Below are 61,122 nucleotides of genomic sequence, written 5' to 3' on the forward strand. Positions count from 1 at the left end.
GAGGGCAAGTTATCATCACCAAATTACGTCTCGCTTACCGAATTACAAACAGATTTACACAACAACAAACTACTGGCTGTACAAAACATCATCACACGTAAAGCAACACTACTCACAACACCAATCAAAACACATCACATCACATCACATCAACTATCGATAAACAAACACTTACCGCTATTCCGATTCAAACACATCGCTTATAAATTATCGCCATCAATATCACCAACAAACTGATAAATAATAAAAAAACAATTCTCAATTGCACACACACACACACAACACCAATCTCTCATCAAATTTATGCGTTTCTTCAATACTATCTCAGATAGAGCCCAATCACTGATCATAGAGGGCAAGTTATCATCACCAAATTACGTCTCGCTTACCGAATTACAAACAGATTTACACAACAACAACAACAACAAACAATCACTCAACCATCGAACATTACATAAACACCATAACAACACCACACACAACTATACTACCACATAAATCTACTCACCTCTTTTATTACTCGACATAATTAGCGCCACAACCAGTTCGTACAAACACCAAATCACACCAACTCTCTACAATATAAACAAAATTTACATTATTAACACACAAATACACCACAATCCAACACACAATATACACTTACATGCAACATTTCAGTATTCACTAAACTATATCATGTCTCGGTCAACAGACCGTCGTGAATATATTCACATCATATCATACACATCTCTCTCACTCACTCACACACACACACACAACCAACATCTCATTCATTCATACATCCTCCCATCAACATGAACAATAAAACACTAGTCACAACTAATCAAATTATACACAAACACTAACTTACCGTTACACTCAACAGAACACCGTCCTCGTCCAATCAGTCACCACCGTTACACAACTATTATTTACTGAAGAAAAAACAAAACACAACAAAACAAGACAACATATCAATTTCTCAATTAACATCACATCAATAGACACTAAACCTACATATACAATGGTACACATACACATACATGCACACATTTATACATTTCATCAATACTATCTCAGATAGAGCCCAATCACTGATCATAGAGGGCAAGTTATCATCACCAAATTACGTCTCGCTTACCGAATTACAAACAGATTTACACAACAACAACAACAACAACAAACAATCACTCAACCATCGAACATTACATAAACACCATAACAACACCGCACACAACTATACTACCACATAAATCTACTCACCTCTTTTATTACTCGACATAATTAGCGCCACAACCAGTTCGTACAAACACCAAATCACACCAACTCTCTACAATATAAACAAAATTTACATTATTAACACACAAATACACCACAATCCAACACACAATATACACTTACATGCAACATTTCAGTATTCACTAAACTATATCATGTCTCGGTCAACAGACCGTCGTGAATATATTCACATCATATCATACACATCTCTCTCACTCACTCACACACACACACACAACCAACATCTCATTCATTCATACATCCTCCCATCAACATGAACAATAAAACACTAGTCACAACCAATCAAATTATACACAAACACTAACTTACCGTTACACTCAACAGAACACCATCCTCGTCCAATCAGTCACCACCGTTACACAACTATTATTTACTGAAGAAAAAACAAAACACAACAAAACAAAACAACATATCAATTTCTCAATTAACATCACATCAATAGACACTAAACCTACATATACAATGGTACACATACACATACATGCACACATTTATACATTTCATCAATACTATCTCAGATAGAGCCCAATCACTGATCATAGAGGGCAAGTTATCATCACCAAATTACGTCTCGCTTACCGAGTTACAAACAGATTTACACAACAACAACAACAACATACATCATGTACAAAACATCATCACACGTAAAGCAACACTACTCACAACACCAATCAAAACACATCACATCACATCACATCACATCAACTATCGATAAACAAACACTTACCGCTATTCCGATTCAAACACATCGCTTATAAATTATCGCCATCACCGCAAACTTCAATCGTCACCCATCACCACTCTATCGCCATCAATATCACCAACAAACTGATAAATAATAAAAAAACAATTCTCAATTGCACACACACACACACAACACCAATCTCTCATCAAATTTATGCGTTTCTTCAATACTATCTCAGATAGAGCCCAATCACTGATCATAGAGGGCAAGTTATCATCACCAAATTACGTCTCGCTTACCGAATTACAAACAGATTTTCACAACAACAGCAACAGCGGCCTGTTTGAATACCCGGGCTACCTGTTTCTGCCATGTAAATATTTCATCAAGTTATCTGTTTTTTTAGTTGTTTCAACTTATCCTTATGTTTGTTAATTGCATAACCTATACAGGCGCGTTTATGAAACGCTTACGTCCTTTCGCTGCAAAAATTACAAACAAGTACAATAAGAGACATCGTGGTGGTTGGCAATATGCTTTAAAGAGAATAAACATTAATCAAATGTCGATTCCCGAGCTGCTTATCTGTCGATCACTAATTAAGAAGGTGGACTATCTCCAATTTCTGCTAAGTCAAAACATGTATCGTAATTGTGGTGTCATCACAATTCAAGCCAAACGAGCTTTTTGAATCCGTGCTGAGTTTTCGTCAGATACCGACCCATTAGGGCTGATCAGACTTGAAAAGGAAATTGGGTTAGAAGTGGTCTTAATGACCTGAGAGGGTGACCGGAGTGCCCAATGGACAACTGACTGAGGTCGGTCGCACACCTTACCGCCGGAGATGGATATCCGTGGGATAAGGCGAGGTATGCATTTTTAGGGTCGACCTTTTCTAACCACACCCCTCCTTGTGGGAAGGCAGCGTCGCTGTTATGCTGGTTGTCTGAAGGAAACACCCTACTGCCGTCACACCTCTGTACGGTCAGCAGTACGACTTCGCCTTCGGACCTTGTGTTTGCTACTTTTAGTCTTACCGCTCTTCAACCGATCTGCCTGGCATGGTAGGACGTTTAGGAACGATTGTTCCAGCCAGTGTAGCTCGAATGGTTCGTCACGATGGGCAAGCCCGAGCACCAAGTCAAGGTAGCAGCAACGGTTGGGTCAATACACTCTCAGATATAATAATTTATCACATCAGATTGCCAATTTGTTTCTTATTGTTGTGAATTTTACGATAACTGCGATAAAGCTTCTAGAGGCCCTTGAAGACCCGTTTCTTTCCAGTCGGAACTAAATAGAATGTGAACGTGGCGTGCTTCGTCTGATCAGTAGTATGTCATGCCACTTTGCAGATTGGTTGAATTATAATGTTGATTTAACAAACGCTAATATTTGTAAATAACTTAGCAAGATGTCATTTGCATATGAATAGGTTGAAGCTTTGGTTGAGCGTTAAGAAAACGTTATGAAGAGTTATAGATTCGTATTCTAAGAAGCTCCAAATCACCAAATGAACTTAAATTAAAAAGGACTCACAGATTATCCATTCAAATCGCATGTCGAACACATTACTAATTTCAATCATGTACTTCATTTCAATGGCTTGGCTGGTGTGCAGCACGTTATATATTGACGTTCAATTGGAAGCAGGAGCGATCTGAAACAACAACACAGAATTCAGAACCAGTAGGTGCCTCTGAAGCAAGAACGCGGTGTACTGGCACAACAGATATATTTCTAAAATTGAAAGACGCGGTTCGAGTATGGAAAGAGAAACTTATTACAAAATAGTTTTATTCGTTGTTCTGCAGGTTAAGGTCACGTACGGCTTTTTCCTCCTTTTTCAGTGCATCTACTCTGTTTCCCAGCACTAAGAAAAACAAACTCGCATTAGTAACGTCGCAAGTATGATTTCTACGTTGCATGTTTTACAATCGAATCGTGGTTCAAGGTCGACCCTGAAAAACTTGATGTCGCAAAAGTCAGAGAAGTGCTATGCAAACTTGATACAGCGGATTATGAACACTACATCAACCTAATTCTTCCTTAGAGTCCTATCGATCTTTTCTGTGCAACTGTTGTAACTTTGTCGCAAAGTTTTGGTGAAGAATCATCTCTGTTCAATATTCCTCACCATTGTGTGAAGTTGGCTAAAGCTAGAGATGATGACTAGCTGCCTAATGTTGACATAGTATATCGCGAGTGTGAGTGTTTCACATTAACAGCAATGACAGAAGACCAGTTTAATGGCCTTGTTTTAGTATGCAGCTTGCAGTCGCCTGAAGATGCCGATATCAGGAACTGAATTCCAAGGAAAATTGAACAGTGTTCAATTATAACGCTACAAGAAGTGACCAGTAAATGTCAGAGGTCGACGAATTTAAAAAATGACATTTCTATGGCCTAAAACACTGGTCGACCACCATATGTGCAGGCAGTAAATGGCCGGAAAGATTCTTTTGTGCGTAAGGGAGACAGTTTAAACAAACAGCTCCCATCAACTTGTCGGTTGTCTTGAGTGGCACTACAAAAAGTTTCGCCCATATAAAGACTATCGCTTTACTTAATGTCATCGCAAGGGTTAAAAGGAATCTGGCTGCAGGAAAAGAACCCACCGTCATTCTTCGAAAACCTATTTCAATATATACAGATCTGGTACGATAATGTAGCTGTAAATAATTCCCCAAAATCAATAGCTCATTAAGTATTCGACATTGGATGCTGACCACGTTGTTTAAGTGGACTTGTTTAGCTGAAGGCTTTTGGTCATGCATCCATACCAGATCACGTTGCAACACGGCGTGGGACACAGCTCCTACGTTCATTAGCCAGCTTATAGTAAAGGTTCCTCGATATATTGGCAACGTATCAAATATATCTTTCCTACCTCTCCTCGTCTGACTTCTGGTTTCTATTCGACTGGGAAAGAATGATCATAGAAGATACTACTGGTTGCTAGTTGCAAAACTAGAATATCCGTTGTATCCTCAATGACTCACAAAATATTGGTATCTCATAACAGAGCACTAATTCGCCACTGAAGATATTACGTAGCTCCGGATATTAATAAGCAAAATATTCGACATCTACTCGATACAAAATCTGATATCTCTCTCGCTAACCCAGAAACTTGGGAAATATTGGGAGACTCACAGTTCATCTAACACAACTAGCACACAGTGAGTCTGGTGGGAAGTTAAATATTGTTGAAGAAATACTCTGCACTGTTTCTAAAGGTAATATGGCAAGGAATGCAACATTATACCTTACAAACAATCCAGCACTTGACCTATTGAGATTGGATTTGATAGGGACATTAGAACTAACAGACCGTTCGATTAATAACATCTGCAACCGAATCAGAACTGATTGCCCTTTAGAGTGGAAAAAGAAGAATGCTGTGCTGCAAAGATACCACCACGTGTTTATAGAAGGATTGGGAAAATGTACGGAAGCCAAATCATTATTGTAGTGAAGAAGAACACGAGTGGGGACAATCGAATGTATTTCAGCACAAAATTACAAACTGTCTCACTAAAATCTGACAACCATACAGTAAACAGTTAATTTGCAAAATAACAGTCCACTGTCTCAATCTTGACCGTTCCTTCCGCAAATATCAGTCCACCTTCTCTTACTTCATTTTTCATGCATTTTCATACCAAGTGCGTTCCGTTTCTATTCTTTCATCATCCATCTTCTATTTAAATACATTCAGTGCCTGGCCATCATTATATACTACTTATGTGGGTATAAGTAACCTACATCATACCAACCCTCAAACCCGGAGCTACTCCCATTTTTTGACCAAAAAGCCTCGTGTCTTATGCTGCCCTTTCAGTAGATGAACAGGAATAAGAACAGCTTCTGAAAGTGGATGTTACCGGACCTGTAAACTTCTCAGGTTGGGCTGCACCAATGGTTGTGGTCAAGAAGTCTGGTGGAAGTGTGCGGATTACTCCACCGGATTAAATGAAGCTCTAGAGTCTTACCAGTATCCTCTACTCCTACCGGAAGATCTCTTTGCAGAGCTAAATGGTGGCAGGTAGTTTGTAATATTGGACTTATTAAACACGTATTTACAAACCCCTGTGTCTGATGAAAGTAAAGATTTTCCAACGATCGATACGCACAGGAGTCTGTTCCGGTATGACCGACAACCTTTTAGAGTGAAGACGGCGCTCTATATTTTCCAGCAAATTATGGATACCATGTTATAGGGTATTCCAGGAGCAGCAGCTTATTTAGACGATATTATAATAATGGTGTGGTGTGGGTTGCTTATATCCACATAAGTAGTATATGACGGTGGTCAGGCATAGAATGTATTTCATTAGAAGATTGATAAGGAAAGAACCGAAACGGAACGCAATTGGTATGAAAATGCATGAACAATGAAGTAAGAGAAGGTGGACTGATATTTGCAGAAGGGACAGTCGAAATTGAGACAGTTGACTGTTATTTTGTAAATTAACTGTTTACCCATGCCGAAACCCACCTCACACGTCCTCATCGTTCCTCCTGGATCATGGGACTGTTTCCATGAAACAAAGTGAGCAGTAACCCAGGTGGTGGAGATCGGGCTAATCGCCCTCTCTACCTTTACCCACAAATGATCACGAAAGCAACAAAGAAACATTGCACAATTATAACTGGACCCAAAGAAGACAAAAAATGCACAAAATTTCCAAAAACCTAAAATTAGTTTATGGAATGTCCTGGGTTGTTCACACGAGAGCAAACTCCAACAGATCGTAGAACAAATTGTCGAACACAAGTACCGCATAGCAGTGATTACGGAAACTAGGATGGTCTCCAAAACCACCGAATTAAATAATAGTTCAACCCTCTATAACTCCAACCCAGACATCAAAGACTGCCGGAACACCGGTGTCGGCTTCGTCATTAGTAACCACTCAATGGTTACTGACATCAACTCTAAAGAGATAGCTGACAGAATAGCCACCATTAAAATAAATGGTAAAGCCACTAACCAAACTACAAACATTATTGGTTGCTATGCCCCAACTGAGTCTTCTGGTGAAGATATCAGTAAGGAAAAATTCTATCTTAAACTTAAAAATACAATTAGGCAGCTTAAACTAAATAAACTTCCTATACTCGTTCTAGGCGACTTCAACTGTAGGCTAAGCCAGGAACTTCACACCTACTACCCTAACATCGTAGGAAAAGCCAATAGGCGTGAACCGGAAACATCAGCAAATGGCATAAGGCTAATACTCTTATACGAAACATTAAGTCTGCGAGTAATTCCTACGTTCATTACTAAACTAGTACACAAAACTTCCACCTAGGTACACCCTAAAACCGAAACTGGACATATGATAGATTTAGTATTGATAAAAAATAACTCTTAATTAATGGTTCATAGCATTAACAACAGTCGCTCTATGGAAACAAATCCCGATCATTATATGGTCACAATCATACTTAAGCTAAAGTATCTAAATAATTATAAGACCCCTAACCCTAATAATAAACCTAAACGAAGACAACGTCAGGTGATACACGCCTTGACTGCAGAATACTTAAATATACTGAATAGCTTACTTCAAAATAAATATAATCCATGTCAAATCGAAAATGCGATCAGACAAGCTGCTGATAAAGCCTCAATCCCATATAAGTCGGCCACCTAAAGATGGCAACACAACATATAATTCAGACTTCTCTAGATACTAACTGCACTATCGTTCCAACATTCGTTGACTTAACTAAAGCCTTCGACACTTTACCTAAACAATTAATCTTAGACACATTAGCTAAAATACGTCCATCAAATAATGTAAACTCCTGCATAAATAAACTACCAGATAGTCCTAAGGGTTATTTAAGGAACACAGAACTAAACTTCACAATGCATAGGGGAGTTAGGCAGGGTAGTAAAGAAGGTCCGGCTATCTTCAACTTCCAAAATATATTAGAACATACAATAGACAACACTTTAAAAGGGGTTACCCCAAAAGATCAGCATAAGAAGACTTGGACAGTTAAATACTTAGAATATGCTGGTGACTTATTTCTAATCACTAATACAACGGAAGATGCTACTAAAGCCTTGAACCACCTACAACAAAACTTAACTAGTATTGGTATAGAGATATCAATCTCCGAAACTAAAGTTATGGTAATAAATAAGAAAAGTAGCTTACCATCTGTCAAGACAGACAATAAGGAGATAGAGGAGGTAGAAACCTTTCACTATCTTGGTTCCACTATAAATAACAAAGAAACTCCTGATAGTGCTATCACCCATAACATAGAAAAAGCTAAAAGTGCAATAATTAAGATCAAGCCAATACTCAAGTCTAAAGAACTCAGCCTTAGTACCAAAATCAAGCTGGTGAATTCTTCAATAATCACCGTTCTTACATATGGTTTAGAATCCATAATACTATAGGACCAGGACTGGTCTAGCCTAGAATCGGTACTAAACACAGTAAGACGAATAATTTTAGGTATAAATGATAAAAAACAACTTACTGTTGAACAACTTAAACTTAAAATAAACCTACCAAGCTTAACTACTAAAATCATGCAAAGCAGACTAAATTTATGGTATGTAGCACACAAAAGTTCAAATAGCCTAATGGTGAGGTCCTTATATAGTAACTTTGAAAACCCGAGTAATAATAGGAAGGCACATACTAAAAACTGGTTAAGACAGCTATTCCAAAACATTAAGGCAATCGGTGAACGTCTTCCCAGTAACTGCGAAAACCAACACAACAAGGTTAAAATAAATGCATATCAAGAGCATTTCCCAAAAATAATAGGAAAACGTCAACTTAAGCATGTATGCCAAAATATAAACTTCATTGGAATGTTCGCCACAATAAAGGAAATGAACAGGCGCTATAGAAATGACCACCTAAATAAAACTACTAATGAAAACCTGTATAACTGTCCCCTAAATGACCGTAACAAGACATATAAGACTTTGGATTGGTTAAATAAACATATTCAATCTTGTCATCCGCAATACAATCTAACCAAAACTGAAGCTAAAACTAAAATAAATAAAAATAACTCCCAAAATAACCAAAATAAATGTCCATACCCTGGTTGCAATAAGACACTATCAACTAAAAAAGGCATAATTAATCACTGCTATGTAGTACATTGGTGGTCAGCAATCACCGGACAGGAAGTAAAACCAAAGACAAAAAATAATGCAGAAATAACTATTGCGCCCCGGTAGTTGTGCCGTGCTTCAATGTAGCCTCTTCTCCAGAAGAGCCTACTAGGATTCACCAACTTGTTTGGCTGGAAGGAGCAGCATAAGGTTGTGAAGAAAAAACCGACTCACACATCCTCGCCGTGCCTGCTGGATCACGGGACTGAAATAATGTGAGTGGTAATGCTGGTGGTAGAGATCGGACTAATCAACCACTCTACCTATACTCGATGTAATATACTCGACGTAATATTCTTCTCCAGAAAAGCCTACTAGGCTTCACCATGTTCCTATGGATGGAAGGGGCACCACAAGTATAACTGGTTTGTGGTGGTCAAGCGTTCCGAGCGACGTCGCCTTTTGATACTTCGATGTAGGTTTTTCCTTTCACTGAAAAACAGAATTCACCAAGCGTTGGATTGGTCACCCACTAATACCATTTCAAACTTTTTGGAAACTTTACTCTTACTAAATAGTCTCAAGCAATTTAATGATTCTACTCAAAAGTCTATTCGCAATTGTGAAAATATTTCATAACTGAATAAGTTGATCATAAGACAATGATTTTTTCTCCCTCTAATCCCCTCTTCAAACTCCTCTTTCTCACTCCCTCCCCCCTCTCTCAAAATGTCCTGTTCCTTCGTTATATTTTAATGAACGAACTACATGATTTATATCCCTAAGAATTTTATTATTTACCAAGAGTTCTAAGTCAATTATTAATAATAATCATTGAATTCGTCTTCTCTGCTCTCTATAACAAGATAAATGCTTTATTTTCCTTTCTGTTTATTTCCCTATTTTTTTTATAGTTAAATATGTTATGTGAACATGAAAAACATTTTACAGTGTTAAATGTAGTGTACAATTTCCATTATTTTCCAATATTGCATAAATGTTAAAATTATTATTATTATTGACATGCAGGCTGGTACTCAGACTGCGCGTCTACTTACAAAGATCAGTGTCAATTCAGATCTGTATACCTACAACGAAAACACAGAGCTCCCATCAACCAATATTAGGCTAAACAAATTGAAGATTGCACAGAGTATAAACTCTCATTTATGAAGAGGTGATGACTATACAAAGTGAATGGATGTCAATAAATCAATGTGATGATTTGTCGAGCTCCATTCTGTCAAATGGAATATCGCCTCGTTCGTATGAGTGAGCGTTTCGCCGAGCAGCCTAACTCTCACAAAACAATAAGTATTCAAACCTAAACATAGTTCACAAAACAGAACAGTAGTAGAGAAATTGAGGTCATGTCATTCGATCAAAAGTTTTCATATAACTGTGGTGATGGAAATCAGCTGGTTTCTTGAAAATGAGAACTCTGAATAATGAACGACGAAATCCTCTGTGAAGTGATTAGTTGTGATGTTTTGTGTCAGTTTGTTGAGAACCTGTTCCAAATCGTTAGATCGAATCATGGAACGACCTTCGCTAAGCCACCAATCACGACTAGAGAACACGGAAGAAGCGATTTGTTCCAATATGGGACCTGAAAGCAATGAACAACAACTGTTCAACCACAAATTTTACTTGTGAACACTTCACCAGATAACTCAAGAACCGTCGTGCATACTGATAATCACTCGTCAGCAAAGTCTGTCTGGAGGTTTGAAGGAGGTTTTACATTGCAGTGGGTTGGAGCTCATGTAAAATAGCTCCACAATCTGTGATATCAACACTGAGCTATTCTTCAACACCTGAACTCTTGTCTATACGCGAATTCCTTGTTCAATAAATAATGTGTATTGGCTAACTCACTCAATGTTCAATGCCGTTAAGTTGTTAATAAGATGTAAACATGATGCTAGTCACTACTCACTGACCAATCACTTGTTGTGTCTACTTACCAGTCAATTGATAAAGCATTTCTTAATTCAGGTGAGTGTTTCGTCTCCATAATCCCCATTGTTTTTTTGTTGACATCACAGAAGATCAAGAAGTGACAGCGCAGTCTCTTCAGTCTACACATAAAGGTAAGTTATTCGAACAGTAATCTCATCCGATGAATTGCACTCACATCACGTGTTGTATGAAATATTGATCGAGTTTAGTTTATTTCGATGTATCTCGAGTGAATTATTCATTACAATTTGAATTAATGTTCAGTCACTGCAGATATTCTGCACATACACTGGAATTACAGTGAAAATTGTTATGAGTGACCATTTTCATGGGTTCCACTTGATGAAAATTGAAGTGACGATCCCAGTGTTGTTTAGTATGACGTATTGTTGATTCTTGTTTTAGCTCATTCATCTAGAAACTCCTAATTAGTTATCGTATATTGAATCACCGAGTTTGAATTCGTTCCCAATGTTAAATGTACGATTGACGAAACGTTTTTCCATCCATAATCAGCATGGTGAGGCTTAAAAAAGTGGTGGATGAATCTGTCAGTGTCCACAGATCTGCACATAAGCAATATAAATCACACAGTGAAAGTAATGGATTACTTTGAATAATTTGCCCGATCCTCCAAAACAGCTATGCTAATGTTTCCAACGGCTGTCGTGTTTGAATGATGCCTGCGTCTAATTTATTTGAATTCTGATTTCTTTTAGATATCGTTGTAACTACACTCAACGTTTCTACTATTGATTGGGATGAAATAATTGAAAAGAATGAAGTTGAACAATCCCTGAATCCTTTGGATAGATACTGTAAAAATGTAAGTCTAAGCGCTATCACTCGAGTTCTCAAACATGAAGACATATGTAGGACAACATTATTCGAGTCATTTTACTTCAGTCGATCTTCATATATTGGCCACATCAATCTCCAGTTGAACCTACAAATCGATCTAGTAAACACATAGCAATCAATGTAGAATGATGTATTGTAATGCGATTTGTACATTGATGTGAAAATTTGTAAAATATGTAGGAATGAAACTTTATTACTGTAGGGTAAATGTTGAATATCAGTGTGATTCAGTGTTGGGTTATTGTAACTGTGGTCAAGCATTTTTATGAAAAATGTGATTAGACATAAATATGCAGATGTGAGTATTTATACGAACACCAATAAAATTTACGTTTTGAGTTAGAATGATCACCTTCACAAATACTTCAAAGAAACAACTTGACGGATAGTCTTTTCATATAATTGTTTAAAGGTTTTGGATGTGGTGAGGGGATTGGAGCCAAAACTGAGTTCTGCTACTCTATCATGTGACATCAGTGAAACACAACGGACAGGCGAAACCATCAATGTTGAACTTGCATTGTTATCCAATGAAATGGAAACCATATTTTCACCAAATCCGTGGTTTCCATCGTTGAAGCATACACTTGAATCCGGTATTGTGAATAAGGAAAGCACGTGGATAACTGGTGAGTGAATCACTAATGCACGTCAATTTTCTAGTTGATATACACACTTGATCAATATGTAAACTGTTCAGTTAAATTAACATAACTTGTGGTTTTCAGCACTAAGTAAATATACTGCACTCCATTTCAGATATCATTTCAGTGAGTGGTAAGTTCACGATAAATTCTGTAGTTTATGTGTATTGTGAAGTCTGTTGAAGTCGGTCATACTACGAAATATTGAACACACTGATCCGTCAATGTAGTGTACTAATTTCAGAGATGATGGATGTGTAATGGTTTGTAAGCATGAGTGATAAAATGAGTGAAAGATTCAGCCTGTTGTCATCAACCACATAATAATATTTATTCTGAATTGTAGATCCGAAACCCCTTGACCGTGGTAAGTTGTCCTGTGTATGAGGCGGTTGTTTTGAAATTCGAACTTCCTGTTATCTCTTGATGATCCAAACTGATGTGTGAAGGTGACTGACAATATGAAATGTGTTGATTGCTTTGTTTGTCAATGATGTGAGAACTGAATGATGGGAACCAGTCGAGCGTAATGTCGATTATGCGACTGAAGTGATATTGTACAGTTTATTGCATGTGTCGAAGAACGTTCCACTCGTTTGGGACTTCCTAATTGATCTCCACAATCTGCTCAATCATAGGCTCCCCACATTGAGATGCTTGAAAAACATTCGAAACACATGCACTCTCGCATTAAATTCACACGGAAGAACCAAGTGATTGATCAGAAATATTATTCGAATGCTACGCTGTATGTCTCTCAGCTCTATTTCAGTGATTTCCTCACTAGACAAGTGCTCTAGTTCTTTGGCGAGTTGATTTCGATTCGTTCAGCTCAACAGTCTGCAGATTGATATTCTTGTTGAGACTTTGGTGATAAACTATGACAACGTTTCCTGCACTGGTTTCAACTTCTCGTCATGGCGGACGCCGTATTCGTTTGACCGACAATGAAACCAGCAGTGAATGTAAATTATGTCCGAACAATCTTATTGTTTGTGTGACAAATTCCACGGTCAACACAAATACTGATGTGTAGTTCGGCTTACAATATACACCGATTGGAGCGTTTTAATTAACAAACCGATTGGTGAAATATTTTATTAATAGTGAGTATTCGTTTCACAAACCAAAATTAATGAATGTCGTATGTTTCAGAATCCTATCTGTTCATAAAGGACTATGGTAAGAATGTAGTAACTATTGATAAGTGCTCTGAGGTGAGTTTATTGCTGTTCATGCATTATGATGTTTTCTTGAATCTATTGCATTTTGCGTTGATCGATCAAGTACCAGTCGCATGTTGATTTAACGAGCCTAGAAATTTAAGTTGATTGCATGACCTTTTATATCTTCGCACCGTTAATTCCACAATTTCAACGGAAAGTTCGTTGATATTCACATTGATGACATTTGTTGATGTGTATTGTTTTCTTGATATTCTAAAGACCTAAACCTCAAACGTCATTGTTATGTGGCTTTCGTGGAATTTGTTATCTACGATCATCAGGATTTATATAGAAAACGATTTCATAGGGAAATCATAGCAAACCCTCACAGGCTTCTTATATGACACATACACATGAGTATAGAATATTTAACTGTTAAGAAAGAACATTATGCCAGTAGATTACAGCATACGTATTAATCCCATAAAACACTGTCTCAATACTTTGATTTCAGCTGAAGGAGGTTATGTCGAGAAGATACCCCGGATTCGGTGAATTAGTGAAGAGCTGTTTTTTTGATGTGAAATCGGGAAATATAAAAACGGAGATGAATTACTTAGAACTTATGAAGAAAGGATATTGCTGTACAAATTATAATATATATAGAAGAATTCACTGGTCTATTATGGAACTACTGTTTGGGGAACAACATGGTTAGTATTTATGCAAAATACGTGAAAATACAAAGTTATATTTGTTCCTGATTTTTTTAATTGATTGATATATAGTATCAATCTCATTCTATTTGTCAATCGCTGAATGAGCTGGGTGAGAAGCTTCTAAAAATCTTCTGGTGCTTTTAGCAATATCTCTATCCAAGATTACAACATTTTTTCGGTCGAATGTGTGTCTATAGTTGTCCACATTTATTGATATAGTCGAGGATATGTTATGGCATCGGACAGCTAATTGGTGTTTATGCAGGTGAAGATGAAGATAGCATCTACTTTGTCTGATACATTGATACTCGCAGCTAAAAACATTTAATTTGTAGACGACTCTCAGTTTCTCTTCATTCATAATTTCGCTCTTTGGTTTGTATAGGGTTGATTGAAGTGGTTTTACAGGTTTGTGTGCTAAACCTATTCCTAAGCAGCTTCAATAATCTCGTTGTAATTTACGATATGTTTTTCACATATGGTAGGATGATCCGTTCGATGGTTTATGTACTTAATTTTGTTTCCATTGACACGTCTCATTGATATTTTTTGATGCAGTCGACCGGGCAGCCATCCCTTCGAAAAAATATTTTTCAGATATTTCCCTTGATCTTTCGCTCCACAAGTGTGTTGCATTGCATCTCCTTACTCCTGAATAAAGTTTGTAGTTTGTAGTTTGTAGTTTGTAGATTGACGCCCTTCCCATTGTGAATTGTATGTCATCAAACATGTTGTTGACCAGATTATGTGTTTTCCAGCTTGTCCTTTTCGACGATGACGAGTATGTCAATCACATAAGGAATCTAAAGTCGCGACAGATGAAACAAGGAAGATGAGAGCAAGCACACAAACATATAAGCACATTATTGCACTCAGATATTAGTAATGAAGAATATAAACAGATCAGTTATTGACTTTTCATTTATCACTTTCAACTAGTTCACTGTCTCATCCAACTCACTCTATCGGTTTGTTTTGCAATGTATTCTTCGCATTTAGGTGGGGATAAGACCAAACCGAGCGGAATATCTCAACCTGATAAAACGACTGACAAGAAAGAAAATCTTGGTATGTTTCGTTCATTGATAGTTTATCTCTCTTTCTCTCTGATTTGTAAATATACGATCTTATGATTTTTGATTTTTCAACATTATGCGATCGATGGATGACATATCAGATATTCCTTTCAACTATTTCACTGTCCCATAAAACTCACTCTGTCGGTTTGTTTTGCAATGTATTCTTCGCATTTAGGTGGGGATAAGACCGAACCGAGCGGAATATCTCAACCTGATAAAACGACTGACAAGAAAGAAAATCTTGGTATGTTTCGTTCATTGATAGTTTTTCTCTCTTTCTCTCTGATTTGTAAATATACGATCTTATGATTTTTGATTTTTCAACATTATGCGATCGATGGATGACATATCAGATATTCCTTTCAACTATTTCACTGTCCCATAAAACTCACTCTGTCGGTTTGTTTTGCAATGTATTCTTCGCATTTAGGTGGGGATAAGACCGAACCGAGCGGAATATCTCAACCTGATAAAACGACTGACAAGAAAGAAAATCTTGGTATGTTTCGTTCATTGATAGTTTATCTCTCTTTCTCTCTGATTTGTAAATATACGATCTTATGATTTTTGATTTTTCAACATTATGCGATCGATGGATGACATATCAGATATTCCTTTCAACTATTTCACTGTCCCATAAAACTCACTCTGTCGGTTTGTTTTGCAATGTATTCTTCGCATTTAGGTGGGGATAAGACCGAACCGAGCGGAATATCTCAACCTGATAAAACGACTGACAAGAAAGAAAATCTTCTTGGTATGTTTCCTCAACTGACAGTTTCTCTCTCACCCCCGTTTGCAAATTAGATGTCTTGAGACATGTCAGTTTTGGTGGTCATGTATTCGTGACCATTGTTTCCAACAATATTTTTCCATAACTTTGTGTCATTTCCTTGATTCATCAGCATACCTCATGTGCTTGTTCGCATCACGTGTTTTTTATGTTCTGTCTATTCTTCCTATGGCACTTTTTCACATCATTTAGTCTCGATTTTAACCTGTTCTATTTCCTTTTCTTATATACCTTCAGTTTTCAACTAATTGTTGTATTCCGCCTATTCTCTATTTCATACGGACATCATTATTTACAAAGTCTTTCTGTTTTAATTTGTATGAATTTGGTTATCTAAAATCTCCTTCATCCATTTCCTCTACAAACTCATCATCGATAGTTTTTTGTTTTATCTTTTACCGATTTAAAATTATTTCCCGCTTTTCAATATGTCACTGACTTTCTAATGTCTGTGTGCGAACTCATCATCACTCTCTTTCATCACATTGTGTTGTCCAGTATATTTGTCCTGTTTTTTGTTCTCTGTTTATTGTCGAGTTTCATGACATGGAAAAGTCACTTTACATTCTGATGTGAAATTACGTCTTATTGAATTTTTTCATCGAAATTATTTTCAAGGTTTGCCCTCAATAATACGAATCTCCGAACTAGAAAATTTGAAATTGAACTATGCAGGTAACATTCAAAATTGATTATGCTGAAACAACTCCTTTTCATTTTAACACGAAAATATTCGAGTGCATTTTTCTACTTATGACTTGACAGCTATATGCATTGTGGTTAAGATTAGGTAGAGGCATTGCACACATGTCGCATATATGCAAACAAAACCGATGTAATTTCGGCAAAACTATCAACAACGGGATAATAAAAGTCATTTAAATTGAATAAATTGGTCGAATGTGGTCACTGAAAATTCGCTCTAAGTGTGTAGTTTCTCCGTAGTCTAATGATTCATCAGTGACTTAAATTCTGTCCCTTCAGCCAGCACACTCCTAAAAAGTGTTAGGCAATGAGCTTTTTCTAAATCATGGTTGACGTTTCATTTTGTGAACACGGAATCCCTTAAGTTTTTTTTAGTACATATACTTTACTATTAGCTGTCTAACTTTGTTGAGGTGTCATTCATTAAGCTGGATAACTTGGTTGTGCAGCTGTCATTATGCTTCTGAATGATATCGTTTGCTCAAAACCGAGGTATTGGAGAACCTGTCATTGTCTGTCTCCTTATTCCGACTGTATGTCACTTCGACTTAATTCTTACTTCTATATTTGCAGATGAATGCTTTGATTGATTGAAAGACTATGATGATTTCGATGTGTTTGGTAATTGCTGATTTAGTTAGGTGTCAAGCTATGAGAATGTTCTGTGGTGCACGTGGTATTCTTTCGAATAATCGTAATTCATATCCAGTCCTCGCTGATAAATACTTCGTAATTGTTTATCAAATTATAGGTCACTGTATTTATGCTTCGTTTCCATCTGGTAAGTCGTAAAATGTGTCGCTCACTGCATAATCGTTATTATCCAATTCAAATGTTGTATATTGATCACGTGTGAGTGATGATATCATCTGCAGTCCTCTATCATCATGTCACATCATACAGTACAACTTACATTATTGCAGATTCCACAAATACTTTTCCTCATCATTGTTTACCTAGATAGCGTAAATGTTAAGAATAACTCTCAGTATATGTTGAAAATAGCTTTTCAGATTTGACCGTGGATACAAGTGAATGATTATTGGATATCGTAATGTCCCTAACATCATTTGATACTAGTAGCCACTGAGGGATTCACCCTGGTCGAAACGTCAGTCTCTGTGAAAGCAACGTGTGTGAGAAAACAATCGACACTCAGAACACAACCTATTGGATTTGTGTCAAAGCGAAATAACATGAACATAGAGCTCAGTAGAAATACCTTATCCATGTGATAACATCTACAGCGTGGAACCAGCACACCAACCATGAATACACTTTAGCATAACCAGTAACAATATGAGAAACCTTGGAATCGGAATCACATTCACTCTAAAGTCGAGATATACACACTCTCTTTATTCATAACGACGAGACCACATGGAGTCGGTTTACAATATGCAGAGAGAATAAACTCTTTAAGACGCTAATTGATTAACCTTTCAAATAAAATCTATTAAAAATTTCCAGTATTAGTGATTTGTTCTCAGTAAACCATCCGCTCACTGAGGCTATTCGCTTAATCACTAAGAACAGACTGACAGGTTGACATGTCCATTTAAATCTCGTCTCAATAACTCACTTTCACAACAAGTGCTGTCAAATCAAGTAAACAATATTCAGACTGTAAACGAACGTCATATACACAGACGTCTGATATCACTGTTGTCCGAATATGTGACGACTGTTACCATGTCTAACGCTGTTCTGTTTCTTAAAATCACGACCTATAACTAGGAAACGTGTATCGATTTGTTGATTGGCAAAATCAGGGTCTCAACAATCGATGGATTGATGCAAATGTTTATCGGTTGAGTTGGCCTCATCAAACAACAATACAGGAATAGAAAGCATGCATGTTAGCGAAATTGTTACGGTTACAATTCCATCCCATGATTTCCATTGGTCACTTGATTTACAAATTAACAGGTCGGTCAGATGACGAGTGACAAGTGAGTAGTGTATCGTTGTGTTATCGTTAGATTTTGATAAATATCTGTGTTTGTAAACTTGATAGTGGTTTCAAGTTTCATTGAAAGGTCATTGTAGATTTAACCATGACCATGTAGCATGGTAGTCAACGTCCACAAATTGCTTTGAATTTCTACTCACAGATTGTGTATTAACGTTGATTTGTCGATGTTGTTTGGATGAATATGGATTGATCAAAATGTTTTGTAAGCATTTGGGAAAATCTGTTCAATCTGTATTTGATCGACATTCAGTTGTTGACATCAACGATACCCGTGCAAATCAATAATTGTTCCAGAATAGCTGCATATATCTTCCCACATAATGTGCACAATTATTCAGATGATCATAGTGAAGCAGAATATTTGTTGTAGTGTTGCTCAGTTTGTGATATGACACGATTGTTGTCCATCGATCAAACAGAAATGACGAATCAAAGTTGAGCTAATCGTCATCACATCACTCGATTAGGAAACTTAATTACTTTGGTATAATTTACACCATCCTATTTGTTATGTATTATTACACATTGCATGCTCGATTATTATTCTAATTCAAAAGCATTTTATTATTCAGAGCTATGATAATGAATGTTCTCATCAGAATTATTTCGTGTCTGAAATACTACTACTACTACTACTACCAAGAATGATCAAAACTTTCACATACTTTTCTTTTAGATGACCAACTTTCTAACCTCATCAACATCACCACTATCATCGGATACACTGAAACATTTTGATCCAATTTAGTAAAGTAATATACGCAATGGATTGAATAATTTTTAACATCCACAAAGTAAATAAATAAACATTTTTCAAACAAATCTCTATGTAATATCAAATTAAATAAACACTGTCTTATTATGTAGCAGACTTAACAATATTCTTCAATCACATTCTGTAATTTTCATACACAATACATGGAATACAGTAATCAGAGTGTTGACTCTTTTTATTACATCACTTTCGAGAAGGAAACGGTGAATAGCTGTTTGTATTGAATGATAGAAGTAATTACTATAACACTTCAGTGAGGGTATGTACATAGCAAACTCGAATTGGCTTTCAGGATGACTTGTTTATGGAGATCATTTATTTTAAAGATATTTCACATGCGATGACCGATGCGATCACTGAAAATCGTTGAGTCGGATGTATTGAGTGATGGTTCACTTGTGCAACACACAATGAGGGATGTTAGTCAGATTGGCCAATGGTACATCATCCATAGAACAACTCGAATTCATTATACGCTATTGGGTCGAAAATGATTGTAAATGAAGTCAGTTACAGGAGATTACTCAGTAGTATGCTGTGCTATATTAAATGGAATCCGACAAGAAGGAAATGACATTAGGGAATACTGGAAGCACTTGTAGATGGCGTCGAGTCGCGTTTGACTATGATCACCACATCAATGCGATTACGCGCCCGAAAACGACTTGGTCCCTTTGATAACTCGCAAACCAGAAGACTGTAACTAGTCCAGGTAGGGTACATTTATTGGCAATCTCGTGGTATCGAATGAATACCGAGACGTACCAAAGATTACAGGCAATAAGAGCAGAGCGTAAGCAAGTTCGAACCAACAAGATGGTTAGCGGAACGAGAAGTGACTTTGATATAGTTAAACAACAACGAGTACGGTAAAACAATCACTGGTACAATTGGTTATAATAATAATTGTTTCTATCACACCAATCGCGCTCTTGTCGGAAAAAGCAGGCCACTACAGGAGTCCCCCGATAGAAAGGCTTTACACTTTCGATACGTAGCGGTTTCGTTCGTGGGACTGATCGCGAAACGTGCAATTGTAGGACGAAGACGTTGGCAGAACAGGAAGCGATCGTTGATCCTCGAGCCGCCACCAAAGGTCTTTGACGTAGAACGGTATCAGGAGGAAAGTACTGTATTGATTGTTTGGGTTAGCGTGCTACACTAGAATGGTTTGTATCCAGAATCTAAAGATTGCGTTCGTAGAGGTCCGGACCAGAAACGCTGCAGACGTAGGACGAGACCAGATTGAGCCAAGAAACCAGGTGCGACCGGAATAACCAAGTTCGGGACCAAATGTATAACATACGTATTTGGAGCCAGAGAGATCGACTGAGTGCGTTGACAAGAGCGTGAGTGATCAGGCCAGCTTTCTCCAAGGTTGACCGAGGTCGACGATACCAATTTGGCGATGGTCGGAGGATATGAAAAGTGTAGCATTTGTGCAGTATATGTGTAGGGTCCTATAGTGTATCCGTTGTTGGTTATGAGGTTAGTCGCGAAAGGGTCAGGTAAGGTGTGTGGTGAATCTTTTGAAGTCATTGTTAATATGCTTGTGGATAGACATCTTAAGTCTTGCAAACTCTTGGCAGGTGTTATCTTATCAGATACTAACCATCCGCTTCATTCATATCTTTCTCCTTGTATATCTTCTGGTAGAACGAGAAGTAAATACATTAAAATCCATACACGCAAGCAAGTCTATAAAAGTTCTGTAATACCTTACCTAGCAAATTTACTTTCTGACGAACAGGCTGATAGAGTTGACTTAGTAAATGACCTGTACTCTTAAGCATGTCTCAAATTCGATAATTTGTATAAGCTGAGTTTTCTCTTAAAACTTTTTTATTCGTTTTCTGTTATTTTTGGTTTTTGTTTTTTTGGTAAAAAAAAATTTGTTGAAATAACTCATGCTGAGAATTCTATATTGTACCAGATCATAATATTGAATAAAGCCATTAATAATAATAATAGTAAGTGTACTCGGCGACCGGAATGCGAGACGGTAGTCTCGTTCGAACCTCGTGAGCCTGCAATCTCCTCCGCAGTCAAGGGCGGCGTGATCTGCTGGTCTGGACGTGAGACGGAAGTCTCGTCCGTACACGGGGCAGATGACACGTGCTGTTTGGTCGAGAATGATTGGAAATGAAGTCAGTTACTGGAGTTACTAGGTAGTATGCTGTGTTATATTAAATGGAACTTGACAAGAAGGAAACGACATTAATAAATACCGGATTAACTAACATAGACTCCACAGGAAAGTACATTTTCTCACTTGAATCTACGAGATTTTATTTCTATACAAGGTTAATTTATCAAACAGAAGAAATCTGTTTTCACAAACATTCACTTCACATGTCTGAATAGACTTAGAAATACGACCTTTCACATGAAAAAGGCTGCAGATAAATATCAACCACACTAACTATGTCAACTTGCCATTGATGATGTTTCGCATAAAGTCTGTTCAAAAATTAAGCACACTTATAACTCCACCTGGAGCCCCTCTGAAGCTAACCAGGAAAAATCGCTAACCACTCATAAGCATTTCAAATCATCAAGAGATTTGGATTTCTAAATAAACTATAAACTATAAAATACCACAAATGTAGATGAACATACTCTTCAAGTTTACATTGCTTTCATCCAAGATAAAACATCCTACGAAATATTCACGATTTATGATTCTGTTGTAGTTTACACAAAAATCATTTTATAATCTTTTCGTTACAGTTTCATATTCACTGATGTTAATCCATTAAAAGCGAACTTGTTCGTTTGTATTACGATGTAGTTAGCCATTTCTAGTAACACTCTTTCAAATTTCTTATCATTTGACTTCATCTATTGTCGCTCTTGTTGGGACTTTACGCATGATAGTTGTTTCCATCAATATACTGTGCCAAGTGTAATCATAGATCCGTTGTTTACTTGGTGGGTTTCTACTCTCAAGATTCTCACGTTACAACAACTCAATCGTTATAAGATATCACCAGAGATCTTGACCTTACCGAAACGTCGACGAATAATCGTTACATTTATAATTTGGAAGTTCTCTTCAACGATGATATGGAGCTTGAAATAAACTTGATTGACCAACACTCGTGTATAATTTTATGGATGTGAATTTCCTTCAAAGAGAAATTCAGTAGTAATTGGCAGTTATGAAAGTCGAAATTTTGTTTGCATCGTATATATATTGTCATTGTTAGTCTCATGTTGATATCACTGACAAGCGTGGAATTTTCCTATTACTGAAATCCGTTTGTTGAACATCCATTAGTTCGTGTTAGTACATCGAGATTGTCCTGTGATAGAGTGTCCGTGAAAACGTCTGGCAAACGTAATAATTTGGCAGATATTCTATTGTAATACCCTGGTAATGCATTCAATTTCAACTACTGGGATAAATAAATTGGTTTTCATTGCAAATGTTCGAAGAGATTGCACTTCAGTGGGTCAGGTAATTATAGAGTTCGTGCATATAATGATTTAATCAACCACAACGTGACTTAAACAAGACATCCAAAATGCCATATTGTTACGAAAGTTCTTCAAAATATTATCCGGTTATAAGATATAATTAGAATTGAATTTCGGAATTTATGGTTTACAGATGCCTAACAGAGATTTCATTCAGATGGGTGTGTATGTTTGGACGCATCACTAGTTGATTTCAGATTGTCATTCCTACCTAGTTACTTATCCCTCATGGAAGAGCATAGGTCGCACAACAGGATTCTCCATCGAATTCTGTCCTTAACAATCCTTTCCAGTTCATTTCAGCTGCTATTCATTCTTCTAATATCTGTTTCATTTGTGGCTGCATAATACTAGATAACATTCATTGTAATATCCTCCTTCTTTGTTTCAAATAATAACTAGATGATTCTGTTTTCATGTGATTTCCATGTTAGGAGATATTTTCGTGCTTTTTTGAACAGTATCAGAGCAACTCCCTGAGTGTGCTGAACATCTTCTTCTTCATGATTGAAGTACAACGGCATCCTGTTTTCCGATCAAAGTCACGCTTTTATTAAATATCAAGTATGATGAGCAGCTAAAATATTTCTGTAGAGAGTTAACAAACCCATTATGATTATTATAATAATTCTTAATATTCTTCTTCTGCAGTGCTAAATAAAGTAAACTCTAAAAATAGTATACAGATGAATATGAAAGAAAGCTGACAATATCAATAATATTTTTGATTAAGATTATGAAACGATTGATGTTAGACCACCATTAGATACCTGGAAACACCGGACGGCCGATTCATCCTATCGTGTGACTCCTCAGCAGTGCGTATCCACGATCCCACTCACGGGATCTCAATCAAACACATTCTTATCTCCACAACCCCATAGTTTATTAATTAGTTTGCATAAAGTGGATAATGTTGAAACTGTGCATGTTGAATACTCTGGAAACAAGTTTGTATCGAAACAATTTCGCAAGTTATACCGTATATTTTTAGAATGTTCAACATATAGTTATCAGGGAATATTGTTTCTTGAAATCAATCACACCTAATCTAATACCTGATTAATTTTTGATGGCATTTATATGTGATTGGTTTGGACAACCTATGTTGGAGCAGAACATTTACATATTCTACATCGACGTATTCATTCAGTGTATATATTTACATCTATTTTGGGTAGTTACAATCACATGCTAAATCGTCTTCTCAAACTATATTCCAAAGTATGTCATATCTCTGACTGTTGTCAGATGAAGAAACGTTCGATAATTTACAAGATGGATTTCTTGAAGCTTTAAATGCCTCATCAAGTTGCTAGTTCTCATTTTACATCCACAACTGTCAATGACTGTGGGGTTGACATTCCAGACTTGGTTTCAGTATGCTCGTGAATTGCCTTTATGTGTATTTCTTTCAGAGTTTCAGTCTCCGATGATAAAACGTAGCTAAAATTAGGCTTGTATGATAGACACTCTGACACGTATAATCTTTTTATAACTTGTTACTATGCTTATCATTCAGATGGTCTCATTCATAATGAGTATGAGCCTGTAATCTCTTAAAATAAAACAATGGTATTTACTAATTAGAATAGTTGTATGTTTTCATCTCCCGGTCACATTCCTATTACAAATATCACCAAAATAATTGTGTGCAAGTAATTAAATAGAAGACTGATTGTATGTAGTTTTATTGATCATAAAATCAATTGATGAATGCCTAATAGCAACCATGTTTAAATTATGAGTCGTGACAATTCACGTCCTCTTTCTATACTTGATTTACTGTGCAAGTGAATTACACAATCTATTCCTTAGAAATAAAAATTCAATTTTATCACTATTTGACATACGACAAGTAACTTATCAAGAATAATAACCAAACAAACAAGACTTACTTACTGACTTACCAACTTACACCTATTACCGCTCGTGAAGAAGAAATAAGCCGCACACCAGAATTCTCCAAAGAACTCTGCCCTTAACAATCCTTTCCAGTATTTTACAATTCCTATTCATTATTATGATATCTACTTCCGATTCCCGACCCAATGTGTTCTTTGATCTTCCTCTTTCATGTTTCCGGTTCAGCGAGAAATTTATTTTACCCATTAAAATACTTATGGTTTATACGACTGATTGGCTTCGATCTGACAATCATTGATAACCGAAGAGAAATGAGAATATACATTTCATCTTTGCACGGTAAAATTGTCGACAATATAACTGTTGAAATCTGGTGAAACGCAGTGACAGCAATCGCGTTTACATACTAGCGAATTCATTTGGAGGCATGTAGTACTGAATATCATACACAGGAAATTTCGATGCTGTGATGTGCAGTCAAACACGAAAGTCAATCTACATATCACGACGATAGAAGGAAGCTCATGTTGAATATTGGAGGTTAGAATTGCAGTCAAAGTAATGTGAGATCAAAACTTTGCTTGAGTAATAAACGGAGTAAGTGTTTGATCACAGTAAATGTTGAAATGGAAAATGATGGTGGATGTTTTAGTGGATCCAGTCATAAATGCAGTATCATATCAAACAGTTCATATAATGTTTTCATATAATGGTCATATTATCATAGTTAATGTGAATACAATCGTTAATAATTAAGTGTATTATACAAAGGATCAATTATCAATTTCTACCCATTACAAAATATGAATGATAGTGCTAGGCGTATAAAATGCTCCCTGACAACTGTGAATAGCATCATCAATTCGAAATCGAGGTATCACATAATTTGTGGATGAACTCATCACACAGCAACCACTAACTTTTCGCGCAAAATTTAGAGCATTTCTGCATTATTGCTGATGACAGTTTCTGATTTAAATAACTTCAATGTTGGTTTTGCACACTAACCACAATACGTTATTGTTATATTCCGTGGAGATTTACGAATGGTAGCCTTGAGAACTATTTATGGACCAATATGATAGTTAATCAACTCCGCCTGTAACTCTTCTAGAGTCACTGCCGGTCCCAAGTCCGGGTATAGGAGGTGGGTTGGACATGGGGTTAGCGACCCCATCCCGTAGAAAAGCTAACTCGCTAAAAAAACGCTAACCAGATAAATAATTCAAACTATTCAAACTCTGCCCTGGGAGTTGAAGGAATAATTATGACGTCTCATGATGAAAGCTGAAATTCTTCGGAAGTCACGAGACCGATGCACCTTCTAACAACCAGAGCAACACTCTTTATAGGTACATGGAACGTCCGGACAATGTGGGAGACAGGAAAGCCCAGCCAAATAGCAATGGAAATGAGGAGATACAACTTGGCAATACTCGGAATCAGCGAAACCCATTGGACACAAACTGGACAACAAAGGCTAGGTGCAGGAGAGATGCTGCTATACTCCGGTCACGAAGGGGAAAATGCTCCACACACTCAGGGAGTTGCTCTAATGCTGTCCAAAGAAGCACGAAATGCACTTGTGGAATGGGAATCTCATGGACCCAGGATAATCAAAGCATCATTCAGAACAATGAAGCAAGGGATCACAATGAGCGTTGTCCAATGTTATGCACCCACCAATGATAGCAACGACGATGATAAAGATCAGTTCTATAAAAGGCTGCAATCAATTATAGAGAAGTGATCACGAAAGGACCTCACCATCCTGATGGGAGATCTAAATGCTAAAGTTGGAGTGGACAACACAGGATATGAAGATGTAATTGGACGACATGGATTAGGAGAGAGAAATGAAAATGGGGAGAGACTTGCAAACCTATGTGCATTCAACAAATTGGTTATAGACGGCACAATATTCCCACACAAGCGCATACACAAAGCTACATGGATCTCACCGGACCAAACCACAGAGAACCAGATAGATCACATCTGTATCAACAAAAAATTCCGAAGATCAATGGAAGATGTGAGAACCCGGAGAGGAGCTGACATAGCTTCAGATCACCACCTGGTTGTGGCCAAGATGAGACTGAAGCTAAAGAAAGACTGGACAACTGGACAAACAGCACTACAAAGGTTTAATACAGCCTTCCTTCGAGATACTGACAAGCTCAACGAATTCAAGATTACTCTCAACAACAGGTTCCAAGCTCTACAGGATCTACTGAAAGAACAAGAAACTACTTTGGAGGACAACTGGAAAGGGATAAAAGAAGCACTAACTTCAACGTGTCAGGAGGTTCTTGGTCCTAAGAAGCATCATCACAAGGAATTGATCTCTATGGGAACCCTCAACAAAATTCAAGAAAGGAAGAACAAGAAACTAGCAATTAACAACAGCCGAACACGAGCAGAGAAAGTCAAAGCACAAGCAGACTACGCGGAAGCAAACAGGGAAGTGAAGAAAAGCATTAAAGCCGACAAGCAGAAATACATGGGAGAACTAGCAACGACGGCGGAAAAAGCTGCAAGAGAAGGAAATATGAGACAACTATATGATACAACGAAGAAACTGGCAGGGAGATATAGCAAACTAGAGTGACCAGTCAAGGACAAAGAAGGAAAGACAATCACTGAGATTCAAGAACAGAGGAAAAGATGGGCAGAATACTTCGAGGAACTGCTGAATAGACCAGCCCCATCGAATCCACCGAACATCGAAGCAGCACACACTGACCTTCCTATAGATGTCACTCCACCAACGATCGAAGAATTCAAGATGGCCATCAGACAAATCAGAAGTGGGAAGACGGCAGGACCTAACAATATACCAGCAGAAGCACTGAAGTCAGACATTGAAATAACTGCAAACATGCTTCACCTTCTATTCAAGAAGATTTGGGAAGAGGAACAAGTGCCAATGGACTGGAAAGAAGGATATCTCACCAAGATACCAAACAAAGGAGATCTGAGCAAATGTGAAAACTACAGAGGCATCAGTTTGTTATCAGTACCAGGAAAAGTTTTCAACAGAGTGTTGCTCAACCGAATGAAAGACGCAGTAGACGCTGAACTTAGGGATCAACAAGCTGGATTCCGTAAGGATAGGTCGTGCACAGACCAGATTGCGACACTATGGATCATCGTTGAACAATCAGTTGAGTGGAACTCATCACTATACGTCAACTTCATTGACTATGAGAAGGCGTTTGACAGCGTGGACAGGAAAACATTATGGAAACTTCTTCGACACTATGGAGTTCCCGAAAAGATCGTCAACATTATCCAAAACTCATACGATGGACTACAGTGCAAAGTCATGCATGGAGGACAGTTGACAGATGCATTTCCAGTAAGGACCGGAGTCAGACAAGGCTGTCTACTCTCCCCATTCCTCTTCCTTCTGGTGATTGACTGGATTATGAAGAATTCGACATCTGACGGGAAATACGGAATACAATGAACTTCTCAGAATCAATTAGATGATTTGGACTTCGAAGATGACCTAGCCCTCCTCTCTCATACACACGAACAAATGCAGATGAAGACAGCAAATGTAGCAGCAGCCTCCGCATCGCAACATTCACAAAGGAAAAAGCAAGATTCTCAAATGCAACACGGAGAACACCAACCCAATCACACTTGATGGCGAAACTCTGGAAGAGGTGGAAACATTCAAGTACCTGGGGAGCATCGTTGATAAACAAGGAGGATCGGATGCAGATGTAAAGGCGAGGATTGGCAAAGCAAGGGCAGCATTTCTACAATTGAAGAACATATGGAACTCAAAACAACTCTCAACCAATTTCAAGGTCTGAATGTTCAATACGAACGTCAAGACAGTCCTAATGTATGGAGCTGAAACGTGAAGAACTACTACGACCATCATCAGGAAGGTACAAGTATTTATAAATAGTTGTCTACGTAAAATACTCAACATCCATTGGCCGGATACTATCAGCAACAGCGTTTTATGGGAGAGGACAAACCAGCTTCCAGCTGAAGAGGAAATTAGGAAAAGACGTTGAAAGTGGATCGGATATACATTAAGGAAATCATCAATGTGCATCACGACTCAATCCCTAACTTGGAATCCGGAAGGGAAGCGGAAAAGAGGAAGGCCAAAAAACACATTACGTCGGGAAATAGAAGCAGATATGAAAAGGATGAATAGCGACTGGAAAGAACTGGAAAGGAAGGCTCAGGACAGAGTTGGATGGGGAATGTTGGTGAGCGGCTTATGCTCCTCGACGACGGGTAACAGACGTAAGTAGGTAAGTAATGACAGTTAATCAATATTTCGGTTATCATATCCACAAGCATGTTAGTACGAGACACGTGTGTATAAGAGTGTATTTATTTATGAGAACTTAACAATGTCGTGCTATGTGTAATTGAAAAACGGAATGAAGGGATTAATAAGTGTTCAAGGTCACACATTCAAACAACAAGTACAATCGTTTAGTGATAAATGTAGAGATTGTGTATATAAACAAAATAAACGCAGAAGCTATCAAAAACTATTTACAAAATTAGTTTATTAGGCTTATCTCCACAAACTCATCACACAGCAACTACTAACTTTCGGCACAAAATTCAGAGCATTTCTGCATTATAACTGATAACAGTTTCCGATAAATTAACTTCAATACTGGATTTCGCACACTAACCGCAATACTATGATAATCAGAAGTATTTGAATTGCAGTATAAACTAGTAATCCCAGAAATAACGCAATTTGATCAAGAAGTATTAGATGAGCACAAACGAATGTATTGTATTTGGAATTCAAAATCACAACGGTCATCAATACAAAGAAGTCATTGATTTCGAAGACACGACCGGTATTGTAGTTTTACAACTATTAACCAGTAGCACCTTCTATATACGGAGCTTTTCCCCGACCAATGGAAATCAGAAGTCAGACGAGAAGAGTTAGGAAAGATATATTTGATCCGTTATCAATATATCGAGGAGTGTTTACTCTAACCTGGCTAGTGAACGTAGGAGCTGTTTCCCACGCTGGGTCGTATCATGATCTGGTACGGGTGCATGACCGAACGCCTTCAGCTAAACAAGTCCACTTAAAACAATGTGGTCAGCATCCAATGTCGAACACTTAATGAGCTATTGATTTTGGGGAATTATTTACAGCTACAATTCATTGAAACATCACAAATACCTTGTCACAACTACGAGCGAACGAGGAGTGTTCAAATTTGATTCAGTTCACCAAACTGTTGGAATAGATCGGCATTCTAAGACCGCAACGTAAAGATCACTTAACATCGTTTCTCAATATAAAGGCTGGAGGACATGTAGAGGACGTCAGTGAACACACTCTTCAAATAAAATATGCAATATCACTGGTTTACCCTCAATAATCTATTCACTTACCGAGGTTTTTCTCCGGTTCACTAAACACTTCCTAGCAGTTTATTTAAAGCACGTGTCAATAACTGTCTCTCACAACGGGCGTTGTCAAGTTAAGTCGAACATAGTGAAACTGCAAGTGAACGTTTCAAATAGCGACTTTCGTTGTTAATGTAATCCGAATGAGTGATGACTGTTATTAGATATAATCTCTGTTTTGGCGGCCTGCTTGAATACCTGGGCTACTTGTTTCAGCCATTAATAATAATAATAATAATTCCTCTAAACAGGTGCCATTCGGGTTGAGTTCACCTACAATATTCTCATGATCACTTTGAACACATGCTCAGTGGTGTTGTCACATATGACAATAGTTGGTGAGTATTGCAATTATCACAACGGCAAGGAATGGCGAACGGATTCACATTGAAATAATACATCGAGGACTGTTGGACAAGCAGAATGTCATCGTATTTTATTCTAAATGTAGACCGCGGAACCGATGACACTAATTTACTTGAAATCCTTACTATTTGTGGAGAGGGAGAACTGCACGTTGACACATTGACAAGACGGAGATGCTGGTGATTGTTACACAACCATTTGTTGTTTCATGCTGATATATTGGTGCAGAAATCTTCACATTCATTACTATTGACTGTACCATGAAAATAGAAACACATATGGATTAGGAATTTTGCTTGTACTATGAATGAACTAAGCGTATTTCAAGGTGATACTGAATGAATCGTATTTTGACAACTTCAATTTCCAACATACACAAAACTTCATTTGGTATGAAGCTCTAATGTCACATTCTTATTCAACACTGTTGAGGATAACGTAACCGGAAACTGAATAGGCGCATACACAAGTTAACAGGGAAAGTGTGGGCAGGATGAAGTGAAGTTGAACGGTGTGATAGATTTCTTATTTCATGTCCTCAAATCACACTGCTGAGTAAAAATAGAAGAGATAATGAAAAGGTGAGAAATAATGTGATGGATTTATCAAAGACTGAATGAATATTTGTTTAGACTCTACCTCGTTACACGTGATGGCCACTTTTAATATTTTTTCTAATTAAAGTCTCATTCATATTGGTTTTCACCTTGGCATATTTTAAAAAATGCGGCATCGACCGATTGGATGATTTCTATCATTTCACTTGCCAATCACATACGTTTCCAATGTAATTAAAATGACACGATATGATTGTATTTAAATAGACATCAGGAAGTAAACGAAACCCTACAGCTCTTCCTCTTAGGTATCACAATGAGCTTAGAGACAGATATTGAATATTCCGTCGCTGAACTTGTATACGGCACTACATTGCGTCTACCTGGGGAATTTTTCACACCACAGAGCAGTAACAATTTTGGTTAATCAGACTACGTCCAATGATTGTCTGGATTTACGCGAACACTGCCTCCTATGTAAACCCGTATACAACATCGACAGGTCGCTCTCCCTCGAGAGTTATCCACCTGTTCACACATTTTTCATACGAGTAGATTCGGTGCTCAAACCTTTGCAACAGCCTTATGAAGGACCTTTTAACGTGATTTTCTGTCACTAGAACACCTCCAAGTTTGATCGAGATGGCTGCATCGAAATAGTCAGCATTGATCGTCTCAAGCCCACACTCGTCGATGACAGTGCCCTACCTGATGAGCTGAGACCCAATACCAGACTCACCAAACCTTCTAGCGGCGTCTCTACATCTACTTCAGATCTCACGCTGGATACATCAGGGGCCTCATTATCACATCCCAGTCAACACCACGTGTCATCAGTACTATCTACAGACGAGTCTCCAGTCTCACGTCCAGATCAGCAGACCACGAAATCAATAACAAATATATCTGATTGCAGGCGTTAACAGCCTTCTGGCTTTTGACTTATGGAGGTATTCAATTCGATATCTTGCACGTAATCTTCCTGAAGTGATGATCAAAGTCATTCTCGACTCGACGCAATCAACAAACTCACTTATACAACAAGTGCTGTCAAATCAAGTAAACAATATTCAGACTGTAAACGAACGTCATATACACAGTCAGTCAGTTAGCTACAACGTAGGACCAGGCACATATATGCATCGGTCCAAGTTGCCATACCTCGTTAGCACAACAAGATGAACACTGGATTCATAGAAGTACTTAATTTAACGGTGGTAGTATATAAATTATAGGTTGTATATAAGGATATAGTATAGGAAGGAAAAACGTTATGAAGCAATCTTAATCTCAAGGATTAAGGGAAGATAAAGAGTGTATACACCTACGCCATTGTGATCGATTCTGAGCTATGTCACCTATAGTCTCCAACGATTAGTTACGGTAGTCACGCGGACCCCAACCAGGTAGTCTGCATCTGCCAACATGGCTCAGATTAGAAGTTAGTGAACTCAAGAACTGATGCCATGTTTTGGTTTGGCCGCCCCTGACTCTTTTCCAACCATCCCCTACACTAGTCAGCATAGCGCGTCGTGGTAATCGGTGTTCAGGCATACGTAACACATGGCCCAACCATCTCAGTCGATGAAGATTCATCACCTCATCAACTGATTTACCATCATTCCCTAACTTCACTATTACTTACCCGGTGATCCCAGCAGATGCGAGCAATATTTCTAAGATATCTGTGGTCAAATATTAGTAACTTACGTGTATCTTCTACTCTTAATGGTCATGTTACGCAGCCGTAAAGTAGAACAGAACGAACTGCTACGCAGTATACTCGTCCCTTAATTGATAGACGGATATCTCGTCTTTGCCATAGGTGACGTAAGTTGGCAAAAGCCAAACGAGCTTTTTGAATCCGTGCTGAGATTTCGTCAGACACCAACCCATTAGGGCTGATCAAACTTCCAAGATAAGTGAAGTTGTCGACGCGTTCAACTAATTCACTCCCTATCCTTAGTTCGGGTGTTGACGCAGGCCAGTCCTGGAGTAACAATTTACATTTGGATGGGGAGAAACGCATCCCAAACATCCTGGCATTATTACTCAGTTCCAACAGAAGACTCTGCATTTTGTCAGTGTCTTCACCAAACAGGACTATGTCATCTGCGTATTCTAAGTCGCTTAGTGGTCCCCCTGGTAGGAGATCAATTCCTGTAAATTCAGTCGAAGAGAGTGTTATTTCCAGTAACAGGTATATAATGAAGTTAAACAAAAATGGGGATAGTGGATAGCCTTGACGGACACCACTTGAGGTTGTAAAATCATATGACAGTTTGCCATAAGCTCTCACTCGACCGGTAGTGTTCGAGTAAAGAGCCTTCACAAGGTTTATGTACTTCTCAGGTACACCTTTCAATGACAGACACTGCCACAGAACCTCTCGGTCTACAGAGTCAAGTGCTGCTTTCAAGTCAAGAAAAACTATCATTGCCGGACGCCGATAAACGTGTCTGTGCTCTAAAACTTGACGAATGGTGAATATGTGGTCGATACAGCCACGACCAGGTCTGAAGCCAGCCTGATTTTCTCATGTTTGCAGTTCACGAGTCTTAGTTAGGCGCCCGATAATTATTGAGGCTAGTATTTTAGATGCTATGTTAGTCAGACTAATCCCTCTATGGTTATCACAGGATGATTTTGGCCCCTTTTCATATATTGGGACAATCAGTGATTGTGACCAGTCAGATGGGATTACGTCCGTCTCCCAGATTTTAGCCAGAATATTAGTCAACCTAGTCGCTAAAATCGGACCACCATATTTAAAGACCTCTGGAGCCAATCCATCTGGACTAGCTACTCTTTCTAGTTTCAGATTACTTATAGCCTTTTGAACTTCAAGTAGGGTCGGGGGACCTAATTCAATGTTCCATTCAGGTTTTCTGGGAGTAGTGGGTAGTTGTGCAGTAGCTGAAGGTCAGCTAAACTGCTCCTTAAAGTGTTCCGCCCATCGTTCTAAACGTTTGGGTTGAGAGCAGATGAGGCTTCCGTCTTTTTCCGAGGTTGTCTCACACTTGACTTCTTAATTCCGGTTTATTTTATTAGTCTGAAAAGCTGTCTGGTGTTGCCTACAGCTGCTGCCTTTTCCATCTCTTTTGCTTTCGTTGCCCACCACTGCTCACGATCGTTCCTTAGACTTTTAGTTAACCTAGATCTAATTTGTTTACGCTCTTCGTCGTGTTCAGAGCCTGATGGGATGGATTTACGAGAATCCGTCAGTGAAATAGACTTAGAAGAAATCCACTGGTTTTTTGGAGCCCTATGGTTTAAATAACTAATAGATGTTACTGCTGTTTCCACAGCTGTTCGTATGTCTTTCCAAGCAGCATCTGGGTCAGCCTCGATTACAGAACTGCCTAGATGTGAACTCAGTTGTTTCTGGAATTCGCATTTGGCTTTCTCGACCTCCAGTTCAATCCTAATGGGTCTTCTTAGTGTACTTTTCCTGCGTCCATTGAGGCGCAGACAAATACGCGCTCGTATTAAAGCGTGATCAGAGTCTAAACAAGTATTCCAATACGAGCGACAATCTTCTATTGAGCCTCTCCAACGATGACTGATGACAATATGGTCTATTTGAGTCCATCGTTGGTTTGGTGCAGGTGGTCGCCATGTTAGACGATGTCTCTCCATATATTTAAAATTAGTGCTTGCTAAAAATAAACGATTGTCTGAGCATAGTTGCAACAGACGATCACTATTATCGGTTCGTTGAGCCGGAGTACTAAAACACCCACCTAAATGTCTTTCTGTTTGATTTAGGCTGCCTACCTGGGCATTAAAGTCACCCGCTACGACTAATATGTCTGAGCGCTTGGCTTTCTGAAGAAGCTCAGAGAGCTTTCTGTAAAAGTCATCTTTTACTTCATCATGGCTGCAGTCAGTGGGAGCGTAGGCAGAAACGACGAAAAGGCAACGACGTGTGTCCCTATCCCTCCGAGTTCTTACGGAGCCATTTAGCCGGACAGCACACAGGCGACTGTTAACGGGGATCCATTCTAGTAGTGCCTGTTCTGCCCTTGTACTTAGTACTTTGCCCACACCTGCAAGTCCACGAGAACTAGCCAACGGGTTGCCAGATACATGAAGGGTGTATTTCGTTGGCTGTCCATTTTGGCGAGGTGAGGTCAAGTGAATGACCACACTAGGATCCTGTATGCGTGTTTCGGAGACACAGCATACATCGATGGTACGAGATTCTAGGGTTTTAGCTAAGGAGGCCTGTTGACCGATTTGACTTAGGGTACGTACTTTGAAGGCTCCAATGTGTAGTTTGGAGCGAGGTTTTAGTAGACCTGGGACAGCGTTTCGCGCACTAGAATCGTTGGCCATGGTGACAGTTGAGGGGGAAACCGAAAGAGGAAGTTCAGTGTTGAAAGTCAAGGTAGAAGGAATAGCAGGAATTGAAGGAGACTGATTATGAATACAGTGGTCTTAAGTGCTGTTAGAGGTATGAGGGCAGTTATCACTTCCCGGTTGCCCACAGCGTGGAAGGGTTCTTCTAGGGGTACCTGGAAAGGAAATTGGGTTGGAAGTGGTCTTAATGACCTGAGAGCGTGACCGCAGTGCCCAAGGGACAACTGCTTGAGGTCGGTCACACACGACCTTTTTGTGGGTAGTTTTTGTGTTAGCTACGTCCTTGTTGGGACCTTATCGCCGGGGACGGATAACCGTGGGATGAGTAGAGGTGTGCATTTTTAGGGTCGACCTTTTATAACTCCACCCCTCCTTATGGGAAGGCAGCATCGCTGTCATGCTGGTTGTCTGAAGGAAACACCTTACTGCTCTCAAACCTCTATACAGTCGGCAGTACGACTTCGCCTTCGGACCTTGAGATTGCTGCTTTTAGTCTCACCGCTCTTCAAACGACCTGCCTGGCATGGTAGGACGTTTAGGAACGATTGTTCCAGCCAGTATAGCTCGATCGATTCATCACGATAGGCAAGCCCGAACACCACGTCAAGGTAGCAGCAACGGTCGGAGTCATATACACAGACGTCTGATATCACTGTTGTCCGAATATGTGACGACTGTTACCATGTCTAACGCTGTTCTGTTTCTTAAAATCACGACCTATAACTAGGAAACGTGTATCGATTTGTTGATTGGCAAAATCAGGGTCTCAACAATCGATGGATTGATGCAAATGTTTATCGGTTGAGTTGGCCTCATCAAACAACAATACAGGAATAGAAAGCATGCATGTTAGCGAAATTGTTACGGTTACAATTTCATCCCATGATTTCCATTGGTCACTTGATTTACAAATTAACAGGTCGGTCAGATGACGAGTGACAAGTGAGTAGTGTATCGTTGTGTTATCGTTAGATTTTGATAAATATCTGTGTTTGTAAACTTGATAGTGGTTTCAAGTTTCATTGAAAGGTCATTGTAGATTTAACCATGACCATGTAGCATGGTAGTCAACGTCCACAAATTGCTTTGAATTTCTACTCACAGATTGTGTATTAACGTTGATTTGTCGATGTTGTTTGGATGAATATGGATTGATCAAAATGTTTTGTAAGCATTTGGGAAAATCTGTTCAATCTGTATTTGATCGACATTCAGTCGTCGACATCAATCTGTCTCTCGACCACGAGAGACACATCTACAGGTAGGGATCGTCCAATAGTACGAAAACATTATCGACGCAACGTCTTCAATACGTTGCACAATCTTTCTCATCCAGGTGTTCGTGCAACAATCAAGCTTATAGCCAAACGCTTTTGCTAGCCTAGTATCAATAAATACGTGAGGGAGTGGGCAAGCCCCTGTGTAAGCTGCCAGAAATCTAAGATCATAAGACACAACAAATGTTCCTTAGGCTCTTTCAAAACCCCTGACAGTCGTTTCGACCACCTTCATCTGGAAGGACCCTTACCCGATTCAAATGGATACTCATATCTCTTAACATGCGTATATCGTTTCACTCAATGGCCAGAAGCAGTACCTATTAAGGACATTACTGCTGAATCAGTGGCTCGCGCTTTCGTCGAACGATGGGTAGCAAATTTTGACTGCCCTTCAACCATCACTACAGACCGCGGACGCCAGTTCGAATCTGGACTTTTCCGTTGTCTGACCTCACTATTAGGAATCATGCGCTTCCGAACGACCGCCTACCACCCACAAGCAAACGGGTTGGTAGGACGTTTTCATCGACAACTAAAAGCTTCGCTATTAGCCGCAAACGTTTCACAATGGACAGACGCTCTTCCACTCGTCTTGCTAGGTATCCGCAATGCAGTGAAAGCTGACATTAGATACACTGTATCTCAACTCGTTTACGGAACGACACTCTGACTTTCGGGAGAATTCGTAGATACTTCTGCTTCTTTAATGAGCATGAATCTAAACTCCTACACGGGCAGGCTTACAAACGCTATGCGTTCAGTTAAACCTGCTCACACTCGACCTCAATCAACTGATGTTTCCGCGCAACTTGACTTACGACATAGTACACATGCCTTCGTTCGTCAAGACTCACATCGACGACCTCTCGAATCAGCATACGAAGGACCCTTCAAAGTTCTTCAACGTGAACCTACGTACCATGTAGTTGACAAGAACGGCACGACCAGATGCTGCTAAACATAGCAAGCTATCAGAAGAGTGTTTACCAACGACAAACTCGTTCGGTTTAAACTTCTGGCTGGTCATGTCTTAGGGGCATCACTACCTCACCAGAGGGGGGGGAGTGATCTGTAGCTGTAAATAATTCCCCAAAATCAATAGCTCATTAAGTGTTCGACATTGGATGCTGACCACATTGTTTTAAGTGGACTTGTTTAGCTGAAGGCGTTCGGTCATGCACCCGTACCAGATCATGATACGACCCAGCGTGGGAAACAGCTCCCACGTTCACTAGCCAGGTTAGAGTAAACACTCCTCGATATATTGATAACGGATCAAATATATCTTTCCTAACTCTTCTCGTCTGACTTCTGATTTCCATTGGTCGGGGAAAAGCTCCGTATATAGAAGGTGCTACTGGTATTATTATTACTATTATTATTATTATTACTATTGTTAGCTTTATTCAATATTATATTTTTGGTACAATATAGAATTCTTAGCACAAAGTACTTCAACAAGTTTCCGTTTCTTACTTCTTCATCCTTCCTGACGATAAATGTTGAGTGATCGCCAGCTAGAAGTTAGCGGCCCAGTCAATCGACATCTGGATAATGTACATTCTTCTCGCTGCATATTGCCAGCAACCACGATATCTCTGATTAAGCCTTCTGTAACCTTTACAGCGAAAGGTCTTACACTTTTCAGAAACGCACCTAGATGACAGGAACAGGTAGCCCAGATGTTTAAACAGGACGCCATGTATATAGAAGGTTGTAAAATCAGAATACTAGTAACTTCAGCATCAAATATATTTACCAACCCCTTCGCTTCCGACTTTTGTTTTTACTGGTTGGGCGCGATTCGATTATAGAAGGTGCTACTGGGAAAGTGTTGTCAAACTACAATACTGGTGGTATCTTCGAGTTAAACGGGAATGGTGTGACGGACCAGCTAACTTCGAAGTTACACCTCGAGGTCTGTATCTAACGTGGATTATCCCGTCGACTTATCAAAGTACTGTGGATACTTTGGAGACCGTATGACACAAAAGACGCTATTACGTAAATATATTAGCAAGAACGAGTACAGAGATGTTATTGAGACCACTAACGCATGTGTCAGTACATGGTGTACGACTAACTGATGTACGTTTTTTGTCCTTGACTTTAACAAGGATCGATGATCTGTTCGATATTCAGTGGCTCAACTACCGGATGATTTGGTTTAGTCCTAGTGGCATTTCACTCACGTCATTGTCAGAAGCAAATATATCAGAGGATACATTTTATGTGCTGTCGTTATATCGTGAAGTGTCTAGAGTTCGTAGAAAATATGTAGCGCTCCATACCCACTCGTTAACTGGTGTGGATACATGACCGAGTGACTTCAGCTGAGTAACTCCATTAAAACTAATGTGCCCAGAATCAAATGTCGAAGACTTAAAGAGCTTTATATTTTGAGGATTTACCTATCACAAAATATATATAGCTTTAGTTTACTATCGGTTGAGAGCTACAACAATTTTTTATAGACATATTCAAAGATAATATCAAGAGGAACGTGTTTATAATTGTGAATAATATAGATCTAATTTTTGGTCATTATCTTTCCATGCACCAGCTTTCTTTCTAAATCTCCTATTGGAACATTGAAATTTGTTGACAAAATAATCTATACCAGAGAAATCACAACAGATGTTGTAAACTTATACTTCTGATTTGAGATTGAAATTATTTTTCTTCCCTAAATTGTTTGGGCACCGAATTAAAATAATTGGTTGGGAGTTTCGGTTTCGTTGTTGTTCAGGTATCCTTTCGAATGGCAGGTAGCCCTGCACAAGTGTTGCAGATTGAGCCGAAGAATGAACTGATATTTGAAGGTAGTTAATATAATCTGTCATTTAAGATGATATGCCCTCAGTGAAGTTCTAACATAGTGTTCGATATCCATAGGGGATCATTTGTTGTATACTAATTCATACAGTTCATATTACTTTAGTTATACGATTTCGCCATAAACATATCAAAATAGCTCTGTTTGATCTGAGTTTCTGGACTCCATAAATCGCTCTGAAAAATAATGGAGAGAACAATAAAGACATTATGGCCTGAGTTTTCATGTGTTTTTCGAAATACAGTCACCACCCAACTGGACGTTAGCACAAGAAGTACATCAAGTCATAGTCCTTCCTCTCAGACGAGACGACAGGGTCCCTTTATATTTGTGCTTAATATCATTTAATCCTGTTTTGTCATATGTTAAGCATATCGCTAGTACTCCCATTGCTTGTAAATACGGCTTAGTACCAAACGTAACTTACTATGCGAGGAGCAGAAATAAATTGTCTTGGGTCGTGACTACTACTTACAAACCACCTTCACTAAGGTATGCGACCGCAAATGGCAGCCACCTCACTGACTCCCTCCAGGAGTTCTGCTGTTGCCTACATTATCCGAATCAGTGCTTAACAATTTCATGGAGTGGCATTTTGGCCAGATAGTCTCTGACATTCTCCCGATTTGCCATGATACGTTAAAGTGGTATCTGTTTTTAGGTTGATATAGGTCCATGACTTCACCAATTGATTCATACCTGGTTTTTTTCGCCTACAGCATGCACTAGACAGTTGCACTGTAAACAAATAGTCGTCTGATGATATTAATGTTCAAAGGCTAGACCTGCACCGATACCTGTTACTTTCAAGTTTTTTTCACAATTTTAAGTAATGAAAATAATTTGGGAATATTCGTGGATTTGAAAGAGAACTTTAATGGTAGTCAAGATGGTTGCCGATGTTGACAGACAGTAAGAGCTGCCCTACTGAAATATTCACCTTAGAGGACACAGCCGAAAGTGGTACAATATAGGTCGCTTCGTAGTAAACCAGCTTTATGTGGGTTGGCGAACATTTCGTTTGTAGCACAAATAGAGTTGTCGAAAGTCAAACAAACTTTTAGTACGAGTCCTGTGGTTTTCTCAACTACCATCTTACCTAGGCCAAGACTTCTCATATAGATGCTGTAATTGATATCCTTCCTTTAGTCTTACTAGATGATATGGACTGGTTCTTGACATTTTTGACTTAAAACGAGTGATTAGCATCCCAAACACTTTTGGAGTGTTATTCATGTTGTTCTTAGTCACTCGTTCATTCTCGGGAACAAGTATCCCTAACACATTTCCGATAAAAAAAAATCCGTAAGCCCAAGCTACTTATATCCTTGGCTTTCTTTTTATTTTATTTTATTTCAACACATACATATTGGTACAAAAGAGCACCAGGTACATATGCGCCACACAAAACAATGAAAATAGGAAGAGAAAGGATGAAAAAAATAAGGAAGACTGAAATGTACAACCAGAAGAGCTCTCTCAGTTAAGAAAGTTAGAACCATTCTTTATGAAGAACGTAAAAGAAGGTTACAGCAGGCTCGCCACTGGCTTCTATTCTGAGCCATATCTGATAACGTCTCTAACCACTGTGTTGCACCATCTCTCGGACCCCAGCCAGGGAGTCGTGAAGGACCAACAGAAGCTAGCCCTTTGCAGCTCTCTTTCATGCCACGACACCATGTCATACACTGACCTCCTCTCCGTATGTTTTAACCAGTCCCACAGTCGGCAGATAATGCACAACGTGGAATTCTCTAGAATGACATTCGTAAAGCATGTCTAAGCTACCGAAGTCTATTTTCGAGATGCTGACACCAATTGAATTATCGTTTCTGCGCCCGGACACACGATGCCGAACCTCTGCATTACTAACATGGTGTTGCCACTGGATTTCAGCAATCCTCCGGAGACAACGATGATCGAATACGGAGAGTCGTCTAACATCCTCAACTCGGGAGGCCAGGTTTCACAAGCATAGAGCGAAACCGTTCTCACCGACGCGTTGTAGATCCGACCTTTTACAGCCCGACTAACATCACGAAGGTGCCAGAGATGGCCCAGATTGGCATAAGCCGCTCTGGCTTTCACTATACACGGAATGATCTCATCACTCACGCCACCACCAGAACTTATGCAGCTGTCTAGATACACGAACTTCTCGACTACTTTAATCTGCTCACCATCCAGAGTGAGTACAGGATTAGAATCCTTCCAGTCTTGTAGGAGTACTTTGCACTTGGAGGGTGCAAAGCATATACCGTACTTGCGGACAGTGATTGCCAACTGATTAAGTGCGGATTGCATGCCTTGGGCATTATCGCACAGTAAGACAATATCATCCGCATACTCAAGGTCGAGAAGTCGTTCTCTAGACAGCAGATCCACACCGCCATTACTTACATCCATCAGAGCTGTTTCCAGAATGTCATCGATGGCAAAGTTGAAGAGAAATGGTGAGATCAGGTGACCCTGCCTAACCCCACTGCTTGAATGAAACAAGGGAGAAAGGTGGTTGTATGCTCTCACTCTGCCTGAGGTGTTCGTGTACAGGGCCTTTAAGATGTTAATTAACTTCTTAGGCACACCCTTCTTCAATAGACAATCCCAGAGAACAGTCTTGTCCAACGAATCGAAGGCAGCCCTGATATCAAGAAACACTACGATTGTTGGCCTGCGATAAGTATGACGGTGTTCTAACATTTGGCGGAGGGTGAAGATGTGATCAATGCATCCTCGACCAGAACGAAGGCTTTCTCTTAGATATCCTAAATCTTTTTATCCTATCTGTTCATGCCTTATATACATATTTGGCTTAATACTGTATGCAGTCACCAGGATTAATCCTACTGTTCGTCGGGTTTCGGTTTGGGTAGCCCAGGAATACATGCGTCACTTCTCATCACTGCTTCACATTCACCAAAAAAGCAAGATCTGTACAGATACGTTGGAAAAACCTCATAGGTTTTTACTAGTGTTTCCCAATTCTAAATTACTGAAGCCGTGTTGTGGTTTCAGCTTTTGGGATCAAAACAACAGGTCGCAAATTCGAGCACTTCACTTTGCTTCGGGTGACCGAGTAGTGTCACCAGTGCTCCCCAGAAGTGCGGTTGAAAGCTGAATACGTAAACCTGTTCCTGGTCAATGAGTTGTATTGTTGAAATTTATGTTTATGTTTCTGGTGTCTGGACCTTACGACTCTTCAGTGTTCCAACCAATCTGGCTACAAAGTAAACGTATCTTTCATAGTGGTATCCCGCGTTGTAGCTGACTGACTGGTATCCGGAGCCTTTAACGTATTTCCAAGTGACTCGGTAGCCGATTTTTGACTTAAATCGTTTTGGTCTTTTTTTCATCAACACTTCATTCCAATTACGTGTATTTTTCCCTCATCATTTATATGGCTTTCCTGTAGGTCCTTTCGTCGATGTAGTAACTTCTTACATCAAATTGACAAATCCTTTGGACCGAGCCGTTGGGTTTAAAGTCAAGACAACAATGCCAAAATGTTATTGTGTAAAACCAAGCAACGGATATATCGAGCCTCATCAAACTATAGAGGTTGCAGGTTTGTTTTGTGCTTTTGTCTGGGGTAAATACTTATTTTTCAGTAATGCTCCAGCCGTTTAGTTACAATGCCGCAGAAAAGTTTAATCATAAGTTTATGATTCAGTCTATCGTTGCTCCTGATGACCCTCGTCCTACCACAGAGCAGCTGGTATGTAATTAGCCAAAACTTAAGTATTTATTTCCTAAGTGGAAGGATACACCTCATAGTAAGCTCATGGACTCACGGCTCTTTTGTATTTTACATTCGCCTGATGAGCTTCATGTTGAACCTTGCCGGGATTTAGTCTTCGAAGGTTATTTTCTTTGTTTTTATGTATTAACTCATTTAGGTCCTTTTGTGAGACCTGTTACATCTGTTGTGAAACTGACCAACCCTTCTTTTCAGCCCGTTTGCTTTAAGATTAGCGCATCGTCCCCAGATCACTTTTCTGCCACCCCCAGTATAGGTGTTATATCTTCTCATGAAAATGTGGAGATCTCAGGTATGATACATTTTTTCGTTACGATCTTGTATAGTTGTGTTCCATCCCAATGATTTCGACTTTACAGCAAAAAATCGTGAGAGAATGTTAATTCAATCTGCCGTTGCTTCGGAAGGAGCAGATCCAAAGAAAGATCAAACAGTGGGTTTGTTAAAAAAATTAATACAGTAGGCTTTGTTTAAAGAAGGAAAGGTGACGGATTATTACCTAAAATGTGTTTTCAAAAACACAGGCATTGTAAGTTAATTTCTGTCGTATTTTAAATGTTTAGGAGGAAAAAATAGAAGTTTGCAAACAGCAAATTGCATCATCTGTAAGTGAAAAACTTACTTTAACGCACATTTTTAGAAACCTGTACATGATACTAGTGTGACCCAAACAAATATTGAGAAGTTAATGGCTGAAATATCTGCTCTTCGCCAAGAAAATGCTGCACTGAAGGTAATATTATATCCTGTAGTAAATATAAATCTGAAATTGTTTTGTTTTCCTAAATACGATGTTTTGAAAGCAGGCTTGGTAAGCATCACTTTGCGAACAGTTTTCACAAACTGCAGAGGAGTCGAATTATCTTACAAACAGTAATTTAACATAGATTTTTCGTTGTTTAATTCAGCTACCATTTACCACTATACGCCATGATATCTTACTGTTGTGCCAAAGAGTAGCCTTTGTGGTGTATTCTTTTAATTTCGGAGCACCAGGCACATCTAATGATTTGGCAGCTCGGTAACGACGAATAAACAGAAAATTCCCCAGGTTGTTTACATGTTACGAAATGTTATGGCATCCTAATTGCTCCATCTATTTATTTATTTAAACACAAACATTGTGTTATAATTTCACTTATCACGACCCAGCTATTCTTATTGTTTAGTATTCTTAGACACCAATTCACTCGACAAGTCCCCAAATCAGAACACAGTTGAACAGGAAAGGAATTATATTCTGAATAACAGTCAGTCAGTCAGCTACAACGTAGGACCAGGCACATATATGCATCGGTCCAAGTTGCCATACCTCGTTAGCACAACAAGATGAACACCGGATTCATAGTAGTTAATTTAGTGTTGGTGGTAGTATATAAATTATAGGTTGTATATAAGGATATAGTACAGGAAGGAAGAGAGATATGAAGCAATTTTAATCTCAAGGTTTAAGGGAAGATAAAGAGTGTATACACCTACACCATTGTGATCGATTCTCAGCCATGTCACACAGAGTCTCCAACCATTGGTTACGATAGTCACGCGGACCCCAACCAGGTAGTCTGCATCTGCCAACATGGCTCAGGCTAGAAGTTAGTGACTTCAAACACTGATGCCATGTTTTGGTTTGGCCGCCCCTGAATAACAAGGATAGATGGAAATAAGAAGTAAAATAAAAAATACGTTAGTATATTTATAGTTTTTACATGAGAAGATTCTAGAGTCTTCTCCAAGTATCGACTAGCGCTGATTGGATTAGCCAACACAGTCGTGCATGGAATATGCTTTAATCCAATCCATGTCCCGCTAACACATTGCTCCAAGGAGACACCAAATATAAATACTCTACACTTCGTCATTCGATTTGTGTGAGAGCTGAACTACCACCCGGGCGCCCAAACCAAGGCAAGTGGTTTTCTTAGGGACCCACTTGTGTTATGACTTTATAAAAAAATAAGACGTATGCTAATTCGTTATTGATTTTTATGTCCGGCTTTTATCACATGAATTATACGCCAATCGAAATACTTGTCTAATCTTAACACTGTGACAAATCCATGATGTTCGACCAATATGAGTAGTCTAGCGTCCTTATTGGCCCCTTGTCCGCCTAGCCCTTCCAATTGAGTCCAGAACACCAACTGCAGCTTCTGCTATACGAATCTATGCGAATCATTTATTTCAAGCATACTCTGTTTATATACCAGACAGACCGCATCATACCATAAAATAGAAAATAATATTTGTACAAGATCAAGCCAAATGTGGCTGTGAACGTGGGAGACTGTAGTCTTTAAAGCGAGTATAATTTAAGAACAGTAAATCGTATAATAGTAATCAATAGGTCAAAATGAAGCTTATAATAAGATGAATATAGATATACACAGTCTAGTTACTCAATAGTTAAACAATAAGAATATACATAGAATAATAGTCCATTAATAGGTCCTGGGCGTTACCCGTACTTATGTCTTCACTAGGATATAACAACTTGTCTTTGATCATGTCCTGGTATCATGGCAAAAAAATCTAAAATTAAGCTAGGATTAAGGCATAATTTATCCAGTCAATCACGAGGTAGCACCTAATATGTATGTACATTCGTTCAAATTGCCATGCTTCATTAGCACAAAGCGACAAAACGTCAGGCCAAATCCCAGAATGGTAGAGGTACAAATAGTATCAATGGTAATAGGAAGAATTAGATACTAAAGACATGACTCGAAAAGAAAATATAAATTAATAAAATAAAAACCAAAGGTTACGCAGGATTTAGAATATCAGAACTCGGGGAAAGACAAAGAATAGATGCACCTGCGACACTGCAAACGATTTTGAGCCATGTCATTCATAGTCTCTAAGCACTAGTTACAATAACCACGCTGACCCCAACTAGGTAGTCTACACCTGTTAACATTGAGAAGTCTGATTGTCGATGACTTCTGTTATATATATATATATATATTATATGCATAATATTAGTCCATAAATGGAACCAAAAGTTACCATTCACTATTGTTATCGGGATGTAACAACTTCATGGACTGATTTCATGTTTTGGTTTGGCCACCCCTAACTTTCTTCCAAACCACTTCCGTATTCACCCTTGGTAGTGAGCAGATTAAAGTAGTCGAGAAGTTCGTGTATCTAGACAGCTGCATAAGTTCTGGTGGTGGCGTGAGTGATGAGATCATTCCGTGTATAGTGAAAGCCAGAGCGGCTTATGCCAATCTGGGCCATCTCTGGCACCTTCGTGATGTTAGTCGGGCTGTAAAAGGTCGGATCTACAACGCGTCGGTGAGAACGGTTTCGCTCTATGCTTGTGAAACCTGGCCTCCCCGAGTTGAGGATGTTAGACGACTCTCCGTATTCGATCATCGTTGTCTCCGGAGGATTGCTGAAATCCAGTGGCAACACCATGTTAGTAATGCAGAGGTTCGGCATCGTGTGTCCGGGCGCAGAGACGATAATTCAATTGGTGTCAGCATCTCGAAAATAGACTTCGGTGGCTTGGACGAATGTCGTCCCAGAGAATTTCACGTTGTGCATTATCTGCCGACTGTGGGACTGGTTAAAACATACGGAGAGGAGGTCAGTGTATGACATGGTGTCGTGGCATGAAAGAGAGCTGCAAAGGGCTAGCTTCTGTTGGTCCTTCACGACTCCCTGGCTGGGGTCCGAGAGATGGTGCAACACAGTGGTTAGAGACGTTATCAGATATGGCTCAGAATAGAAGCCAGTGGCGAGCCTGCTGTAACCTTCTTTTACGTTCTTCATAAAGAATGGTTCTAACTTTCTTAACTGAAGGAGTCTTCTGGTGTGAAACTGTACAGAACTCTTTACTTTTTTGCATAACTGAGGCTTTTCATCGTTCTTTGTCTTGTAAAAAAACTAACGGAATTTTTCAGTTTGGTCTAAGTGGAAAATTACTTTTCTACAGTCCTTCTTTACTCTCTACACTGTAAATGTCTATACTTCAGACAAACTTTAGGAATAAACTATAAAATGGTTCCTGGTACTAGTTAAAAATGCTTTAGTATGTAAAGCCATTAAATCTCTGAAGAGGTATAATCTTCACACAATTATCAAATATCAGAAGGATTCTAATATGAATAATCTGCATAAGAATTAACTATGTTTAAAACTTTAAACTCGGTACTTCAACACCAAACTGTACAATTTATTTAAAACAGTGAGACCATTTCTTTTTGTGCTAACTAAGTCAAGGGCTTTTTAATTAGTTAAATTGAATTGATCGTTACAAACCTCATTACCTAACAATAAATATCATAAATGACAAACCCTGAAGATACTTGATGTTTATATCCGATTGGGTCAGTTTGTCTCTGTTATTATGGTTTACTTAATTCGATAATATAATATGACTCATGTAGTAGAAATAGTTTGTGTTGTAGTGGATTTTAAAAGATGAAACCCATTAATCGACGACCGACTGAGTACGTCTGATATATGTTAGAAAATTGAAACAATTATTATGTATAAAATATCTAGTCGAGTTACTTAACATACAACAAATGAATGATTAAAAAGGAAAAATAAAGGTCATAAAACAATAAATGCTTATTGACTCTTGCCCCACTGCAACAATATCATTCTGATGTTATACTAAAGACAGTTATTCATCAATGCTTCTTGTACTAGTTGATTGCTTTGCTTTCAAAAAGTTTGATAAAAATGGATATCTCAATTACTTTTATCAGTAGTCCAGTATGGTTGTTATGTTTTCAGCTTCTAACTTCAAAATTATATCTAGACTTATGCACAGCAGTTTTCAACTAAAAAATAAACAAAGGTATGACACAGGGTATTAGGAAATGATGGTAAATCAGTTGATGAGGTCATGAATCTTCATCGACTGAGGTGGTTGTGCCACGTGTTACGTATGCCTGAACACCGATTACCACGACGCGCTATGCTGACTAGTGTAGGGGATGGTTGGAAAAGAGTCAGGGGCGGCCAAACCAAAACATGGCATCAGTTCTTGAGTTCACTAACTTCTAATCTGAGCCATGTTGGCAGATGCAGACTACCTGGTTGGGGTCCGCGTGACTTCTTTCCTTTCTTTACTATATCCCTACATACAACCTATCTTTTACATACTACCACCGTTAAATTAAGTACTTCTATGAATCCAGTGTTCATCTTGTTGTGCTAACGAGGTATGGCAACTTGGACCGATGCATATATGTGCCTGGTCCTACGTTGTAGCTGACTGACTGACTGACTTGAACAACATACATCTCTAGTTTATAGTAAAGTTTTCTGTTGTCTTTTTTTCTCTCTATTTAATAAACAATATCTTTTATAATTTATTGATAAAACTGAAAGCATTGTCCATAGTTTCTTGTTTGTTCAGTTATTGTATGTATATGCTCAGGGTTACAATTTATCTTGTATGAAACTGTGTTGACTTCTGTCCGGTGACTATTATCAGGTATCTTGTAGACAAAATTTCGTATAGATCTTTCTATATTTGAATGAATAAGTAAATAAAGCTACCATATTAAGTCTGATTATTGTTTTCCCTAATACAATGTGTTACTAAACAATAATAATAATAATAATAACTCGTTACACTTGTCTAAATGAATGTAACGATTCTTGATCTGTAAAGATCTATCGTTTTGTGGAGGGGGGACATAACAGGTATAGATAAAATAACAGCTAGTTGATTAGAAGGGGTTTTGTGGAGATTTCAGTATTTTCATAGTTGAAATCATGAGTCAATTGAAGCTAGACCGGCTTAGTGGTCTATCGGTTAAGTGCTCTGGCGCGAGACTGGTAGGCCCTGGGTTCGAATCTCGCGAGTGCGGGGTCGTGGATGCGCACTGCTGTGGTGTCCCGTAATCGGACGAAACGGTCGTCCAGTGCTTCTAAGTTTTCCATGGTGGTCTAGCTTCAATTGACTCATGATTTCAGCTAGTTGATTATTTAGTTTCTAATTCACAACTTTGTCTCATGGTGTAATTCAATACTTCTTTCACTATATCCTTCGAAAGTTTTATTATACCACTGTATATATAAAATTAACTAAACGCAGTTTCATAAAAAAGGTATTATAACTTATTTAAGTTAAACTTTTGTTACCTGAAACATTTAGAGTATTGTGATAACAATTGTCTTGACTTTTTATAATCTTTTATCATTATTTATGGTTTTTAACTGTTCATAGGAATCGGATCTTCATTTACGACGTACAACAGCTATCTCAGATACATGTCGAATGTCTACTGAATATGGTGCTAGATCGATGGCTGCCAATGATGGCCGTCATCATAATCAAATCAGAGCTGATACTTTTAGCAATATCCCACCGATTTTATATTTAATCACAGCTTTAATCATTGGTCTCTTCTTGGGTCGTTTTGTTCTGTAAATGATCTACAAACTTACAACTACAGTTATATTCTAAATTGTTATCATTATGGTTACGTGAAAATTTCTTCAAAATCTATTCACATACATTCACAGACATTACTTTCCTCAGTTTGTATGTGCGTTTATGTTTAATCTTTGCTATGATACATTTCTGTATTGACAAAAAGATGAATCCTATTTGTTCTAGTTAGCTATTCAATACTTTATTTGACATGTTTCATCTTAAATCTATTTCAACAAATTTCCATAAAACTTATCAAAGGAAATGTGTAAAACTTTTTTTTTTAAAAAAAAGGTGGATACTTGTTTTCATTTGCTTTGACATTATTGTGCTGTTGTTTTCTTCTGTGATTAAATGAGAAAATTGAATAATACATTATGTATTAAAAGTGAAATATATATATATATATAAAGTATAATTGATCATGTCATTGAAAGGAGGGTATGTTTATGATATAATATACAGTGTATTTGTATGTATCTTAATTCACTGTTCCAACTAATTAGTTATTATATCTGTGGTGTAATATCCTGAAAATGTCCGATCTCTTCAAGTAAACCACTTTTTCCGTAAATTTTATTATTTCTTTTTTTATTGTTTACACGAATGGGCACAACTGCATTTTATGCTTTAATTTTCAGGTCCATATCGTGGATCATTATATGTAGGTTATTTGGTTCAAATTAACCTGTTGTTTTCGCAATAATTCAGCGTTTTTGCCGTTCTTTAATCTAACACAGGAGCGATGAATAGGTCTTAACTATTGAGTGTGTGTGGTACGTAGCGAAATATTTAAACAACCAATTTACTAAAAATTAGATGCTTCTATCAATCAATGAAACATAAATCCACATCTAAATATGTAAATTTTTTTCATTTATAAATAAGATTAACGGTTCATTTATTTATATCCATATTTACTGATTGATATCATCTTGTCAATTCTTGGTTGATCCTGTAAACTCCATTATGGGTTCAAATAATTCATACTTGTAAGAATGTCTTAGTTATTTGGTTTTTCTATACAACTAGTCTAGTGAACAGTTATCATCAAAGCTAACTCTTACAGAACTGTCAAAAGAACAATTATACGAAGATTTTTCACACAAGAAAACAAACAACTTCGAAGTTCATCTACAACAACCCATAAAGTGTACGATTGAATCACATCGAAATTAAGGGTTCATCACTTAGATTCATTCTAATAGTAGGTTATTGACAGAACGGATAATTAGGCTCCGAGAATTCATTTAGCAAGTTATAAGACTTTTATATCATGATGTACTTTGAATTCAACTCTGATAATAAACGTACACGTACCAAGAAGCTTATATGAAATTAAAATACTAACAAGGTAAACAAGTGATTGTACTGCCAGATGAAGGGGATTTCTACTCTGCTCTGTTCTGTATAAAAGATGAATTCCATTTCTTCAAAATTTATTATTTTCTAACTGAATTGCATGTTGATTTTAATATCTTATGTCTATTACCTGTAATTACTTGATAATGATTTGTAAGAAATCATAATTTCAGAGGGGGTCACTCAATGAAAGACTCTCACAAATTTTTGTGCTCAATATTCAATGGTGGTCATTCTTATTGTTTAGAGCTGTTGTATAGCCATTGTGTAATATATTTAACTTATACAGCCCAAACTAGTCTAATGAGGTAGAATTGATGTTAGTGATATAGTCCAGCTAGTATGTTCCATCATATTTAAATATGTAATTAGTTTTCTGGGTTTCGCCAATTATAAGAAGCTGTCAAATTTCCAGGTGGGACCCGAAGAAAATAATGCGGTTTAAGATCCAGTTTTTTTTCTGATAGGGAGACTGAAACGTCGGCTTTGGAGGCAAGTAAAATATATTGTGTAGTGTTTTACACTTCCAGTCCAGCTACAGATAAGCAACAAATCACTTCTCTGATGACTGATAGTTTGTCAACAATGACATCATCAGAATAATAATAATGCGTCGGAATTTTTATGATATTTCCATATAATTTGCAATCGCGTGGAATATGTAAATAATCACATTATCCAGTTGTTCTCGGAGTTATGCTCATTCGCTTTGCTCCAAACTGTCATAAAGCTATCTGGGTTTACATTTTTAAAAGGTGTTGGGTGTTCAGAAATGCGGTACTGTAGTTTGTATCACATAATAAGACTAACATTAATGTTGAATGTGTACAAAATAGTTTGGTGGAGATTTTACTATTACTACCTGGAAAGTGTTAATGGTGTCTACCATTTTATCGACATAGTCAACCTCATGAAAATAAAACTGAGGACTTTACTCAAATAAGATTAATAGTATTCCGCTATGCAATGACGGACTTGTCGAATTGTGCACCTCGACTGGCTCTACAGGAGTAATCGAATTGATAGATACACTTAAGTGTGGCTGATTCGAACCGTATGATTTTATTGGTGGATTTTATCAAACAACCGTAGAAAACCGGATTCAGTTTAGCATCAGTAGATATTTTCTGCGCTGCATTTTCTAATCTTTGAGTTATTCCCTCTGTAGTTCCATTTAAGATAGGATGTTTCAAGAACAGTACTGTCTGCAGAACGGTTATTACCTTCGGTCTTTTCTTTCATGTGTTCGTTGATAAACTTTTCTCGATAACCAATCTTGCTAAGCAGGTTGCGAACATTACCACGTTCATTTTCAAGAGCATCAAAATAAATCATTTTGAATCAGTATTCCTACTAAATTGCTTTTATATTTGATCGGTATAGCACTATGGACATGAGCATATTGTCCAATTGCGGATTTTCTATGTATCTCTCTGAAAACTTTTACTGCAGGTACAAGAATTAAAATTTCTTTAAGCTTCTCTCTATTAGATCACTGCAAATAAAATACAGTTTCCAGTATGGTAATGTTAGTCAGTAAAGACGATACATCTGAAGATATCACAGTTATTTTTGACCAACAGACTTTCTATTACCAAAAAATTCAAAGGGATCCTTGACATTATGCTTAACAATTTCTTTGCGCAGCGCTTCAATGATCCTTACTAAGTAGTTATCTAAAGTATGATAGACTGAATTATTTATATCTAAAATGGGTCAAAAAGTCAAACCTTTGTTGTGTATTTTTAGCTGACCGTATAGCCTTGATGTTATCTCGACGTACATCTCAACACTCCAAAACTCGCATACAGTATTTGAGTACAATCATCTATTGTTGTAGGTGTGGCATTAAGTTCTAAAGTAGAACAGGTTCTATTAGACTGGATTCCGATAGACAATCGCTTGTGCGCTGCCCAACTAAAAGAGACGGTAAGAACTCGAAAATATAAATGCCTTTGTCTCTTTATTGTCTCTGTCTACATTCCCACTGTTTGCAACTCAGATGAAGCTAACGATGGAATTTATGTGAAGCTTCCCAACCTTTTACAATGTGGAAGTGGCAAGTGATTTTAATGCTCATTAGGCAAAGTAGATCAAACTGAAAGACACCTAAGTGGGCCTTATAGTGTCGCGGTTTAATGAACAGATAATGGCGACCGCCTGCTGCAGCTGTGCTCAGATAGTCATCTAGTAAACACCAACATAATGAGGAACATAGTCCGATGTGGTGACTTCTAAAATCAACCTGACGATGTATTCAAAGAGACCGAATTGCCATCAGCCAACGTACGAGGCTCGATAGAGGACTGATGCTCATTCTTGAACACATGTCTAGACTCGGATCATGGTCTAGTTCGAGAACGTGTTTGTCTGTCTTACTGGACGTAGAAAGGCCACAGCCAGGTAACCAACCTAGTGGTGAAAAGAATTAGATTATATTTCGGGAACAATTGGAGGAGTTAGTCAACCATGGAAGTGGTATTCACTCGGAGGCAGCGAGAAATGATATCCGAAAATTTGTGGAAACATCAGTGGCATATACTAGTAACTTAAACCAAAAGGTTAGGAAACATCATAGGATTTCAGCGGTGTCTACTGAAGTGGTTGAGACTGGGCGATTCATACAGTCGGGTTCCGAAGACGGTGAGCAGAAACAGACGTACTTATCGACGCTCGATGAGGCGGGTTTCGACTCCGTCGATCGTGGGGCTATGCCGCAGTCTTTCATTAGACAGCATACCAAAGCTCTACATTGTATAGAATTTCTTCTCGAACACTACTGATCGAGTCAGAGCTTATGGCGGACTGTCATCAGGATTGGTTGCTTCAAGTGGTGTTCGCTTTCCTCACTCTATTTAACTTTATCATGGACATGCTTACAAACATAACACTTTCATCTAGTGAGTTTTCACGGAGTGGTCTTCTATCAGGCGAATCGTTTGTTGACGTAGAATATGCTATCGATATGATTCTATTTAATGCAGACGTTGACAAAATGCTGAGTCTTCTGATCATGTTAAGCAACAATGCAAGCATGTTTAGGATATGATCCTCTCCCTCCATTTACCAAATGTTGCTTGGATCAGTACCTAAATCAGTGGTAAGGAGTGAAGTAGTTGGACCCATCACTTACCTTAGAAGTCTCACCAGTACTGATGGTCTGGCGCCTCACAAAAGCTCGCAAGGATTTAGAAAGCATCTTTGGCTTCTGTCAACTTGCATCACCTGTGACGTAGGTGAGGCATCCTACTGCCAACCAAAAGACGGACTTACTATGCAGTAATTCATTTCGTTCTACTTTATAGATGTCAAAATGGCCATTAGGAATTAAGAATATTTGTAGGCTACTAGTATTTGATCGTAAGTATCTTCAAAGCGTCGCCTATGTATTTTGGGATCACTGATTAATCAATGCCATGGTTAGGAATAGATTATTCACTAAGAACGCCAAATCGATAACAGATAGTAAATATTGACCAATTGAGGCGGTTCGAACATGTGTTACGTATGCCCAACCACTGCCTACCTCGACGAGCGGTGTTTTCTGATGCAGTAGGCTAGAAGAAAGTTAGGGGTGGCCAAACCAAAACATGAAATCAGTCCATGAAGTTGTTACATCCCGATAACAATAGTGAATGGTAACTTTTGGTTCCATTTATGGACTAATATTATGCATATAATATATATATATATATATATAACAGAAGTCATCGACAATCAGACTTCTCAATGTTAACAGGTGTAGACTACCTAGTTGGGGTCAGCGTGGTTATTGTAACTAGTGCTTAGAGACTATGAATGACATGGCTCAAAATCGTTTGCAGTGTCGCAGGTGCATCTATTCTTTGTCTTTCCCCGAGTTCTGATATTCTAAATCCTGCGTAACCTTTGGTTTTTATTTTATTAATTTATATTTTCTTTTCGAGTCATGTCTTTAGTATCTAATTCTTCCTATTACCATTGATACTATTTGTACCTCTACCATTCTGGGACTTGGCCTGACGTTTTGTCGCTTTGTGCTAATGAAGTATGGCAATTTGAACCAGTGTTCATACGTAGGAGGTTCTTCGTTGCAACTAAATGATGAACTGAATCACCAAGAGATCAGGATTGTTGGCTTCAACTTAAAATTAAAAATTAGAAACATTTCATTGTTTAACTGACAAGATTACTGAATTCACAGAAAAATATCTAACAGGGTTTATTTGGTATATCAATTAAGATGTATATTTTCTTTCAAGGAAGAATTATAAAATAAATAATTACAAAGAAAACTTCAAAAGGAAACTACTTTTGAAAGTTTACCGACGAAACATAAACCACACCACAAAGAGTGTTCACAAATACAACAGTGAAGGTTTACGAATTAAGAGTAATGTATATATATAAGAAAAAAGGGAACTAGACAGAAGGAAACATAAACATCTAAATGACAAGATAAAGAAAAGTAGTTAGATGGTAGCAATACCAATAGTTCTGTAGAATCTCACATGTGATATACATATGGAAACATAATCAGTGTTACGATGACATCGTTAAATGTGTTCATTACCAATCAAAAGTAACTGTGGACTGTGAATAGAAAAACAAAAGATCAAAGATAATTGCACATTAATCTACATTAACAAATATAGTACAAACAGATGAGCAGGTATGCCACTTTACATTCGTTTACTTTATTATTAAACCCTTCATCTATTTTTATCAAAATTTCACAGATGAGAATATAGACGAAATAAGAATAATCAATAGGAAATAAATGGATGGAGCATTTGAGCATTAGTCTTAATGTACACATTAGATGCCATCTACGCTTTTAAAAAATACCGATATATATATATATATCTCCAAGGCTAATGGAGACAAACAAGCAAGTAGGTAAGTAGACAAATTAAATCATCATTATGCTTTATTGACAATACTCATCTTGAAAATGATTAGTACAAAAACAAAAAGAAGATGAGAGAACTATTACTTTATCATCTATCTTAACAAAATGAAAACAGACATGTTCATTGTGTATACATGGTAGTCAGCGGTTGATTACATGGATACAATATTATTATTCTATAATAACCAAAGATAACATATTATGATTCGTAATAAGAAATATTGGAAATATATTTTGATCAATTAATAAAGGTTTATTAGTTGTATTTATATTGGAATGTGAATTATACAATAATAAAGGTGCTGCTTTTATACTAAATGTGCATAAGTTAAATATTCCAAATTGTGGTGCTAAAGCTTTTAATGTTAAACACTTAACTTGATATGGTTGTAGATGAAATTCTTGTTTAGTTAAACCAATCCATATAAGAGATGGAATAAATGAGGCATCACGAGAAATTGATTCCAGTTGTGAAGATGAGTTATACACTCGAAATGGATTCATGTGTTGTGGATGACTTGTTCCAGTTGTTGATGATAAGACCTCTTCTGTTATTGATTCACGTCTAATAAATAAAAGAGTATTTAGGAAGAATGCTATGAACTAACAATAGAAAATGATCATTTAAAGCTGAAACTAAATTTATTTCAAAATCCATAACCTTGGACAACAAACGTGCCTTAATATACAAAGTCCTATTTTCAGAAGGGAGCTTTGTGGAGATTTTAGTATTTTCATAGTTAAAATCATGAGTCAATTGAAGCTAGACCACCATGGAAAACCCTGAAACACTGGATGGCCGTTTCGTCTTATTGTGGGACTAAGACAATGGTGGACGGTTGTTCAATTTTGTTGATTGGTTGGAGTTAGACATTAACACCGTTGAATGCCAGTTCAGTGGTCTAGGGGTTAAGCGCTCACACGCGAGACTGATAAGTCCTGGTTTCCAATCTTGCGAGGCGGGATCGTGGCGACGCACTGCTGAGGAGTCCCACGATAGGGCAAAACGGCCACCCAGTGCATCCAGGTTTTCCATGGTGGTCTAGCTTTAATTGACTCATGATTTCAACTATAAAAAAGCCCTATTTTACATATGATTGCTGAATTTTCAGCGAATAAATAATTTAAAAATAAATTCACTTGATATTGTTTGTTTGTATCTTCCATTGTTGTTTTAGGACTGCAATTGATCAGTCTCTTTTTGGAATATGTGCATCCTGAGCGGGTTGCCTCGATATCGCCTTAAGTCACAAGCTTTTTGAGCAAAGTGAATTCAAACTTCAACCCATTACACAAACAGGTGACTACCAGTAGCTAAGTGGATAACGCGATGGTGTTTGACATGAACGGTACTAGGTTCGAGTCCCAGGGTGAACATTAACTCTGGGATGCAGGTACATTAAGCTAACAAGTCCTAAATAGGACGACACGTGCGTCCTGGATTCACTGCTAGCTGCTATCTATCTTACCTTGAAAATAAGCCTGAGAAATTTGCTCTCCAATAAAATCTCTTAACACTGAAATAATCCAAAATGATATAACTGAACAGTTTGAGACTACTCATAGAGTTGATTGGTGGTAAAAAAAAAATTATTTCTTTAATGAGATCAGACTTAATTGTACGTCATGATGGCGTCAAGTTCTCTGTACTTCACGATATATGAAACTTAATCACTATTTACAATCAGATCTATAAAGCTGACATAGAATAGTGTCTGTAATATTCATTATTATTATTATTATTATTATTATTATGATCAAATCAAAAATGATTAAAAGTGATTTGGATTATTTAAATTTCCATCGAGATACGTAATTCTTGGAAGAAATGTTAGTTTAAGTGAAATGTTAATAGAAAGTGGAAATCGGTAAACTGTGACTCCAGTAAGAGCTAATATATATCTATTCAGTCAATCTAATAGCATTAAACTAATCCAGAAATAGAATAGTGAATGGAAATGTATATTTACGATTTGTATGAACATGACTGTTTATTATGCTTGGTAAAAAAAAAAAGAATCCTTCTCCCATATTCGTCAAACACCCTGGTGCGGCGGAGGGTGGGGAAAGTCACCTCTCCCTCTTCAAATGTTCTCACATGGTCACGCGTATACAGTCAATGACAGGTAAGTCATACTCACTGCCTTCTAACGACGAGGGTGTTGTCTACGAAATTGAGAGGACGAAAACAGAATGTCTGGCGCTTTAACCGAGTTGTTGAATATGGTGGATTAACCTAGAGAAGTTGGGGAAACCTCATTCCAAACCAATCGTGCACATGGACTCCAGCATCCTGAACGGACAAATGGAGTATGAACCAATCGTTGGTCACCAGATACCACGGCACTGAATCTACTGACGTTGCTCCACTGACTTGTGGATGAGACCTTTATGTTAAAGGCTCCGAGTGTGGCACCCTAAGAAAACCACCTGCTTCGGTGGTTCATTCATTATCAATGATAATGAATATGTGAGAATCATAATTGTATCAAACTTATTAATAATGAAAAAAAAACTATGAGTATCCATGAGAAAGAAATATTTTCAATGAGTCAAACTCTACTTGTAGTTATGATCCAATTGGTTTAAGAATAAAATAATTAACAACTGAAATTTCTAGTTCATATGACATGAAAAACATTTTAAAAATGATTATAGAAAGCTAATATGGAAAAACATAACAAAATTAAATCACTAATGGGAATCTCACGTGTAATCAACCATACTATCGGAATACATTTTGAACATATTCATATGACCAGTCAGTATTGATTAAAAGCGATGGAAGTTTGTCTGAGGCATGAATATATATATATATATAATTGATTGATTGATCAATGGGTAAGTGAGAAGTGTCATGTTTCACGTTTTTCTTAGTACAGATCGATTTTTATCGACCAGGCTACAATGTGGCAACTACTATACGTGACTCGATATCGTGTGCACAATTTCAAGAGATGAGATAGTGGTTGGAAGTAGTGGATCGGAAACCCTGGAGATAGGTTTGGAGTTATTAGGTGCTCGTTAACGCGGTACACATCTCAGTCCTATAGGAGGTCAGTCGCGGCCCGGGTAGCTCAATGGTGACGTCAATAAAAGGTGAGTAATAAACAGTAATCATAGGTTGATGAAGATTTCCAAGAAGATGAAAAATGAACTAATGAATGAATTTTCTACAAGTATTTGAATTCATCTATGTAAAATGTCTATCAAAACAGAGTCTTGTGAAAACGCTGTTAAAATTAACGTATACAAAAACTAAACTATTTCAAATGAACAATATTGGCCTACAACACTGAACATACAAACATTTGATCATCTAAGTTTAGATCATGTTTTATTTCTTAACTCTAATCTTAAAATTTAATGTACAATACTTATTCTCATTGAATAATGTTGATTGACTCAGTTATTTAATGTAGAAAAAGGAAATGTTCTATGGAAATGATGTGAACAACGAAACAAGAAGCCTTAACAAACTACGGAAGCTATTTTTGGGGACGTTATTTCATTTAATTTAAAGCTTGTATAACAGTAATATTTACCTTTTTCCCTAGTCTATTCTACAGATCATAAGCTTTTGTTTGATGTATGATTCACTGTCATAGCCTTTTCTGTTCGTTCCAAAGCTATTGTAATTTAGACGTAATCTTTTGTACTCTATTTTTGTACTCTAATCCCCCAGTTTTGGACATAATTGTATTTTCTTAATTATTGTACTTTGTGGTCAGGTTAGTCATCTATATTATTCATGTATCTTTTTACACTAATTTGAATTCGGGTACCAGATCGGATTTTGGAATAAAGAGAGTAGTGTTCCAGTTGTCTTCTCTCTCTCGCGTGCTTGTCAGCCAATCAGGTGATAGAATAGTTTTCGTCTCTCTATCCCCACTTTGAATTCACGCATACTAGACCCAAGGTTAAACCAGTCAGCCTAACACGTCAAGGTCCTAATCTACATCAGACAAGTTATCCTTGGCACGAAAGTGGGTAGATAGATCAAAGAGGTAACAGGAAAGTACACAACATAGTCATCCTATCAACATGAATGTGACAATAACTAAAAAAAACAACTTACTCAAATTTATCCTTATTATTCATATCTAATTGAACAATAATAGGCCACATTGAACTATTGTATATTTTAGCTTGTACAGAGATTGGAACAAAACTTGTTGTTGAATACATTTTTTAAAAGATCAAAAAAAAATTAATATAAAAGAGTTAAGTATTAAGTATGTTGAAATAGTTATATTATACACAGAAGTACTATCATAATCCCTACTACTAATAAGTCATTTATATAGAAATCTCAATTCAAAGTAAATACATATATCAAAGTTGAAATCATGAGTCAATTGAAGCTAGACCACCATCGAAAACCTGGAAGCACTGGACGGCCGTTTCGTCCTATTATGGGACTCCTCAGCAGTGCGCACCCACGATCCCGCACTCGCGAGATTCAAACCCAGGACCTACCAGTTACGAGCCAGAGCCCTCAACCGATAGACCACTGAGCCGGCATCCAACGGTGTTAATGTCTAACTTCAACTGATCCACGAATTATGAGCGACACTTCACCAATTGCCTTCAGTGAGTTGTTATCTCACAACAGACGTGGTTGAACTCCACTGGTCACTGCTTCCCACTAGAACTCCAGGACATGTATCTTGAAGTCAGTCACTAGTGAGCATATGATTATAATCAGAAGGGGATTTGTGGAGATTTCAGTATATTTCAAAGTTGAAATCATGAGTCATAATAGGACGAAACAGCCGTCCAGTGCTTCCAGGTTTTCGATGG

At 37.9% G+C, this 61,122-nt stretch overlaps 4 protein-coding genes across 11 annotated transcripts in view; 2 read left to right on the top strand and 2 right to left on the bottom strand.

Moving 5' to 3' along the window:
* Positions 1-470: 470 nt before the first annotated feature.
* Smp_136220 (hypothetical protein) lies at positions 471-3,861 on the bottom strand. The gene is given in 8 exon segments (XM_018797521.1): positions 471-487; positions 505-575; positions 854-917; positions 1,246-1,312; positions 1,591-1,654; positions 2,266-2,448; positions 3,506-3,706; positions 3,754-3,861. 3 exon segments carry the CDS (start codon positions 1,621-1,623, stop codon positions 862-864), a joined length of 156 nt encoding a protein of 51 aa, XP_018652554.1. The 5' UTR covers positions 1,624-1,654; positions 2,266-2,448; positions 3,506-3,706; positions 3,754-3,861; the 3' UTR covers positions 471-487; positions 505-575; positions 854-861.
* An 8,026-nt stretch (positions 3,862-11,887) lies between these two features.
* Smp_193960 (hypothetical protein) lies at positions 11,888-18,841 on the top strand (the record flags this gene model as incomplete). Its single annotated transcript, XM_018797522.1, has 12 exons — positions 11,888-11,932; positions 12,301-12,517; positions 12,648-12,665; positions 12,879-12,899; positions 13,688-13,749; positions 14,213-14,411; positions 15,417-15,485; positions 15,672-15,740; positions 15,927-16,040; positions 16,182-16,253; positions 17,632-17,775; positions 18,732-18,841. The coding sequence occupies 12 exons, from the start codon at positions 11,888-11,890 to the stop codon at positions 18,839-18,841; spliced, it is 1,140 nt and encodes a 379-aa protein (XP_018652555.1).
* Positions 18,842-39,777: 20,936 nt separating this feature from the next.
* Positions 39,778-50,770, top strand: Smp_136240.1 (putative vesicle-associated membrane protein (vamp); the record flags this gene model as incomplete). Of its 8 annotated transcripts, none has more annotated exons than XM_018797526.1 (10): positions 39,778-39,895; positions 43,322-43,474; positions 43,518-43,624; positions 43,664-43,769; positions 43,806-43,958; positions 43,993-44,099; positions 44,130-44,195; positions 44,243-44,271; positions 44,307-44,399; positions 49,860-50,770. In XM_018797526.1, 9 exons carry the CDS (start codon positions 39,835-39,837, stop codon positions 44,329-44,331), a joined length of 807 nt encoding a protein of 268 aa, XP_018652561.1. The 8 variants fall into 8 exon arrangements, with proteins under 8 accessions (XP_018652561.1, XP_018652557.1, XP_018652562.1 ...); XM_018797529.1 differs by having other exon boundaries at positions 39,835-39,895; positions 43,993-44,103; positions 44,230-44,271; XM_018797523.1 differs by having other exon boundaries at positions 39,835-39,895; positions 43,993-44,103; positions 44,143-44,195; positions 44,230-44,271.
* A 5,714-nt stretch (positions 50,771-56,484) lies between these two features.
* The window catches only part of Smp_136250.1 (hypothetical protein), a gene marked incomplete at both ends in the record, with an annotated part of 26,303 nt that continues 21,665 nt past the window's right edge, over positions 56,485-61,122 (bottom strand). Inside the window, 2 exons of the mRNA XM_018797532.1 lie at positions 56,485-56,884; positions 60,398-60,467. Of these exons, the coding sequence (XP_018652564.1) occupies positions 56,491-56,884; positions 60,398-60,467 (464 nt within the window). The remainder of the gene's footprint in view (positions 56,885-60,397; positions 60,468-61,122) is intronic.

The sequence above is a fragment of the Schistosoma mansoni genome, chromosome 5, assembly GCF_000237925.1.
Source record: "Schistosoma mansoni strain Puerto Rico chromosome 5, complete genome".
NCBI lineage: Eukaryota > Metazoa > Platyhelminthes > Trematoda > Strigeidida > Schistosomatidae > Schistosoma > Schistosoma mansoni.